This window comes from Myiozetetes cayanensis, unplaced genomic scaffold, assembly GCF_022539395.1.
Source record: "Myiozetetes cayanensis isolate MyiCay16 unplaced genomic scaffold, myiCay2020 scf16, whole genome shotgun sequence".
Taxonomy (NCBI): Eukaryota; Metazoa; Chordata; class Aves; order Passeriformes; family Tyrannidae; genus Myiozetetes; species Myiozetetes cayanensis.
This window is the reverse complement of record NW_026087270.1, coordinates 5,838,787-5,910,875: the sequence shown is the minus strand read 5'-3', so window position 1 is coordinate 5,910,875 and position 72,089 is coordinate 5,838,787. Positions and strand designations below refer to the sequence as shown.

At 44.0% G+C, this 72,089-nt stretch overlaps 2 protein-coding genes across 2 annotated transcripts; one reads left to right on the top strand and one right to left on the bottom strand.

The window, feature by feature from the left end:
* Window positions 1–27,900: 27,900 nt before the first annotated feature.
* Window positions 27,901–42,848, bottom strand: LOC126638023 (translation initiation factor IF-2-like). The gene is made up of 6 exons (XM_050311633.1): window positions 42,393–42,848; window positions 41,843–41,899; window positions 38,709–38,769; window positions 36,868–37,033; window positions 36,525–36,659; window positions 27,901–29,221 (listed from the first exon to the last, which is right to left on the bottom strand). The coding sequence occupies exons 1-4, from the start codon at window positions 42,846–42,848 to the stop codon at window positions 37,008–37,010; spliced, it is 600 nt and encodes a 199-aa protein (XP_050167590.1). The 3' UTR covers window positions 27,901–29,221; window positions 36,525–36,659; window positions 36,868–37,007.
* Window positions 42,849–44,613: 1,765 nt separating this feature from the next.
* Window positions 44,614–48,168, top strand: IRX5 (iroquois homeobox 5). The gene is given in 4 exon segments (XM_050311356.1): window positions 44,614–44,984; window positions 46,250–46,655; window positions 46,906–47,099; window positions 47,101–48,168. Coding segments are annotated over 4 exon segments (1,419 nt in total). The 5' UTR covers window positions 44,614–44,735; the 3' UTR covers window positions 47,671–48,168.
* Window positions 48,169–72,089: the final 23,921 nt, after the last annotated feature.

The window sequence follows — 72,089 nt, the reverse complement described above, 5'->3', positions numbered from 1 at the left end:
ATTTGCCATGATCCTGAACACATACAAATAACACACGTGTCTCGAGCAACACACACGATTAAAATGGTCTTATAAGCAAAGTCATCACCTGAGTTCTTTGTTTATCATTTTACATGCAAAGATAGACAACTCACTAGAATACAGAATACACGCTTGTTGTTAGACAACCAGTGTGCATCTATTGCCTGGGTGATTAACATATTGTGGAGAATATGACCCACTTCGACCTCTCCAAAAAATGAGCATTGTCAGTCCATTTCAGATGGACATGTTAATGCTTTTCTGAGCAAGAGAGAATTCTGGTACATTCAGTTCCATGAAATACATATAAATCTCCATTCAGAATATATTTATATATATACACAGTGCCAGTGCCCAAAGAGCACTCAGTTTAATGACAATCCTGAAATCCACAGCACCATTTCACACATCACTGTTATAATTCAACTCGGAATCAGTTTTATGCAACATAAATACACATATATTATTATCTGGATAGATATTAGATATTGAGATGCTGAACCATTTCTCAGTGGGATCTCAGCTGCGCTCAGGAACTTTAGCCATGTGCCAGTGCTTTGTCCATTCTCCACAGATAAATGGGCCTGAATCAAGAGACATCTGTCTCCTCACACCTGCCCATTTAACTGGAAAGGTTCACAAAGTCTGCAGTCACTCCCTACAATTCAAAATATCACCAATTTCAACAAGACACTAGAAATTCGCTCAGAGTGACCAATGTAACTGCTCTCTTTTGCTTTGTCATTCTCAAATCCCTGCTTAAATGACAATATTTTCTCCATTATTCACATTTGGCAATTGTACAATGGGTACTGAACGGGAGTACACTGCTATTTTTTTCAACTTGACACTGTTATAACATGGCAATTTCTCAAACATTTTTGAATAAATGTTCTTTTCCCAGATACTGAGTATACTCATCTATCTGTCTGTGAGCAAAGATAGTAAGGTATCTGAGTAGGTCAGCTATTTTACTTTTCCCTGCTACATTAAAAAAAAAAATAAGCAAAAAAAAAAAATAGCAACCACAACATATTAAACACTGATGCAGACTGCAAAGAGCAAGTTCAAAAGTGAAATGTTCCCAAAATCCAGTAGGTATCTGTAACAGCAGGTTTCACTTAAAGTGGCTATCACTTTACTGGTTTTAACAAACTTCAAAGTAAGTGTCCTAATGCTACTCATTTTGTGTGTCTGTTTTACATCAGTCACAATTCTGTATCATGGTTTCACTTCTGCCTGGTGCTTATAATGAATTTCTGTAACTGGAAAGCACACTTAGTGTATGGATTAAATTAAGAATGGTTTTACAAAGCAGCATGATAGCAGACATTTATGTTATTAACTCACTTTTTTACATATCTGCTGATATGTTGTTAGGGCATGTAAAAATATGGTATGGTAATCCATACCACATCCATCAGCAAGATAAATATACTTAACTGAAATAAAATCAGAGAATCAGAAATCAGTTTCATGGAGCTCCATTTCAAGTCACTGAAATATAGGAACATTTTTCAAATAAAACTATTAATTTTTAATTCATTATACCACTTCAATTCAACATAAAATGGTTAATTTTAATAAACCAAAGTGTCAGTGCTGAGCGTGAAATCTCATACAGACAGAAAGTTAGTCTCCTAGGAATGCAGCCTGGGAGTGATACCATGAATACCAAAAAGGTATTCCCCAACATGGAATTTTTATGCTATTTGTGAGCACATGGAGCTTGCTGGATGATTCCACAGCCCTTGGGTTTTTTCACTTTGAGGAGAAAGACCCTGTGCAAGGCCAGCACCTGCAGGGCAGCTTAAGGGACTTAAAGGCACACCTGTCAGTGAACTCCCACAGGCACTATGCACCAACATTTCCTTGTTCCTTTAGAAAAAGTCGATCCCAGAAGAAATGTTGTGGGTCTATTTTCTACAAGGATAAGTAAAACAACAAGTGAAGAGGGATCTGGGAGTAGGAGGCTGTCCTGATTCTCAGTTATAACTTATTATTCCTCAGTCCTATTCCAAACCCAACGCTGTTGCGTTCCCCCAGTGACCTTACTGCTTTGGGATAGAGAACAGCCAGTATGAAAAGTGTAAACTGTATTTTAGTAGCTTTCATTAGAGACAAGAAAGTTGGCACATCTGGCCCACAAGGCACTTGGAGTTCAGACACAAGAAGAAGTGATAACAGTGAGCAACAGGGAAAAGGTATTCCATACGCTCTGCTAAAGGGACACAGTCATCCCATCTTTTCAGTCACATTCCTTCAGGGGCTAGTGTCTCTCAGTGCACACACATCCAGTGGCAGGGGAGAGTTGTGGAGGTGTATTTTGCTCCATTTCCTGTGCCTTCAATTCAGTCTGGATAGGATATTCAGTGCTGTGGTTCTAAAATTTATTTTTTTTTCATGCTGAAACACGTTTCTTCCAAGGCTAAGGAACATGTCACTCTAAGCAGTTGTTCATAGAAGTTTTAACCTGGAGACCTTTTTTCCCCAGTCACCTCCCAACATGTAGACTCATTAAGAGATGGTGCAATTAAATATATTGTAAAACCTGTAATTTTTCTAGAAATACTTGATTCTACCTGGGCTAGTTACCCTGTTTCTGACTCCTTGAGGACATGCACACAGTATACACAAGTGCTGGTCACCAAAGATCAAGAGCAGTCATTTGTTGAAGGGAATGTAAAAATCTTCATGCAGATCCCAGGAGCAAACGGCTGTATCAGATGCATTTCCAAGGCAAAATGAAACTGTTCCTGAAGGCTGTAATAAAAACCAGCCATTGGAGCTTATTTCAGGAGCATTTCATTGATCCAACAGTATGAAAAAGAAAGGCTGAACTCCATTAGCAGGAAAAATTTTAGTAGGCACACATGTATTTATACTGCAGGACTGAAACTTTTTGTAGTCTCCTCTCCTCCCTCACTACAGGGGTCCTGTCGCTGAAAGGACTTACATTAAGGGACCTAAAGACCAGCAGACTGCACCAAAGCAGAAGAACTTGACCACAGGTCAGTCCTCCTCCCTCCTTCATGTGCAAATAGGTAAGGGTGGAGAAGAAAAAGACTCGTCCTCTTTGCAGTACAGTTGAAACAGGGAGCTTTTGTCTTTGATTTCAGAAACCTACCAAAATCTTGTAGGTAGCTATCACTGCTGTTTGTCTCCACCCAACACTCCTTAACTGAAGTTGCTGCTTGAGCAGCAGCTGATGGTACAACTCCAGGAACGTAGATGGCCACAGTGTGAGCATGCAGAATGCACAGTAGCAGGACTTGTAATTATTTTCCCTCCTTTTAATTATTTGCCCTCCTCCAGGTATGTGCAAGTATGGTATTCAAAACTGTCAGACATTAGCAGTTAGACATATCCAGAAGTCATAGCTGCTGCCATCCAGAAGGAATTATGATTTATCGTGATTTTGAGATTATACAGCAGTTTAGTCATTTTAGAGTACAAACAACTACTTTAATAAGCTTACAGATAAGTTATTAGTGTGGTAGAGAACTCCTTTGAAACAGTAATTTCATTACTCCCTCCCTTGAAAAATCTACAGCATCTAGCACACATAAAAGGAGGCATCTCATGTACTGACTTGTCCAACAGTTATAAAGATGTAGGGAGACATGAAAAGAAGATGCTGAAATATGTATAACCACAGAGCTCAACAATAACAGGAGTCAAAACGATAAGATATCAAGGATCTTTGCAGTCTTTACACACTGCTACAGGCCACATAAAAAAACCCAAAGTTATTTTCTACTGTCTGTATCAGTACTTGACTTCTATTTAGTCTGCCTGTTTTTCAGGGCCACAATCCTCTGTCTCATCTGCACACTGATCCTAACCCACTGTGATCCTAACCCACAGCTAATGCTCCTAGATCAGCTACTGCACTCTCTATATCAATACCTAACTATGTAAATAAGAAAACACTATAATAAAGAACAACAATAAAGAGATACCAGCTGCAGGTTGCACCCCCTCTTCTCACAGCACACCTAGAGCACCAGCAATATGCCAACAGCAGACATACCACAAGTAGATTTAAATCCCCTGGAAAAGGTGCCCGAAGGAATGCACCTGCAGCAGTGCAGGGTTCACCACACACTAACCAACTGTTTTTGCAGCCTGCTCAGACGTGGCATTAGCAGAATCCAGCATGGCTGTATCCACAGCATGTGTCAGGATATCACTTATGGATCCCCCTTTTTCAGGTCCCCTTTGAGTTTTTGTTCCTGCTGCCTCTTCTTAGGAATCACTTTTCTGTCCCATGCTGAGCTGCAGAGCCACATGAACAGGTGGGGACATGAGGATGCCTGAAGACAAAAGATTTGCACGACTGACATGTTTGATTCAAAGAGTAAAGGCTCTCAAAAACAGAATCCATCTACTTCTACAGTTCCATTCAAGCAAAGAATCTCTACCACTACACAAGTAGGGAAGACTTTTTCCCCCACGTAAGAGAGTGATTTCCAGTCCCTTTTAAAATCTCACAAGGATGCCAGACTTTTTACACACTGGTTTGGGCAGAAAGCAATTGTCATTGTCAGCACTTGAATCTGTTCTAAGTGAAGCTTGAGATGTAAATCCCTCCCTAAAAGTAGGGATGAGTTTCGCAGAGATAGCATGGCTAAATTTGGCAAATAAAATGGTATAGGCAATCCTGTGTTACATAAACCAAAATTTATCCAAATGCCCATCCAAAAGGTTATATTGTACATATTTTCTTTTAAAAATAGAGAATGCCAAAATAATTCATCACTAGGTCTTGAATAAAAACTACAGGTTATTTGAACCAAAACATCCTGCCCATCAGTAAGCACAAAGAGGAAAAGTAGTTCTAGACAAAGAATTTAGCAACCCCCACAAGATACAGAGAATTGGTCAATAACAGCAAAGTTAATTCTTGCCCCAAACACCAATAAAATTACGAAGAAAAGAAAGGAAAGTTCTCCCAAGGGAGGGGCAGCAAGTATTTTTAAATTTCAAGTTTATGGCAATGAACATAGAACTTGTGCAATTCATTTGGGTTTTGGGCCTCCATCTGTCCCAGACAAGAGTTCCATTTAGCAGTACCTTGTAAGATTTGGTACTTGCAATATTACTTCAAAGAAATTCTTGACAAATGTTTTGTCAACATTTCTGAATGCAATATTCAAAATAAACCTTTTCTAGAAACAATATATAAACAAACAGACCTGGTAGGATGAGAAACTAATCTTAACACTTAAAAAATAATTAGATGAGGCAATAAATCTTAAATTCTTTCAAAGACCTAAACATTTTACAAATATTTTACTTTCCAGCTGAATTTGACTAGAATTTTTACAAATTTGCAGTTTTCAAATGCCTGCAAATGTTGATCTACAGGTTACAGTAAAAGAAAGACTGGATTCACTGGTGAAAGCTGAGCATTTGATACACATTGAAATTCCTCTTTTTTTTTTTCCTCAAGTAGGATAGTTCACTGACTGTGTAATAGTTCTTCCCAAGGTAATTTGCTATGATGCTAAAAATGGTCCCAGAATATTAGAGGCAAGATTTTATTTTATGATAAAACTAAAAAGCGTATAAATTATGGGTTGCAAAATAACCAAGGATAACACTAATTTATGTAAATGTGTACTATACAATACAAAGAAATATTCATTTTTGAGCAGCATATAATAAGATTAAAAAAATCCTGCTGATTAAACAAATAGCCTTTTCAATGCATTTTGGGTTAGATGGAGAACGTTTCCCAACATGAAATAGAATTTTGCTAAATTCAAAATACAAATAAAAGAAAATTAAAGAATTAATTAGAAACAAAAAGCTGTATTTCTGATCACTGCCAAGAATACAAACCAGGTAAGATAAAAGGGAATTCTGTATCAAGTATTGTCTATCACCCACCTCATCTGCCTGTGTGATCACAACCTCTGGGATGCTGCTGCTGTCATCTTTTCATCTTCATGCCGAGCTGCTTCTGTTCCTCCATGAACCAATAGATCCGAAGAACCACAGTCTAGCACTTCACCAACACACTCCTCATCTTCTGGAAAGTCAATGCTGACTGAAGTCTCAACGCCTTCTACAAAGGCTGCCAGGGACTCTTTGTGAGCACCGTGCGCACTGTGAGAGGTTACCCAAGCCTCGTCAAAGGTCTGGCGTCTCAGGATGACAAACTTTGTTCCCTGTTGAACAAAGAAAACACAAGACATAAAGGGCCTTTCAATAGGACACTGACTTCTTTAGCTTTGCCATGAACTATATTTGATACATAAGGGATCGTAAGTATGTATGATGTCGGAGACTGCAACGTTTCAAAGCCTGTACAGTATCTTTTTCAGGGAAGGATTCTGCCAAACAACAATTATTACAGCAACATTCATCTGTTTCTGCAGAGGAATCCTTCAAGCACACAAAAAGACATCTGCACACATTCTGTATCAAATAAACAAGCAAGTCTCAGCAAGAGGAAGAATTTTTTTTGAAAGCTCTCACTGCTACCACAAGGCTCAGACTACACTCTCAAGTCCGAGCACTGCAGAGTTTTCTTCCCCTCCCAAACACCTGGTGCAGACACAGCTCAGCACACTGAGCTCTACAGCTCTGGAACCCATCAGGGAAACAAGTATGACTCCCCACGAGGGATGTCAGAGTGGTGTTGGCATTACAGTTAAACTCTGCCTATTAGCATTGTGTTTATATACAAAATACAACGCGTTACACATCCAAGTAATTTAAGCTCAGGGCAGTGTTTTTAAAACTCCCTCCTTTCCCCCACATTTGATGTTCCATCTCCCACTAAACTGTGAGTTTCAGCATTAGGAAGGATTTTTATCTAGAGCATGTAGCTCCCATCTCTTCAGTCTGCAATAAGATGTATGCTATGCAACCCTGCCAACTACATTGCATTCTAAAGAGAAATTATTTAATTACAATTATTATTTTAATTGTTCTTCTGGCCTCTGAATAAAAATAACTTTACATTACTCCTCCCCTCCCCCTCAAAAAAAAAAAAATTTGGCAGAGTGACTTTCCAAATGACACAGGACATAATTTACTACAAAAGGGAAATGTTCTGTGACTAAAATGACATAATGTTGATTTCCATGCAAAGCGTGGTCTCAAGGATTTACAGAAAAGACAAGAATGACCACATGTAAGTCTAGAGTTTCACTCAATAAATCTGTATAGCAGATTTACACCAGACAGTTCTGTACCCTAGTAAAGCCATGATGATCACTGCTCACTTAGAGAGACCAACATTGATATCTGCATTTGGGGAAAGACCAGGTCTTTGGGAACCACAGACTGGCTTCCAACACACAAAAAATGTCCTAAGGGAGCACTACTGCAACATAAGGAGTGACCTTTCATAACAGTAAATTAGTGAGGTGTATATGTTCCCTCCTTTATATGTACTGCCCAGCATTGAGGTTACTGGGCAGCTGTGTTGATTAAAATCTGAACATCAGCTACCACTGAGTTACTATGACATATTTTCATGGTACAACTTGCAATTACATCATATTCTGACCCACAAATTGAGTACAAACTCAGATTAAATCCATTCGGTATTTTCTCAGGATGATGCAGATGCCTAAACACTTCCAACACTTTCAGAAAAGCAACTGACAAATTGCAGGACCAGCTCAACTTCTCAGAAACAGGTCCAGTTCAGATCCTGCCCTTACATCTCCGTGAACAATCCCATTTGCTGTCAGTTGTGTTAAATGGGCAACTTTCTTACTAGTCAAGCAGAAAAGACGGGGTGGGGAGGGGGAATCGTGCACACCCAGTGTGACACGGCATCGGAGGAGCAAGCATTAAATTAGAGTGAGAGGTTATAAGTCTGACAGAAATCTGATCTGTATTCCCTAATTATGGAGGCTCACTTCCACAAAACTGACACAAATGTTAAGCCAAATTAAATGTTGTCTAATTAACTATCATATACAAGTCTTCAGAGTGGGATGTCTACATGTTATTTAGCGAAGTAACTGGAACAGGAGGACTTGTGAATTATCAGTCAGGGCAGAGCTGCCACCCCAGCTAACTGTTACAAGGTGAAGCCATTCCATTCCCACACATCCCTTCCATGGGTACACTGCTTGTAATATTTACAGGAAAAGGCACATCAGTAAACAGTGTTGCACAGCGAGGCGGGGGACTTGGTAGGTGCAATTCAGTGGCACCAATCTCCCCAACAAGATGCCAGAAGCCATTATGAAGGGCCCAGTTGATGGGCTGGTGGCTGATAAAGAGAAAAAACCCACCAGTGCTGGTAATTCATGAAAAACTACACACACTGCCATGACAGCTACAAGTGCCAAGTGACAGCTGTCACGGTAAATGGAGTTTGGGAATCCTGCTTTCTTAAAGGATCATCTATACATACATGTATTTTGAGTGGGAGGGGAGACTTTAGCATGAAGATTTTCGTATGTATTCCCTTGCTTGGGATTGGGGTGAAAAAGCTAATTTATGACGGTCTTGACTTCAGCGTAATCATTCTGTATTTTGATTGGAAAAGGTAGAAAAGTACTGACTTCATTCCAGATCACTGTTCTTGTGCAGTGCTAAGCCCTTCACACGTCATCAATGGGACAAAAGTCTTGAGTACAGCTGAGGCTGTCTAAGTAGGGAAGAAGGTGCCAAGGACTCTGGTTTGAAGGAGTGCAGGGAGGGAGAGAGGTGAAGGCAAACCATGCTACGATGTGGTGCAGGAGATGCCCTTCGTGTGGGCTGCATTATCTGCACGAGAGGCCATCCAGATTAGTCTCAGCACTAATGGATAGTACTAATACATAGCCTAGAACTCTGAGGAGCTGAGCAACAGACAAAGCAACATCTCAGCGTGGGTCAGCCTGCCTTGGCACAACCGCTTTCCCATCAGAGGGGGGAAAAGCTCGGCTGCCCCTCTGCATGGGTAGCAGGGCTCAGCCAACAGGGATCTGACTGATTTGAAGGGGTTTCGTTCGTATCACAGAAGGAAACAGCTGCAGCAGTCCGAGCAAATCAGCCACCATTTCCCATACAAATCACTTCTTATCCTGTCTTAGCTTCCCAAAAACATGATTTTGTTTGTTTAGGAGAAGCCACATTAAAATGCAATAGCCAAAGCACTGGAAAATTGATTTGTGAAAATTTTAGAAGATCTACATCCAGCCATGGTTTAATGGATAACACTGACCATACACAATACAAACACACAAAGCTCTACTGTTTACACTCTCAGAGCATGGTAGGAAAGGCATGTTACAAAAAAAAAAAAAAAAAAAGGAAAATTGAGCAAGGAAAGTGTGAACAAAGCCTGCTATTAACATAATTCTCCCTAATTGTTTTACAACTGTTAAATTGACAGCATAAAAGGCTCTACTATTATTACCAGCTGTACTCTATCTCTCTCTATCCTCCCTAAGCTTCCAAACACTCTAGTTACTCAAAAACAAATTGAGTCAAACATTCAAGCTGAAGTCAAACAAAAACAAGATCCTGAAAGTTTAACAGTCACCCCCAAAAACAAATACAACTTTGCAATGACCAATCTTTTCCCACTATTTCCAGCAACAAATCCATCCAAGCTGATTAAATTTTACATTGAGAATCTTCTTAAACTGCTATTCATGCCATTCCCAGGGCCTCATTCATAAGAGATGGCTGCCAGTGCTTCCATGTCACTGTCTCCAAGAGGCTGTGTGTTAGGAGCTCAGTCCCCATTTTCACTAACCATCCTGCAGCCTGATGAAAACCAACAGTGCTACAGCACCCCACTTTAAAACCAAGCCCTCAGTCTTGCCCCTGGTCGCTGCCCTGCACAGATCCTCACCAACAGCTGCTTCTCCAGCAAGGCAGCAGGGGTCAGATCCTCAGCCCCTGGACAGGGGGTGGTGTCCAAGTTCCACTGCTGCCACACAGCTACTTCACAGAAAACAAACTACATTCTATTAAATGCAACATTAATGTTAAATGAAAAGTGGATTAGCAAAAACTATTAATAGAGGGGAGCCCACTGACTAATTACAAAGCCCACTGACTAGTTACAAATTGTTTCCCTTTCCCATCAAGTTCAGAATAGCTTCAGATTACTAAGGAACCCTGTCTGAATGGAATGATGCTGACAGACCATGGGTGACACTGTGGCCTGGGGAGCAGCTGAAGGGGTTTTAGTTATCTTATGCCTTTCAAAATTATTTCCCTATTGTTGGTAACACAGGGGTAAAGATGTGGTACAGGTCTGGGAATTTTTATTTATGCTTTCCACTTCTCAATAACAAAAATAAATAAATTTAAACCACTTTTGCTTTTAAACAGATATTTTAAAACCCAATGTCTGACCATGCAGAGTGGAACAAGACAGGAATAAGGAAAAGACACCTATTTGGGGAAGGAATAAAAAACCAATGGAGAAATAGCACAAAAATGAAAACAGAGTTCCATTTTTCCAGTCAGGATGCTGTTTTGCCTCCACTCTCACTGGTCTGAGCCTTCCAAGATCAACACAAACACGCAAGCTTCTTACACCTGAGTATCAGCATACGTGACCTGACTTGTCAAACAAAAGAAACATTAAAAAAATAAAAGCATTTTCTCAAGGGAATAAAAACACACCCTGTTTCCCCTTTCACCGCAGCCCTATGCTCAACTTCAGAGCCTTGCCACAGGGACTCTCCCCCCTTCTCTCACACATACCTCCTCCTCCCCAGCCCCAGGTGAGCTCTGCACTCCTTTCCTACCCCTCCCTGCACTGTCCCACAGCCCATCCCAGTGTGCACACCCGCGCTCTCCCTCCCCTAATAGCAGTGGGTCTAAACACCTTCCTCTGTTGTGGGTTTGCCAGTCATGCCAATCACTTAAACCTTGTTAAGGCAGAGAGAGCAAACAGACCTGCCCATTGTTCCCCTCACCAGTCTTGAGATCCTGTATCTTCACTGTATTGGATTTCCTCAGGAGAATGACAAATAATGCACAACCAACAACAGCACAATTTGGAAGGTATGGCATAATAATTCAAATTGTGGTACAAGAAACTGTGAGAGAAGAAAATAAGGTATTCTGACCATTCCAAATAAAGTGGGTTTTTTAAAAGTAATTTAGAAATAGATAGCTGTGAGTTTCCTTGAGCATGAGCATTGCACATAAGGGAAGCCGAACAATTCCAATGCATTTGACTATTTTACAAAGACAACAACCTACTGAAATAACTTAACCAACTTACAGTTTGCATGGACAATACCATCCACACATGCTTGTGAAGATCTAACACGTAGAGTAGCATGTGCAACAGAAGCCTGATAATATTTACTGTATTAAGGGGGAAAAAAAAAGCTGCTTGAAAGCCTTCCTGCAGTGAAAAACTGCTAAGATCACCATCTACCAGCAATCATCCTGAAGGAGACAGAGGGGAACACATTGCAGACAACAGCAGTCCTTGTGTTAGTAGTTGGAGGCTGAAATACTCCGTTCTTGAAGCAAGCAGCAAATAAATAGTGTCCCTTTTATCTACTGGCTCATAGCATCATTGTCTTAGATTTATGTCAAGACAGTAACAGTATCATGAGATTTCCATATCCATAGGATTGCATTACAATGGAAGCCCAAGGCCAAGTTTAAGGAAGGCTGTGCAGTTATCTCCTGTAAAAATATCCTTCCCAGCTTCAGCAGTTGTGCCAGTAGAGCAAACTCTGTACCCTGAGAACATATTTTCTGAGTGGCCATGTAATCACCCTCTTTTAGATCCCCCTCCCTCCCTTCCTTCACTTTCTCCTTTTCTCCCCAGTCCAAGACTTCTTGGTATTTATTGTTCTGTGCAAGTTTTCCTCCTCTAAATGCTGCAGACACAACAGCCTCAAATTATCATACTTTTCAGGATATACATTTTTATTTTAAAGAGTCATACCTCAATATTCAGAAATTAACATTTTCAGTGTATAAATTGCATTTCAGTTCTCCTTGGCTCACATTCAGAATTTCTACAGAGAATGCTGCGCTAATCCACGTATTTCACTCCTGCACAAGTGATGTGCCCCTCCTTTGCCACTCCTAAAAAAGCTGTAATAGCAATCTCAGCCACCCAAAGAAGTCTGTAACACTTCTATTACAAACTTATTTCAACCTACAATTACCAAATTACCTAATTATCATAATTAGATATGAAGCTTTATAGTAAATTAAGATTAAACTGGGTTGGTGAAATAAATGCTAATATATTTAATTGTGGGGTGAATTATTTTGGCTTCATTGCTATTCCTCAACAGCAAGTCTTGCAAATAAGCATGACTGAATGATGTCTTTACATAGAGTTACCTAAGCTCACCATGCAGCAATTTAGTGTTTCAAGCAGAGGGCACTTTTTGCTCTGTGCCTTGACTTCTAGTGAGTGGTTACTGATTTCCACAGGAAGCTAACAGCTCTTCATTTTTGCTTTAAAGGTCTCATATTAATCTGATAATGGTCAAAACCTATTCTCTTCCAAGTCATCACTAGTATACATGAGGAGATTCTCCTAGAAGTGTGGATTGAAGCTGAGAGATTGGAAGAGGGTAGGTCTGCCATACTTTGTGTGGCTGAAGAAGGGAAGTTACAGCCCTAACAAAGCTAAAGGCAGCAGGGGGCTGTTACCAAATACACTTCTACCTCCACTCTGTCTTGTCCAAATCTGCAGCAGGCTGCCTGTTTCAGCACTTATCTTTGAGCTGAAACAGAATTCTAATTGAAGTTAATAAAGGATATTGCAAGGCACACAGGCAGAGGAATCTGTCAAACTGCCTGTCCCTCATAACCTGGCACAACATTCGAGCCCAGGTCCCTGCTGCTGCAGCAACACTCTGTATTGCCAGATCTATGCTGTTAACTTGCTTAGTATATATTAAAGGTAGGCATGGTAAATTTGATTTGCAACCCGTCTCATTTCATTTATGTGATGAAGCCAGTGCAATAGAATACTTCTGACATATTACACTGGCTTATGACATGATGCCAATGGAAAACGACATGCCCCACCATGTTGAATGTGATAACGTTTATCTGAATAAATAATATCTCTTAATATTCTAAATTTAGCCAGAAAACATAGGAAGATAAACCATGGATTGAAAAAGATACTTATTTTCTCAGCGTCTTACTTGACTCCCTTCAATATCAGCACAAGGTTCAGCAGATGGGGTCAAGACACTTTCAAAAGGCATTGGGAAGTTTTTATAGGTATTTTTAAAGTCAACATACACAATTCATCATAAAATAGAACCATTTCAATATTCATTTTCAATATTCTTTGTGAAATTCTTTTCTGCAAATCCTGGAATAACACAGACTAGACTTAGGTCCATGATAAAAATGAACTTGTCAGCCACAGTCTTTATCCTGGTAATGGGGGGCCAAGACCCAGACCTCAGAATCTGTACATGAATCAACATTAAGTCTTCATGGACATGCAACATTTTCCTCTAAAAGACCTGAGAACACTTTATAAGCACTAATGAATTAAGTGTCCAGCACTTCTGTGAGATAGGGAAACACCATCCTTCTTGTAAGGACTGTGGGCAGAAAGAGGTTAAGTGATTTGTACAGGGTCACCAAATAAATCTGTGTAAGGCAGAGCAAAACTCATGTATTCTGTCTCCAAATCGCGAGCTCTGGTGTGAGACCATTCCTCATCTCCACCTCGGTCACACAGGGGCTGGTGCTAGAGTCACCAGGTGTTTGAGACAGAACCTCTCACACACACATTCTCCATCTCCTACTAATTACTCAGACTGTAGAAATATTCACATTTTTACATGCTTTCTTCCATGACAAAGTTTTACTAGGCTTAGAAAGGTCAAAGTAATTACGTGTAAATGTGTCATACATGTTATAACACCCTACAGAAACCAGTCAGGACTCTTGAAGGCCAAACTGATGAGGACTCTTCAGAGAACTGGAGGAAGGTGCATCAGAACTGTTATGACCTGGCTGTCACCTTCAGATGCTTCCCCTGGAGACACACACAGTTGCGGAGTGCTTAATGGACCCTGAGAAAGCAGTAAACCCCAATTCTGAAAAATATTTTGTTTTTCTCACCAGCTGCAGTAATGAGATTAAAGAAAAATTTTAAATTGAATACCCAGGGCAACAAACCAGCTTCCTGGTACTCCACATATTAAGCAACATAATCTCACAGAGGAAGCAGCAGAACCCAGATTGCTCAGAGCACTTAAAGCCAGACAGGACCAAACAATTAGTTCCCTTGTCCTAACTGAAACAGACAATTTCTCACCTGCAAATGGGCACTTTTCCAGCACACAACCTCAGCTTTTAACAAGATAGGATTTTTTTTTCCCATCCCTTTGTGCACTCAGAAACAAGAAGAGGTAGGCACAGCCAGTGGTAAGGATATGGAATGGCCAAAAGGATGCTATCAGCTTTCCAAACACACCCACCCCAGCACTGGCCATGGGCAGGTGGATTCACACACTGGAAGGTGGGACCAATTGGTCAATAACAAAATTGGTTAAAGAAGTAAAGGAAATCCATATAACCTTAAGTGAAAAAGTCCATCCATTAGCGCTTCCATGATTGTGTGCACGCAGCCAAGTGAGATTCTTTTAAACATCTACTATTCTTGTCATATTTAATTAAAAACATTTTGATTCATCCCACTTCATTAAGCCATCCATTACCTAGGAAATGCTGTTTTAGACTTACATTTCAGTTGGACAGCACAGAAACCTACTTGTGATCTGCTAGAGCAAGCAAACCAGCAGAAGAAGTGACAAAATCAGAACGAGAAAAAAAAAAAACCCAGCGCTGCTTATTCTCACTCCTGGTAAGCCCAATATATTTAAAACATATGCAGAAATTCAGAACTACTCACAAAGTGGGTTTAAGCTGATGCTGGTGAATATCAAATGAACGATGAATGGTTTTGCAGTATGTAAAAGACATACTGGGAGACTGCTACGATCTGCCAAAACCAGCCTTAGTAAACTGATCTCAAGAATCTCAGGGACCCAGCTGCAGCACTAAACCCCACGGAGCACTGTGGGTCCTGTTACACCCAGCTGAAAGGTTGCGGCTTCAGATGTTTGGTCTTGCACAAGGTTTTAGAAACCTGAAAGAATTTCTCAGATGCTTTTTCCAACAAGTGTTTTCACTGGAAAGGAAAAGAAGGGAAAGCAATTTACATGATACTACTTGGTTGGTGGTTTAACTTAAAAATGGTCCCTGTGCATTTTTTTCCATGACCTTTTAACCATAAGGTTTTGTCACACCACTTACTCTCAAGCCACAAGGATGCTTGCAGCAAAGTCAACCTTTGCTGGAGAAGCACGCATTGCCTGCACTCCTACACGCAAGCTCCCGCAGAGGTGTGTCTCGTTTGGGGACTGTTGGGAGAGGAAACGGTGCAATAAAACCCACTGTGAGATTTAGAATAATTTTCTACCATGTTGTTCTTGGTCATATTCCACAGATGACCTATTCAATCATTATTTTACTTTAAAAACAAACAAAAAATCCTAGTCCCTGTTAAATGGCAAAAAAGTTCAGAAACTAAAGCTAAGAACTGCAGAGCATCCTGCGCTGTTGGTGTCCAACCCAACTGGAAGGTCCTCCAGTGTTCTGACAGAAAACATCACTTTTTCTGGCTAAACGACACTGACTATGTGAAGCCAAATAAAATGTGGGACAAGAGCCTGTGACTACAAAAAACTTCAGTCAGTCAGGGAAGGGCAACCATCAGATTTGGCAACATAGGCTGTTAAGTGGGCCTCACACGTGAGCTGTCTAAAATGGCAGGTTGCAGCAATACACTTAGTGGCCGTAGGGATACCTAAATTAAGTGCAGCACGTTCTCAAGGGAGGTGATTTTCCCTCTCTGCTCTCATGAGACCCTACCTGGAGCACTGCATCCAGCTTTGGACCCACAACATAAGGACAGAGACTTGCTGGAGCAAGTCCAGAGGAAGGTCATGAAGATGATCAGAGGGCTGAAGCACATCTCCTATGAAGTCAGGCTGAAAGAGTTGTGGCTTTTCAGACTGAAGCAGAGATAGCTCCAGGGAAAACATAGAACCTTCAAGTATCTAAAGGGGCTCACAAGAGGGCAGGAGAGGGACTTTTGACAAGGAAGAATGGCTTTAAACTGACAGAGGGAAGGTTTACATTAGATATGAGGAATAACATCAATACAGATGCTTAGATTAGATCTTAGGAAGAATTACCCTGAAGGTGGTGAGGCCCTGGCACAGATTGCCCAGAGCAGCTGTGGTTGCCCCATCCCTGGAAGTGTTCAAGGCCAGGTTGGATGGGACTTTGAGCAACCTGGTCTAGTGGTAGGTGTCCCTGCCAACAAGCTGGTCTTTAAGGTCACTTCCAACCCAAACCATTCTAGGATTACTTGTGAACTGCTCAAAGTTGAACACTTAGCTGGCCCAAATGGTCATATTTTCTCTTCTCCCCCACAGGCACCTAAACCACTGCCCAGTCCAGCAGAAAGGGCTCTGAAATTTCTCCACATGTTTTCCTGCCTCCCTGACAAGAGGCTCTATCCATGATGCTTTCACAAAGATCAGCAGCAAGGAAGTGCCTCTCCTCCTGTAGCACCATCCTGCCTTAGCCATCACCCTTCATGGTGGCATGTGCAGCATCCCCAGCACGGGGCAGATATGTCTGTCCACAGATTGTGCCTGAGGCACAGAGTCCTGCAATAACTGGGTCATAAACACAGCCCAGCTGGAGACATCTCATCCTAATTCAGACTTTTTTTCCTTCAGAGAGCTCAGCACACCTGTACCCAGCAGCTCCAGCTTTGCTCTGCCACAGAGCTCACTGCAGGGTTAATACCATACTTATCCAACAAGCCACAGGTTAAGAAACACACCTTCCTTTCCCCCAGCCCCAAAAGAAACCGACATCAGAAAGTGACTCTGCATGGCTTCAGCAGGTTACCCAGATGCAAAAGCCCAGCCAAGCCCTCCTGGCAGCTCAATGAGACTTCATCCATTTCATTTCTTTAATCCACATTGGTTACATGATTTCAGCTTTTTCAAAGTTCAGCAACAAATGCATAGTGTTTCTGTCTTTCAAGCATACTAAATTCCTTTGCTGTAATGTGTCTGATGGGTCAAACCCCTACTAAATCAAGCTCATCGTAAAGTGATACTATACAGACACATAAATTTAAGCCTTTTAGTGCAGGCCTTTCATCAACTCATAACGCTGTCCACGCAGCAAAACCTAGACACTGCAGAAAGCCTAATTTTAAGTTCAGGCTATGAAATCCTCATTTTTTTCTTAAAACCTCTTTTTATCACCATTTCTTCTTGCCCTATGGTGTATATTGATTTTATATATTATACAGCAAGAAATAATTGCGTGAAAGGAGCTGTGTATCATTTGAGGAAAAGGAAAAACAAATAAGTCTATTTGGCAAGACCCTGAGACAAGCTCAGTGAGTAGATGTCACTCTTCCTAAAAAAAAAAAAAAAAACCACACAGTGGTTGCAGGCTTTGCTGTTACCTACATTGTAACAATTACAAAAGTAATTGTTAAATTACAAAACCCCATCAAACTCACAGACCTCCCGGGGACTGTGCATTCGTCCATCCTCTGCAGTAAAATGAAAGGTGGGTGTCCCCTTTGTCAGTATATCATGAAAACTGGACCAGGTGGCTAATCCTCCTCAGGGAACTTGAACCTTGGCAAAGCATCTACCAAAGGCTGAACAGATGCTTAGGCACTCATTAACCAATTCATTTCGTCGTCACGCACACAAATGGGAGTGTAACACTAAGAGCCTCACAACTCTGCTTCCACCCCCACAACCCAGACCCAAAACCTGCCCCTCGCTCCTTTAATACGACCCAGGTCAGCAACACGAGTCTAATTTTTCCAACTGTCTGGGAGTGTGTAGATCAGCAACAACACAGCAGGAACCCAATTTCAGAGTTTTCTGAGCAGTTGGATGCAAGTTTTTGAATTATTTTGTGGTCCAGCTTCCCTATTTATAGCAAAGCAGTATCAAAGCCCTCTCTCCATGGGTCCCATTCTGCAGGCACCGTTAGTGAGCTGCCACTCCTCCAGCACTGGCAGGCTCATGGCTGTTAGCAGGACACCCAGCAGCAGTCACAGAATCAGGCCCTAAAGAGGGCAGACAGCTTCAGAATGACTTGAACCTTCACGTTACCTTTCAGTGGCAGAGTGGCTCTAATAACACAGGCAACTACTTGAGGATGGGGTTATTAAAAAGAAAAGAAAACAAGAAAAGGAAGACACAAAAGACACATAACAAAAACCCCAGGAGATATTCAGAGATCTATAATACTGCAGGTGTGTGTATAAAATATAATTTCAATAATATAAATGCAACAGGGGATATAAGCAACAAGTCAAAAAGAGCAAAGCTGATTTTTTTCATGGTGTAATTTTAAGCTATTAAAAAATAAGAGGCAATATCTAAGAGGGACAGAGGAAAGAAGTTAACCCTGCCTCGACACATGGTTCTAAAAATAAAATTAAAAACCCTCTCAAACTACTACTCTTTCATGCTGGACAATAATTGAAGGAAAGGCATCAGTACAGCAGAAGCAACAACGTAAGGAAAAATAAGGAAGAGACTCCTGTACCCAATCTTACTTTGCTTTCAGCTCATTTTCTTTCTTCTAGCATAGCATCAACAGAGAACTGCTCCATTACTTGTGGAGCTGAAGGGAACAGCATCACAGAAATGCCTGGCAGTACAATACCTTGGGGTAAAACCAACATGCAATTGAAAAGCCATTCAATCAGGGCTGCAGGAAAACTTCCAGCAGTGCCCAGGTATTTTTGCAGGTTAAGTCCCATTTTTCACACTAGGTTCGCCCTCATTTAAAAAAACAGAATCATCCATCAGTACAATGCTGGATGCTTGGTCAGTTAGGAATCTTCAAAAATCTTGGGTATGAAGCCACACATTTGCCTCTGGGATTTAGAGCTGCCTTAAAAATGGTAAGCAGTCTCAGTCCAAATGCAAGCTAAAAAAATATACTTTGAACATTTTTATTTTCTGAAAAAAGTTATCTTGATTGGTGAAATGTAATGAAATGTGCTAAAACTAAGCCAAGAATTTGGCACCAGGGACTGTCAGAATGGTCAAGGCTGGACTGGGAGCACAGAAAACTGTTGTTTCAGCTCAGCCTGCCTACCTTCCACCTGCCCACCAGAGAGCTCACTGCAGTCATACCCATCAGGCAGCAAAGGCCATGGAGAGCCTTAGAAGTAACTTAAATGGCTTTGGGAGGACTAACCTTTGTAAAAGGTTATATTTTTTAGTCTGTGCTTTAAGGTAGAAGTTGCTGATGGAGTAGCTGGTGATATGCTTCTGAAGAGACAGTGATGGTGGATTTTGGAGCAGGAAAGAGAATTTTATCCTCAACTGATAAACTGAGGAACCAGAAAGGGTCAGATACTGCCTTTGTGTGTTCTACAGCACTGGGCACAGTGGGCACAGAGACTGGAAGAAGAGATGCCAAAGAACAAAAAAAAAAGCAGAAGGGAGAAACCCTTTTACAGCTGCCAATCTCCAGGCAAGCAAAGCCCATAGCCCCCCTCCTTCCCCATCCTCAGGGAGAGACCAACTGCTGCAGGACTTACAGGAACTGATCCTGGCAATGACAGACAAGATCCAAGCCTCAAAAACCTAAGGGGAAAAAAAAAAAAAAAAAAGAACAAAACCCAAAACTTGTCCCAGGCCAGGGCAGGATAGAGATTTCTTAGATCCCAGATCACTGACACAATAGTCAGCAATGGTGCTACTATCATGTCAGTGCAGCTGCTTGCTCATCATCAGGAGAGGCTCAGCACAGCTTTCAGATGCCAGGACTAAAAAACTCAGTCCAGGTGTAGCTCATCCTGCTGTGAGTCAAGGCTGCTGGCAAGACCCTGGCACTATTCCCAGGCCTTCTAGTTGTAGCAAAGGAAACAGGGGAAATGCCACAATTTTATCCCTGAAAATAAGAGCTGATGAGGTTTATTTATACACAGCAGCAGTTCACAGTTACCTCAAACCCTTGGGTACCCCAGTTCTGCGCATCACACACAAGTTACAGAGCACAAAGGGTTTCTCAGTGCAAGCCTCAGGTAACCAGGGAAAAGCCCAGGAAGCTGAATCAAGGTAGGTGGGATGCAAGCAGACACCCCACAAGGTTTCAGTATGCTCAAGAAATGGTCCTTCCTACACTTTGAGACCAAATTCACAAACCTAAAAGAGAAAAGCTGATTTTCTCAGAATTTTCCACCTCCTCAGGAAACACACAAAACTGAAGCTCCTGATCCTTGGAACCATTACTGTGGCCCAGCAGATCATCAGCAAAAGAAAGATTTCTGTTAATAACCCCATCCTTGATCATAGCCATCTTGTACTTACCTGAATGGCTCCCACAGGCTTTGCTGACTTCAACCAGGTAACTGCCAAGTCACTGTGCATTACACAGCTCCATCGGTGACTGCTCATTATTTCACTGAAGTTCAGCAACTTCAACTAAAACCAGACACTGAGGGGAGCCTTTATCTAACAGCCAAAACTGTTTCTGAAAGCCAGGATGAAGAAAGAGCACAAAGGAAGACCTTTCCTCACAAACTTCCCCCACAGTAGGAACCCGAGGTGTGCTGGCAGGTGTGGTTTTATACCCCCAGGCTGTGGGGCAGGTGTGTTGGGGCTAAGTGTCTGCAGCTGGAGGGAGGTTTAGGGCTGGGCAGGGCTGATGGCAGAAGCTCCAGCACCTGTGCTGGGGCTTCACTCCTGGGGCCCTTTGTTCTGTCACTATTATTTCTAACATCTCAGGATAAAGACTCCTTTAAATTTCAGAACCTTACTCTTACAGATTTTAACACTGTTTGCCAAGTTTTGGTGTCAAGAAAAGTTGTTTGTTGGGTTTTTTGGGGAGGGGAGAAATAAAATAAACTTTCTCTGCAGAGTGACCTGCAGCAGAAACAAGTGGCTGCAAAGCAGGAGAGCAGCAACTGGGGCATTACTGCCTGTGCAGGATGTGACACTTTGCAGGCATAATGCTGGTCCCTACTTGTTTCTCTTAAGAAACAGGCTGTCCTGGTCCAGTGCCATCTAGACAGTCCCTCCTTGCTACATGTTCAGCTCAAACACAAAATCTATCCTGCAAGCAGGTGCCAACTGGAACAAAAGCATCTTCAAAAACAAGTATTCCATCTCCCTGCCTGATTGTCCTACTTCTGGAAAACAAATCAGTGCTTTAGAAAAACATGCCTTGCACAAATACAACTTTTTTTTATTTGGAAGATACATAACTGCCTTCAAGCTTTCCTCCTTCCCTTGCAATTAGGGGAAAAAAAAAAACCAAACCAAAACCAGAAACAAAACAGAAATTAAGTCAAATATGCTTTATTACTTATTAGCTGGTACTGTAATACCTTCTGACAAGCTGATCAGTTGTAGCAGGCGGCTGTGGAAGTCACTACACAGACTGTTTAGAACGAAAACAGGAATGAGAGACAGCTCTGAAAGGGAGTTTTTGCGCACAGCTCAGCCATCCTACTGTGCCCAAACCAAGTACTGTTATCCAGTTAATTTAGTGAATGAATCCCTCAGGGTCTTCAGCCATCCACCACTACAGCTCATTAGAGCCCAATATCCGACTTTTCATGTTGTATCACTGAAAGCACTTATGCTTAAAATGTAATTAAACTTAAAACAAACAAGGTCTCTTTCCCCACTCCGCAGCCCTGGGACCTGCCCCCAGCCCTGCCCGCACGGCCACAGGCACCTCCGCCGCGTTATTTGGGAGAGCGCCGAGCGCTTCCCCCACCGACGGCGTGACATTTGCCCGACCGTTCATCCTGCGAGCAATTAGAAATCTAAATACTGGGTGTAATGCCTGGCTATTGGGATTTAGACTCACAGATCTCTTACAAACGAGTAATGCAGTAAGACTTGCTGTCCGACGAGGTGTCTTATTGAAATATCCCAGGCTGGTTCGCTTGTCACAGCTGTCGTTTCAGCCATTTGCACTTACACTGTATTGCTTTCATTACAAAAATAGAAATTTGTGTCCTAAGTGCTGTTACATTACTAATGCTAAATATTTAATTCCCTGGGGTTCTAATTATGGTTGAGCACTGGCAACACTGATTCTACTTTTTAATAACAACTGTAAAAGCAATTTGAGCATTTTTCAATTAATTAAATACATAGTGTACGAGTAACCTCTTGTCATTTTGCCCTCCAGGACCTGAGCTAATTTGCGTGGAATAAAATGTTTTGAAAATTAACTGATATACTAGTCTGATCATTGTTGTTCTATTAAATTATAGTCTGCCAAATGAGTGGTGTATAATAGTTACATACCGTACCATTTCCTTATTTATGACGGCGTGGTGGTTTTTTGAAAAAAAAACTTCTCCAGTGCATTTCTAGAGAGCACACACTGGAGAGGCCTAATTAACAGGCAGGAGATGGTCTATGTACCACGGGCATCAGCAGACTTACAGTGCAGGGAGTCTTCAGCGATGAAAAACAAAGCCTCTCTCCATTCTCCAGACCTCATTTTCACCTTCTTTCACAGCTGAAATTAAAAGTGTTAATTAAATGACTTTCCCCTGCATAAACTCTTATAGATTAGTTAGTAGTTTACACTTTTAACACATGGGAATTGACTCACAATATTAAAACACACAAGTAGTTTAGAAATGGTTTTGTCTTCAACTTGCAGAATTGAATATAAAAAGATCTGTCCATTAAATGAGGTTTTTTGGACTACACAGACAGTTAAAAATACCAACCCTGCTTGTGCAAACATTCAGGCATAAATTAACTTTTACTGCATATCCAATAGGACGTTGAAATTATAAACTATATTTTTCATTTACACAGTCTTAGAAGTTTAGAACACCAATATACAACAGTACATTATATATCCCGGTAAGGGAAACTAACCACTTCTTTTCCAAGTCCCACATTAACAATGATACAAGGTGAACTGAGAAGAATTAGCAATAACCCCAAAATTCTAAAAATAGTTTTTCCACATATTTATTCATAGATGATGAATAATGTTCTTTCAGCATGTATTTTAATAATGTAATTTATTTTACAGTGTGCAATAATGGTAAGTCAAACATACTGCTTGAAAAGTTCTGAAGGCTTAAACATTCCAAAATATACAGGTGAAAGTTTGATAGTTTTAGACAAGTAATTTAACAGTAAGGGCAACGTTCTACTCTGAAATTATACAAAACAGGGACAATAAACAGTCAGTCCAGAGTGCACTACTCAAACCTTAACACTGATAAAGCATTTCAGGAAGCAAAAATGTCTCACAAACATACGCCGGTGCCACAGGCTTTCCAGGTGAAACTTGCCTATGAATTAACTATTGATATTTAGAAAGATTTTGGAAAAGGTTTCTCCAGTCAGTGTGCTACTGCACTGAGACTTTCTCTCTCAGCAGGGTTCTGGAGATGGCAGTTCTGTAAGCTGGAAGCGTTCACAAAAGCAGCAGCAGCAGTACATTTCCAGTGCAGGGGGTACTGGGCAGAGTTCTCCACACCACGGGCCACGAAAACAAAGCACACATGAAGTGCTGGTAAAAAACCATTCTGATCTTGGAACCTGTATGATTCTTACCTCTGCCTGAAATCCATAATTAGACCTTTAAACAAGGAATACCAAAGATGCTTTAAAGACATAAACTGCTAACAGCAAAGGTAGATTAATTGAAAATGCTCAAATGGGTATAAAATTGTTCCGATACACAGGAAAAAAGAAAGGGAAGGAAAAGAAAAAGAAGATCATATCACAAAAAAATTACCATCCTGGTAATTATATCTGCTCAACAGAATTTTTGAGGAATTTCTTTTATAACATGTTTGGTCACTCTGTGTGGCAATCACAAGTCTATTTTTTTACACACTGCTAAAAGTATCACACATGTGGAACATTGCACTCATCATACTAGTTAAAATGAAACCAAGCCTCAGTTTATGCTAGGTAAGATTCCTTACTTGATACCCCAACACTTAGTCACTGAGAGCTGCAATTCAAACTGCAGGGTTGCATTTCAGCTAAAAAAAAAATATTAAAAAAAAATCCACAATAAACTGCAAATTTCTTTTGGCACCAAGCAAATTAAAATTCTCAGTTAGCATTAGAATATTATTTTTTCTAAACACATACTACATCGAATATACAATCACCACGAAATAAAAGTGCTCAGCTGAAGGATTTGTTTTTAGTTGTATATGTACATACCTAAAACATACACACACACTAAATATGAAGAACACAAGCAATGTATTGCAATAACAGCTCTCTTCTTAAAGGTAGATTTATGTAACAGTGTAAAACTTGGAAGTTATCTTTATTAAAAGCTCCCCAGTATCTCTAGATGTCTGCCTTCAATAAATCCTGGAAAGATTCTGCTCACATACTGAGTTTCACGGAATGTGCAGCATGTGTCAACTTCAATAAAATCAGTACAGTTCTTTAATTACCCCATTCACCCAGCAGCTGCTTTAACAAAGTATTTTTCTGAACATGTAAAAATGTAAAATACCAAAAAAATCAGTCATCTATGTGCGATGACTACTCAGCATCTAACAATAATGGATATACTGAAGGACAAAAACGTGAGTCATGCCAAGCCCTTAATTCTCAGTGACTGACTGTAAAGTACTTACAGTCAGCATTAAGCTTTTAAAACTCTAACCCTAATTAATCGTAAACAAAGAAATAAAGACCTCACAGTTAGTTTTAAAATCTTAAAAACTAGCACACAACTTTAAATAGTTTTGCTGCTTTTTCTGATTCACACAGCATTCTTCCAAAGTAAAACATGGACTTCTGCACGAACACAGGCTAACATACAAGTAAAAAAATAACACCTATTTAAACACAATTATACCTGGCATTTTAGACTTCAGTGGTAACGTACTGCTTGCCATAGAGCAGAAAGCATCCCCGTTAGCCAAAACCAAAGGTGCACAAGATTCAGAAATCTATGTGCACACAACCTCTCCCCTTCTCCAAACACTTCTGCCCACAAGTCTTTTCATGGCACAGGACAGCAAACACTCTTCCCAGGCTGTAGGGAACTTGGAAATGTACGACTTGCACACATTTATTTCAACCTTGGTGACAGCACAGCAACAAAAAGCCCATTAAAAAGAAAAAAGGCAGATAACTGGATATGATCAACTTGTAATCATTTTCTTGTAACGTGTTAGTGAATGGGTGCCAGCTAACTAATCTTAGTACAGAACAAACCTAATTTATACACAGCAGGGCGTTGTCAGATTATTTTAAACCTAATAATTATTTCTAGCAGCAAGGCAACATTAGATTTTGTGGAAGTACACACTTTGTATAAGACATTTGCTCTGAAAAGAAGATGTTCATATCTGATTAAGGTGGGGGGGAGGATGGATGAACAAGAGAAACGCACCAAGGCCAATGAAACGTAACATCCTGCAGAACCAATCAGTCAGGTGGAAGAGGATCTTTGAAAAAAGCATGACACTAGGAGACAGGAACTTTACTAATCCCCCCACCCCTAGTCCTTTTTTTAAAGAGAATCTTAAATAACTTTGAGGAACTTTTCAGTGGAAGCTGCCATACTATGAAGTAATTTTTCTATCCTGAGACTTTTCACTCCCTTCCAAGCCAAAAGGACTGTCTAAGACAACCCAGTCTGACCCCAGGTGTTGCAAAAGCCACAGAATTCTTTTACCCCACCCAGACATTTGTTCAAGCATATGCCTCTAAAAAACATTTCACCCTCACCCAAAAGATAGAAAATCTAATATTCCCTTTCTAATAATTTCTAATGATTCATTGCCCTTATGAAAAGTTTACTCCTTAGTTTGTCATTAACTGATTTTTATCTCTGTATATTGTCAACACATATTGCCTTGAAAATATTTTGCTATGTCTGGAGCATGCAAACAGTCATATAAAAAAACCAAGTGTCCCATTACAGATGTAAAGATTACTTTCAGGAATGCACCTTTTATTCAATCAAGTTAGAACTGAAGTTAAAGGAGTTTAGAAAGTAATCATATAGTACCTATTAAGAAGGTAGACTATGTTTTGTTCAACATATTTGTGGAGAACATACACAGAAATCACGTATTTATAGTAAAAAACACACAGTTACGCATGGGATTCCTGATAGATTCAGACAGAATGCAGCAATCACCAAAGAGACAGGAAGTCTATACAAAACCAACCTATTATTTTGAGTATTTATAAGAAAAAAATCTGACTTCTCTGAAGTTTTGTTTTCTTTTTAGCACTACATAAACAATATGGCAGCCTTAACTATAGTATTTGATCATTTTAAGTGCTTGGATGTAAAAATTACTTACTGGGGTAACAGCAGTTACAGGAGTGACAGTGTTCTATGTAAGACATATGTTATTTTGCAGTACTGGTCTACCTATGTGTTACCACTTAAGCAGGCAAAAAGATTACTAGGAATCACAAGGATTTCATTAAACTTTAACCTCAGTACTACCTACAATAGTCCATACTAAGATAAAAAGTATTATATGAGTTTTAGGCTGTCTCAGAAAGATGTGGAGGCTCATTTCCACATAGTTCATGGTCAGGGGAGACATCTAATAGTCCTTTGGAGGAGATACATTACTTCTGAACCCAGCACTGACACCAAGAGTTCAGCTGCTGAACAGGGCACACTCCTGGAGCCACACCACCCTTCCCCACAGAACTGCAGAGATTGGATCGGGTCAAACTGAGGATTTTGGAAACTACGTGCCTGGCACTTTGCCTCCTTGAACTATGCACACACCAAGCATACACTGCACATATAGGTTAACAAGGTAAGAAAGACTTTGAAGAGTCTAACATTTTCTCAACATGTACATAGTCAATTCAATCCAAAACTTGGCAGAAAAGCAATAGGTTTCCCACTGTCATAACTACATTGTTTTTACACAGTACCTTTAAAATATTAGTGCATTCTAAGTTTGTGCACATTTCCAAATCTCTCTTTAAGCCTTACTCCCGGGACCCAGCCTGTCTCATCCCTTCACAATACTATTTTTCAGACCCACAGTTCAGGGAACAGCAGATATGGGCCCCGGTCTGCAGACACTGTGATAAGGTAGTGCTGCCAAGGATAAACCAGCCAGGGGAGGCAGCCCTTTGCCTGCAAAGCAGCACCTGCCCTTACATGCCACTTCCTTTCCAGACATGGTACATTACTTTCCTCCTTACATAGGGTACAATATGGCCAGTGCACACTTCCTCATTCTTTACCTTGAGGCCAACTACAAGACAACAGGTGTCAGCTGAGCTGGACCTGCAGTGCTTTCTGTGACTGAACTATGTTCTTTTTATCTGGCACTGCCCGGAGAGGAGATGAAAGCAGCATTGCTGCTCTCAGGTTTCTGAGGATCAGAAAGCCTCTTGTTCCTTGTACGCCCGAGCTGTCTACAGACAGCACCCACACTCCACAGCCTTCTCACAAGAAGGCTCAGTGCTGAGAGAGCTGTTTAGTGCACTGTTTTTTCTCAGTATGCCTTTGAGAACTAGAGATTACCCACACCGTTATAATTTTGGCACAGAAAATATCAGGAGCTTGGACGCCTCATCAGACTCCAGCACCTACTGATTCAGCACTGGAGAAGCAGCGGCAGCCACTCCTGCTGGAGGTGTTTTTGCCTCTTCACTCAAGGCAGCTCATGTCAAAAGCAGTTCTCCTGAGGCATGTGTTGGCTGAGGCAGCCTCTTTGATGAGTAAAGCATGACTGTGTGTTCTCTAGATAATGGAAACATTTGTACCTTTCCTGTACCTTGACCAGATATGTTTTCCTGAAGTAGGTGTCTGCCATGTACACACACACTCACGTCATGTCTCTCCCATCGTACTGGCACACAGAAGTATTAAGTCAAAGAGCACAGGTTTATTTTGTATTATCCAAGATGTCCACAAAATGTGAATATTATACATGACATAACTGCACAGCTTTGTAACACGTCCAGTTTTTACCACAGCTGAGAGATGCAAATTGCACCTGCTGAAAAGGCCACACCAGAACCAGTCCTCAACAACCGTCTTGTCAACACACCACCCTTCCCAGACATGCCGTCCTCACAGCTGGTTTGTGTATTCCCTGCCCTTTCATCAAAGTGACCCAGGGTGATAGATAACTAATATTTGATGACACAATTAACTTTGGTTGAAATAAGTCTGGGTGTGCTCAGGGAAGCAGCTCTTCTCTAGCAGGGGCAATAACCTCCGTGCGAGACTGAGCAAGCAAGGGTGCAAGAAGCCTCCTCCTTTAACCAGCACAGCTGCTAACAAAGGAGGCTGTATCTCTTGCCTTCTCTGAAGTTAATCCCAGCAGTTTAAAGCACACTTGTGAAAAAAACATGAATCTGAAGTAACTCTAAAATGCTACTCCAAGGACACATTAGTTCCACTAGAGTCAAAGTATACGCCAGACGCAATAGGTCGGGTTCTAGTCGAAGAGACTGCAGAGAAAGTAAGAGCTAATAATTCTTAATTTGGCATAACATGACATTCCCAGCAGCTTCTCTCTCTTCTCCCAGTAATTGCATCTTGGCAGTGTACATATTTAAAAAATCATTGCACAAAAGACGTGTTCTGTTGGGGGGGGAGAATAGGAAAGCACCTTTCTTTGTGTCATTTTGGAAGTTAAAGACGCTTTTACTGAAAGGTAAAATATGCTGATCAAAACATGAAGGGGACAAAACCTCATTCATTCCTTATTTGTTTAAGAATTACCAAAAAGAAACATTTTTGCAGGAGGCTAAGGCAACAGTAATTTAGACAATAATAAATTGAGCATTGTAAGAATAACTATTCCATTGAATAAAAACTCTGGCAAGAAACTTTTCACATAGCATTCAACAGACATTCAAATAAATGAATGAAGTATGCAAGTTAAATTACTTCAAAAATAAAGACTTTCCAGAGGTTTACCATAATGACAACATTGTATAGAAAGATACAATAGCTCTTTGTAGCCTAAAAATTGTCAGTTTTATTTTACAGAGATGACTTCCAAAAGCATCTTGTCATGACAATCGAGTTTTGAGGAAAAAACAACCTGTCATTTGATAAATAGATGAAATTAACTGTCATTAAAGCCACTTAAGCACTCCTCCTTCCTGTTATCCTTCTCATCTTGGCAGTAACTGATAAGATTTCAGGGAGGCTCAGTCATTGATGGCAGGATCTAGAAAAGAAACAATTTTGCATACAGTTATTTGCATTCGCAGCTTCTAGTTACTGTATTTCACTAACCTGCACTTAATTGGCTTCCTTCTGCCACTGGCTTGAACACAATGGACCATGTACTTCATACAAATCACCACTCACTGCTGCAATTACACCTTATACCATGAAGATATTGAGGTGGTTGCAATCCTATCATCTTAATAGTGCAGAGGTAACATTAACAAAGTCCTGTTACCCACCAACTACCAATTGCTAATACCAGCCATGTGTGTCAGCCAGTAGGGACCAGACATTACTTATTATCACGCAGTTCATTACTTATGGGACAGGGCTGAACTTGAGACTCGTAGATTTCTCTGGAAAATATAGCTCTTGTCAACAGAAACATACCACCAAAATAAATGGAGGACCAGATGCAATAGTTACAACAGAATCGGTGAAGAGCAAAACTATAACTGCCTATTTTCCCCAAAAAATCCAAGATTTTGTTTGGCTAAGCAAGCAGCTTCAAGAGGAAAGGAGGACATGGATTGGGCAAAGAAAAAGATCTTAGCCTGGCAAATCCAGAATAACTCCCATGCAACCCCAGAAGGCTGTGTGCATGGCAACCCCACTTCCAACATACAGAGTAATTAATTGTATTCCCATAATAAAGCTACTATGGCACACCTCCACTTTGGCAGATTTCTGGTTGGCTTTAATCTTCTCCATCTTCCACATGCCAGGTTCCTCACACTAACTGGCCCTCACTGACAGCTGAGTTTTTAATGCCATACAGTACAAGTTTTGCCCTTTTTTCCACCTTTCTCTTGACTACACAGCCATTTAGTCATTGCACTGACATAACAACTCCACCTTCTCTACTGTAGTGTAGCTGTACATCTACTGATGTGACAACAGGAATTGAGGGTCTTCATCCCTACAGGAGCAGAGCTGCCTTTCACTGAGCAACTTGCATCATTTTTCATGCTGAGGACAGAGCATATGGTCCTTCGAAGGGACATCAAAATAAATATGACAGGTCAGTGCAATCATCATACCGAATGAATTCAAATGATGCCATATCTAAAATGAAAAGTGTGCACATAATAAAGATTCAAATGACAAAAAAAAATCCTCCACCCTTTATCCCTCTTTGAATTATTTATGAATTCTGCAACTCCAGCTGTTGCCACTGGCCCAAGGACAGTACTTCATTTTGGGAATGACACTTCATATTAAAAGATAAGTTAACAAAACAGAAAAGGACACTGTGGGCCCTCCTTAAAAGCCACAGGAAAGTACAATACATCTTTTCCCAGCATTTACAAAAGAAAATAATCAACAATCAATTCCGTTCATGTTTCTCAACTTGTTTCAATAATTCCAGACACAGATTTCAACACTCACGCATTAAAGTCAGCCATGCCTTTTTAACCATTGTAGTTAGGCAAGACTTTCAAAGCATCTTGGATCCCTTGCATATTTTTTTAGGGTTATCTCCATCTTGCAGTTCACCATAAAGCACTTGCCAGCATACCAAAGTCTCTGTGATACTATCAGCACTCAAAGTTAGTGACAGCTTTTAGTACATAAAATGGCCATCCCAAGAAAACGTGGACATTCTGCATATATGCAATATATGCAATACATTTTTTATTATGCAGTAATATTTTCATAAATTATAACACCTTCAAGATGTGCAGTTTAGGGCACAAAGAACAGTTTTCAACTAATCATGACATTTAGATTAGCAAATTCCACATACTGCTGTCTGCCCACTTATGGACTGCTCTGATTTGGGTTCCATCACATATTAGTTCCTAAATTTCAAACAAACAAACTGGCAGGGAGTGTGAGGACAGCTCAGCCAGTAAGCACAATTTCCATCACCTACATTAACGTGCTCTCCTTCCCTCCCACACCTTTTAAACTATGAACTCATTTTGGTTGGCTGATCTGTAGAGCAAGATAACACAGAAGCTGAGTAAATAGGAAAATAATATTTTGCTTTTTAAAAATCAACCATTGGTTTTGGTTGCTACCTTATTCATGGTGGAATCTGATTATTAAATACATATAGAGATCCGAACTGTTCCCAAAACTACCCACACCATTAACATCGCATCACCTTTCCACTACAGGAACATATTGATGCCCTGTGTTCATGACAGGTCTGAAATTAACTGAAATGGGTCAAAATTTGCAAGTTGCCAAGCCTTGAGGGACATAGGACCTGTAAATATTAGCCCTTCATGATTTACCACCAGCCTCTTCTCTGCTACAAAGGAGATTTCTGTGTTCTTACCCATGACCTTCATTTCACAGCTTTTTCTGCTTTTACCAAACTGAACAGCAGTTGGGTTTATGTTCAGCTCCTGGAAGATCCAAAATGCCATAAGAACTTTTAACCAATTAATTATTTGGGAATGGTTTTTGTCTAAGTATTTATTTTTTCTGGAAGTGGACTCACAATTGGCACAAATCTAACACCAAAAGGAAATATGTGAATAAACCTCAGAGCTTCAAAGGTACCTGGAATCTCCAGTATCAGCCACAAAGCTTGCAAGTAATTTGTCAGCTTTCTGCAACCAAGAATGCACCATTTGCCTCTAGTGGCAAGTATATGGTTCAGACCTGAGCTAGAATGCCAGACATTTAATTTACAAATTCATCTTTGGGAAAGGCAGCAAAGCAAGAGTTGTTACCTGTCTTGCAAGTGAAACAAGGTAATGGCTTGCAAGCAGTACCTCCAGCAGTATCTGCTGTTATTCAGTTTGGTACCACTGAGCTCATGCAGTGTTATTCAGGAAAAGGAGATGTTGTTAAAACAAATGTTTATTTGCCCTTCAGTCTGCATCAGAACTGGCACCCAGCCCTGAACAATCTGCCTCTTCCTCGCTACTGTGAGAAAGCTATGGAGAAAGAGCATTCCCCTCCCATCTCCTGCTGTTGGCCAAAGAAACAAAAGGTACAGAAACAAAGAAAACAGGCAGAGAACTTGGGATGTGCAAAATACCACTGAGCAGAAAATTAGGATTCAACATTGGAACATTTGTAGACTTCTTGTAACATTTAATAAGGGCCCCAAAGTCTCCTGTTATCAGGGCTACATATTTGAGTTTATTACTGCCTCACCATTAATAATTCTCCAGTATTTTGTAAATCCCAGGTGCTATGAACAAACCCTCTCAAAAGTACAATTATTTACAGTTGTAACACACATTTTTTTCTGAAAATTAACAAAGTAAAAACAGGAACCTATCTCACATTCCAGGGTTGCCATTTAACTCTCAATGCCACAGGTTCTCAAGTGCCTTCCGAAATACTTTCTAGCTGTGCTAAAGGAATGACATTTGGAAAAAATCACCTGTGTGCTGACAGGAAAACATCCTTCTGAAGATTTTCACAAGCTAGTTGGATGCAATTGAAGTCAGTCCTCAGAAAATAAGGGAAGTCGTCTTCATGCCCAAACATGCTCACTAAATGCTTCTGGCTATGACATCGTTTCATAATTGACACATTATACAAAAAACACCTCAAGAAGATATCTTTTTGTGTATGTCTGGATTACACAGCTATTTATACCCAGTGCCTCTGCAGAGCCTTCCCATTGTTGCACAACGCTCTTGAATACAAATGACCAATTGATCCTTTCACATGGTAGGGTGGTTTGGTGGGTTTTTTTTTAGCGTTCGATATTTTTAATGTTAAAAAAAAATGGTACCTCAGCATGGCCTTAAATCTAATCCTTACCCCGAACAACTGAAGTACATTCATATTAACCTATTAGATGCTTTTCCACACCACACCTATGGCACTGCATAAGTTACTGTAATTTAAATGAATTACTGCTCGAAAATTCTCATTTGGTAAGAAAAATGCAGTGCTACATGTTACAGAAAGAAAAATGTGCACTACGGTAACTAAGTTTTATAACAGTGTATCTAGGTGCTCATAAACCAGCTACTCTGAACTGTTAAAGGACACGAATATTAGACCGATCACACAGAACACGCATCATTATGCCAAGAAGTCAATAACATGAAATCAAATCTACAGTTTATTTAGATATATTTCCATGCCCATATTCAGAATCCACATTAAAAATGCCATTAGGCTGGCTGAAGAATATTACTGCAAAAGACATTTGCACCAACAGTAATTCTATCTCTGCCCTGGAAAACTTGCATTTTTCTCTTTAAATGTTTGATCTGCTGAAATATATTGAATAAAACTTGGGGGGAAAAAAAATGGGAAAAAACCAAACAGAAAATCCCTGAAGTTCTTTTGTTACATTATTCTACATATTACTACTGTTTAAGGATGAGTTGTTTAAGATTGCACATTTCAACTACCTAACAGTAAAGAATGAAAAGCTTCTTGCTACAAGCTAAAAAGAAAGTCTTTACCATGCTCCTTGAAGAGCTCATTTTCACATTACTCAGGCTTCATTATGCTGAATCAATATTCGTTTAGTCACTGGGGTTATTGACATATTTTAAAATAAAAGTATACCCTTCAGCTACTGCACTCATTACGGGTAATTTGTCTTGTCAGGGAGCAGGGAATATTATCCCAGTCTTTCAGGGGCTGACAGCCCATGGAAATACCTCCCCTTGGTTACAACTGTAAATAATTTTAAGGTAAAATATTGAAAAATCAATGACTGTTTCCTGCAATCTGTCACAAACAAATCAATCATAATCTGCACAGCCAGAGAGTATGATTTGAAGGAGATGAGAGCAGATGTAATTCTTGGCTGGAATCTCTCATTTCAAAATCACTTCACATAATGGTGTCATCATTTAAACACTTAGCAGTCACTGCAACTGCCACTCATAACATCTAGTTGGACAAAACCACAAGGAAGAGGAGGAGAAATGCCAGTGCTGTTATGTAAACAAACACTTTATTTCAATGGTTTCAACATTAGCAAATTTCACAGATATAACAGCAAGGCTCCCCTCTCCACAGAAGTCCAAGACACTTTTCTTTCTCAGTGGAAGACTGCCTATAAATTAGCCTCTCAAAATGCAAACCATTTTAAATTTTAAAACAAAACTAGACTTCATAAAAAGGTGAGCAATAATATCTAGTACTAATATTACTTCTAAAAATATTTCAGTTTCATTCACTCCAAATCACTCACAAGAGAATTATGCATCAAATTCTTAATAGATTAAGAAAAGAAAATTATCTGAGGTAGCTTTGTCTTTTTAAGAGCAATAAGGATTTCAATGCTTCTTTGTCCCCTACATATACATTTCACATCTAATTTTCATTAAGCACACACCAACTCAACTTTAGCATAGGGAAACCACTGCAGAGTACAGCAGAAAGAAAGTCATACTTACATGAATAAATTGCCAATGTATTTTCAACTTGCATTTAAAGATTAAATGTTGTATATGGAATAACATTTGTATATAAGATCAATTTATACATAAAGAATTAACTACTGCAGTCAGAATGCTATAAACTGATCTTTGTAAATGTGAATAATTTGTGTAAAACTAACCTTTTCATATAGAGTAACACTAATGCTTAGACTGAAATTCATTTCCTCATTTGTCCCCCCCCGACTACATTTTCACCCTGACACTACAGAGTTGAGAGAATTCTCTGCAGATCAGACATGACAAAAAAGCAGCAGACAGGATGAAACTGCTGTGCAACTGCAACCATGGGCCTAAGCCTGCATTCCTTGCACAAACAAAATTCACAAATGCTCATGGAGTGTTTCACTCTGGAGTCTATAATTTGAGCTCTTAATCTTTAATGTGCAGAGCCCTTTATCACATACTCATTTTAATCACATTAACCTTACCAACTCCTGAATATTTATCTCACAACTGTGAGACTAAGAAAAAAAAAAAAAAAGCAACCAAAAAGATGAAACTATTTTCTCTTTTCTTGGAAAAAAAATCCCTTAATACTGTTTTTAAAAATGAAATAATAGGGCATATTGTACATCAAGTAAACCTCTCCAAGGTTTGCCTTCCTTTAAAGCAGGCTTTAAGTCTCTTTATCTTCTACACGGAAAACACACATCTCTAACTCTTTATTGATACACATCAAAACTACTATTGTTTGTAACAGCTGGACAGATTCTCTTTCTTAGCAAAATAAACTATAAAAAAAACCCCCCACAACTCAAATCTTAGACCAGAAGAAACAGTGAGTGCCTTGGAGGCTAACTAAGTGTAAAATATCAGCCGTGAAGCGGATCAGCTTATCGTGGGGAAAGGCCGCCCTATCGCGAAAGGAAGCGGGAGGAGGCAGGGGACAAGTAATTGCTAAAAACAAAAGTAGCTCCTAGAAATGAGTTGCAGTACCTCACTTTTTCCCTGGGTGAGATCTATAATGAAGCTATCCCATAGACAGCCTCAGGCTCCTCAGCCCTTTCCAATCTCCTCACCAGCCGACGACGCTCGGGGAGGGAAGGCCGCGCTCGCTACATTAAGCCATGGTGCGAGGCAGAAACACTGTGCCACGCTGAACGTGTCAGCATCCTTCCCCACTGCCATTCCCCTTAGCCAGGCTGTTATTTCTTGTGACAATCACCTAATTAGGTGGGTCAAGAATTGCAGAAGATAGAAGAGATTCATTCTTCCTACGTGCCAGCTCTTCTATTTGTAAAAATGAAGGCAATGACTCTTTCCCTCCATTGTAAGGCACTTAATAAATGTTAATAATAATTAAGTCAGTCACATCTCCCAGACAACACCGTCAGATCTTTTATTGCAATATTTGAGAACTACTGGGCTCAGGAGGGAGCTCCAGACAGAAAAGGACTCACAAATTCCATCCTTCGTTGCAAGAGGTCACAGAGGGCTGTGCCACAACAGACATTTCACAACCACTCCCTGACAAGGGAAGCCCTGAGAAAAAAGAGCAGCACATGGTGCGGCACTACAGACGTTCATGGGTCAGCACTGTAAGTGCTATTTTCTGCTGGACAAAGCATTAAGATGCTGTAACAGCTAAGAGGACTCTGAAGTCTTTCTGGTTAAGAAGTTGAACTAGCTTCAATTTCTTGAATGAAAAGGTGGCTTTCTTCATTCCACCTTTATCAAGAAACAAAAGAACTACAGGCTATGGAAAAGCTGAAAAAAGAAAATACATTGGCTTAAAAAAAGCTATTAGCATTTCCTCTATTACCCACCATCTCCATTTACTGCTCTCACTCATAACGTTCATTTAAGCCACTGGTATATGTTCCTTTATTTAATGTAGCTCCACATGATCACCAAACAACTTACCAATGCAATATCACATCATGCAACATAACTGATATTACACTATTAGCAATACTCTACCTAATGAAGTTTAAAAGCCTTCATGTTTGGGCATTAAGGAAAGAAGAAGAATTCTGTTTTGAAATAGCTATGCCTTTCAGTTCTCTTCACCCCTTCTTCAGCATTGCTGAAACCATCTCATCTCACTGAGCTCACCTGGGGGACAAAAATAGAAAGAAAAAAAGAGCATGCTTATCACACCTGCAGTGCAAGATTTTCTCAGGAGAAACAGGTCTAAAGCTCATGTATTCGGAAACATTAATTCCAGGTTTTTTTAGAGACTGAACCTACTACCAAAAGGAATGTGCCACTACTGTAATGACTTGTTTAATGAATCATAACATACAAAAAGCAGACTACTTACCATTAACTCTGAATAGGACTTAATATGATTAAAAAGAGCTGCAAGCCCAGATGCATTCTGGTTTGTGTGAGGTCTCTTCCCGTACTCAGGAAGGTACGGGATAGGATGGACTGCTGGGTTCATTTTCCTCACTGTGAACCTCACTGCTTCTGCTCTTGGGTGCATTCTATAAAGACAAAAAAGTAGACATACAGAGAGGCCCACCACAAACAGTTGCCTATGGAAATCAAAGATCTGTGGAATGCAAAAATTTAATGGCATTTAGCTAATAAATCAGTAATAGCATTAATAATGGTGCTCTTGCTCAAAGGCACAACTATATGAGCACGGACACCAATTTAAATCTGAACATATCTGGGACAAGCAGAGAGTTCCAGTTAGGTAAACTGAGGCTGAAGTTACATGAACAAATCTAGGTCATGGGATGTGCCAGAAACGGAGGGAGAAAAGGTCCAGTCCCTTGCCTGCTACCAAGTGTTCCCATCCCTTTCTCAGTCAGCATAAAAGTCTCTCAGCCTTTCTGAGCCTCCTCTCAAAGATCTATCCAGGTGACCTCAGCTTGAGTTTCACTCAGGGACACAGTAGCACAGTTTATACTACAGAGAATATCAGCTGAATTCTAACTGAAGCAATAAATTAAATACTGAAATAAGCTTAAGAAAAAGCATAGATGAAAAGAATACCTTACAAATAACTTTTGAAACCCAGGCTCTACAGAGCTGTGCCTCTTCCCAAGAGACATTCACGGGACCTAATGCCTGCAGAAGCTGGAAGACAGTGAGGTTCTTACTAGACAACAGCCAGCAAGCTAGCACAAACAAAGTAATTCTTGCACTGCCAATATCATAAAGAAGTTGTAGGCACCTTTTTATAATGACAGAGTATTCTTAATAAAAGCTTCAAGCAGGTTTTACAGCTGCATATTATCCAATGAAACCAGTAATAAACAGCCCTGTAGAATTATTTAGTGCAACTCCAATACGCCAAGAGTCTCAGCCTCGGTTTTATTTATCACACAGGCTAAAATGTTAGTTCTTGGCTGTACAGTAGCAGCCAAGCCTGTAGCTATCTTTTATTCCAGCACATTGCCATCTGGATATTGATACTTTGCTATGGGATATGAAAGAAGAGCATAGTTACCTAATACAGCTTAATTGAAAACAGAGGACCTACATATTATACCATGCATTATTCTATACGAAATTAAATCTGAAGGGCATGAAAATTTCTGTAGGTGTCAGCAGAGATTATTTCAGAGGTAAATGCTGTGCTCTTGATCTGTGCTCAAAATGCTAAGAAATATTGCAAAAAATATGTGCTTATGAAAAGAAGGAGCTAGGTTTTGCTCCACTGTGAAAAAAAGAAGTTGCTCAGGAAGATGCATCTCCTTCAGGAAGAGTAAGAGAGTGACCACTCCCAAGTTTATTAGTACAGTAGACTGTTATAATAATCCATATTCACCTTGAAAGGTCCAGTTGCTTTGCTTTTTTCCCCTCAAACCATGACTTATGTACTATAAAACCCATGTTATTCTGGCTCTACGAATACACTCCCATTAATCTGAAAAAAAACCAGTTTCAAGAATCATTCACAATTGCATTGTCCACATTAAGGGACAGAAACTAAAAAGCTCTAATATTAATAAAAACCAGAAACTATTAACTGTTAAAAAGAACTTTTTGGGTGTAAGGTTAAAAAGTTTACCTGGCTCTATGTTTCTCCTCAGAGAGGTACTGCTGAGCTCTTGCAAACACCGGCCATAAGGACTGCAAATATATGTGAGTAAAGCAGATAAAGCACAAAACCTTTGGAACACAACACTGCTATTAAAAGTCACCCACCTCTAACACCCACGCAGCAGTCCAGATTCCAGCTACAGGAGCTCCCACCACACTGCAGCACCTGCAGTCAAAAGGGAATTTGCCACCATATGAGAGGCTATGGGCACACAAATGTCTCATAAAAGGGTACAAGGAGCCACAGCCATCCTTCCCACTGAATTGCTCTTCATTTGCTATAAGGACCAACTAACAGTAGATGTGGTTTGTTTTAAGTGAAAAACTTGTTCCAGACATGAAAGAGAGCAGTTTTTCACTTTTCACTGAGAGTTTATTTTCTGCATCTGTCCATGGAATTGTAAGTAAAATAAACTCTAAAGACATCCCTAACTTAGTCCATATTATGCCAACAAATTCAAGCAAATAATGCCATTTAAGTTAACTACAGGAAACTTCAAGGAAACTGAAATACAATTTCAGGTTCTCCCACGATACTGTCAAGATCCTTGGAGTTACATGTTCAATACAATAACTAGGTGCTCAAAAGGCTTGCCAGCTGCACTTCTGTGTTTTATTCCACTCACTAAAAAGGTTTGCTGAAGCAATTAAAAAAAAAAAAACAACCTGAAACTGATAATCAGGTTCCTTCTAGTGAACAAAAAATTACTTTACATAGGCTTCAGAGAAAAACAAAACTTTATCTAAGGTAACTAATACCCAATTGCTAGACACAGAAGAGTTATTCCAGGTGTTCACAAGTTTACACCTCGGTCTCAGATCACAAACACAGAGTGTGAACAAGGGGCATCTTGGGCAAAGTAAGTGCAGGCAAAAGGAACAGCAGAGCAGGGGAGGGTATCTTGCAGAGAGAGCTCTTCCTAAGACTGTTCACCTAGGCTAAGAGCCACAAAACACCAGCACTTCCATTGCTCTTAGTGACCCTGTAACTCCCAGCACTTCATCTTAGGGAAGCCAGCAGCAGTATCTGAAGGAAAGTGCCCCTAAGTTTTACAACCAATATTTTACATTCATTTTTTTAGCTCTTGCTCAGTTAATAATACACTGATTTAACACACAAAAACACAAGCCCCTCCCTCCTCTTTGCATGCTAATTAGTTTTACTTCCATGGTAGTGCAAAGATGAGAAAAGAAATTTCTTTTCTCTTCATACCTAATTAAAAAAAAAATGAATATTCACATGTATTTCTTTCTCTCTGTTATGAGTTAATGCTTTTAAATATAGTGTATAAAACATCTCTTATCAGATGCTTCCAGCAGCAGTTTTCATCTGAGTCTAAGGGGTTTATTTTTATAGGCCAGCCTTATACAAGATACAATATATGGGAGGGGGATTACTTTTAAAAAATTTTTAAGAGTATTCCCTTACAGATGTCTCGGTAACATATTCACAAATCGAACTGGAAAAACAAATTATTCAGTGAGTGTCTAAGGTCAGGTACTCTGATAAAGAAATATCAAAAAGGTTTTGAGAAAACAGCCTCCTTCTCATCTACCCCTGTAAAAAAAAAAAAAAAAAAAAAAAAAAAAAGTTGAAATGATCTCCTAATGCATCTCCCTTCATAATTCATGCCGAAAGATGACATTTTCTCAGGATCTTAATTAAGATAATGACGAACACCTGTGTCGGCATTCTTTGGCAAGACAGCATTATCCATCATAATCTTTTAAGTACTCTCAAAAAAACCCAACAAAATCGTATGACGGAACCAATCTGTTGCCTCTCCTTGCACTAAGTTTTACATCTCAGACACACACAAGAACGATTAGATCTTTAAAGACTGCAATAAAAGCGGGATCGTTAGATTTTAAAGTTTCAACAGAAAGTAGCTACTAAGGTAATTAAATTAAGGTGTATCATATCCAAAATACCCAACTTTAACTCCATTCACTACAAGCCACCTGGAACCAAACCACTCACAGTTAGAGCCTATCAATGGCTGTATTTTTAAAATACAGTTTGCTGTTATTTTAAAGACCCGTCTGCTTCTTTTTCCGCTCCCAGAAAGAAAATATTCACAGCTGATCCCTATTATATATTCATGCACTAATTTACTACGCTATTTTATACTGTGCCACATATGTTTGCACACTCTAAATGAAATTATGCAAAAGAAACCAGTGTAGAAAAACAAATATGCAAATTCAAATGTTACCACATTTTGGGTCACATTTTGTGCAGTCATCTTAAATCCAAGTTGCCCTCTTGTCAAAAACCCTACTGGAGTCTGACTACTAAACTAATCAAAGATCCTTTCAAACACCTTTGCAGGACCAGTCCATCAGACTGAAAGTTATAAAAATAGTGATTTTGATTATTTATTTAAAGGAGTTTAATTTAAATTCACATGCCTTTATTTAAATAAAATTAAGAGTGCACTTCCCATTATTAAGCAAGATTTTAAGGGTAAACATTTCTTCTATTGAATTAATAATTTGTCTTCCAAAAAATTATGAGAAAAATATATAAAGTCCAGAATTTTAATATCAATTTGCACCGATATAGTTTCACTGGCAGCTACAAAGTACACAGTCTCCTAATACCAAAAACGCATGTATACCTTTGAATGCACCTACCTTCAGTAAAAATGAAGAGAAGCAACACATGCATCCTCAAGCCCCACATTTGTTAACAGAACTGACAGAACAACACAAACAATGGTCTTGAAACAAACTTCTTATTTCCCTTCAATCAAATAGTTCAAAAGTCCTGCAAAGCAGATTAGTCTTAGGCTTTCACATTTTAATATGCTGCTATCAGAGGGAAAAGTTGCTGTGACTAGTCATTCAGTAGAGCTATCAATGTGCAAATAAAGCAGAAAATAGAGACATCCTTAAGAAATGAGTCTCAAATTTGATATAAAGTGAAGGTGACAACCACAGCAATAGAACTATAAACTAAATGTTTCAATATCTTGAATAATTATCTACAGTTCTTTTAAAACTGCAAAGAATATAATAGTGGCATAATGTAGTGAGAATGTCAGTTTGATAGACATTTACAATCCTGGCGGCATAAGAGTCCTATCACTACCGTTTATTAATCATCTCTGGTATTATGTTGCAATGCATGAAACTATGCATGAACTCACCACAGTTTCCAAAATGTACGCTTACAGAAGAAAGATTAGTGGAACATCAGAAATAAAGAGGGTAATTTTACATGATGTTAACCTTACCTCTTTCCTCAAAAAAGTCAGATGCCACGGCATGATGGTTAAAACTTCTGCTTCTCCCTACAAGAAGAAAGGAGCACGGAAAAGCAGTTAGTTATTTTACTCACATAGAAAGTGAATGTTAAATGTATAAAACTTGACCAGGCGATATCTCACTCCCCGAACACGGGGGGATAGTCAGAGGATTATGACAGAAGCGCTTTTGAGTGGGAAAAGAAATTCGGCGCTCCAGAGCGATCGCAAAATGCACCCGGGGACAAACACCGGTGACACCGTGCAGCTGAAAACTGATGAAAGTGCACACCTGTGTGGATCGAGCATGTAAAGAGAGCGTGCGAGCCGGGGACCCGTCCCGCTTACCGGGGCACAACCGCATGGATTTTGAGACGAAATTCCGTACGCTGTACGTTAAAAAATTAAATTAAAACAAACCAACCAGCCAAACAAACAAACAAACAAAAAAGACCAAAAATAAATTGGAAGGAGGGCGTCAGAAGAGATAGCAGACAGAGCGCGGCTCGTCAGCATCGGCGAGGAGGGTGCTGGCACCCACCTCTCCTTCCAAACGCCGCTCCCGCGACCGAAGCGGAGTCGCTGTCCCGGTGTCCGTGTCCCGTGTCCCGGTGTCCGTGTCCCGGTGTCCCGGTGTCTCGGGGACCCTGCCCCGCCCGTCAGAGGGCGCCCCAGGGCGGGGGGCAGCGCTGCCGCCGCGCCCCGCGGTCAGACCCGCGGCCCCGCTCCCGCACCTCGGGCCGGGCTGAGCTGACCTGAGCCGAGCCGAGCCGAGCCGAGCCCAGCCCAGCCCAGCCCAGCCCAGCCGAACCCAGCCGGGCTGGTGCAGGTCGGGAGCGGCCGTCGCGGCCCGCAGTGCCTTCGCTCGCCGTCCTGTCAGCGCCGCCTCCGGGCTCCCCGGCAAGCGCGGCCCCTGCACAGCCCGCGCTGAGGGACAGCTCGGCGGGCCCGTGCGGGGAGGGGAGCGCCCGCCGCCGGCCGGGGCACAGCCACTCATGCGCCGGGACGGCCGGGGGCGGGACTGGCGGGGCCGCGGACTGATGGGTACTGTAGTGCACTGTAGTGCACTGTAGTGCGGGGTAGTCTAATGCACGCACTGGAGTGTGGTGTAGTGCGGGCGGCGCCCGCCCCGCCGGCCGCGCTCCTGCCGCGTCCCCCCGAAGCCAGCGGGCAGAGCGCGCCTTGCCCGGCCAGCCCTTCCCTTTCACCCCCGGCCCTGCAGCGGGGCTGCCCGGCAGGTCTCAGCCTGTGCCCAGCTGGGGGGGCTGTGGATGCTGCCGCCGGGACGGAGTGCCGTAGAGAAGGAGGGAGGGAGAGAGCGGGGCGGTGTCGTTGTCGCCTCCACGGCGACACGGGAAGCTCCTGCCCCGGCCTGCCCGTTTTAAAACACACCCCCGCCCCTCGCTGTCTCCGCGTCCGTCGCGCTGGGGACAGAGGCGAGAGCATTAGGGTCGGCGAAATGCAAAAGTTACAAAAGAAAATAAATTTTAAAAACATAAATATAATTATATCGTCATACCTCCCTCGACCGAGGAAGGCACTGCGGGTGCGAGGGGGGTCCGGCCCCGTGGGTCCCGGTGGCCGGGGGTCCGAGGCGGCGGGAGCAGCCTTCGCCTCAGCAGCGAGGGGAGAAAAAAGAGACAAGGGAATAAATCGGGATATGTTTCTGTTGGGAAATATATCTGGTGGAATCATAGGAGATTACATCTCCTGATCGGGGGGATTTATCCCGGTTCATATGGTTTTAATCTGCTTTCCCCTCGACCCTTCTATAAGCCGGGGAGAGTGGGGGAGGATAGCCGCACATCCGCGGGCAAACCCTCACTCTGAGCGGTGCCTACGGACCCATCTCCGCCGCTCCCCTCTGGGTCTCCCTTCTCCCGCGACCGGCGCTGAGAAAGACTAAATCCGAGCCCTCCGCGAAGCCGAGCCCCGCTCCCGGCCGGACGCCCCAACATCGCTCCGCACGCACAGCCGCCCTCAACAGGTCCGGCTGTAGGGCGGCCCCTGCCCGCGGGGGCGACCGGCCACGCAGCCTAGCTCTGCCGGACCGGACCGGGCTGCGGCGCTCCCCCGACGAAAATCTCCTTTTTTGTTAAGAAAAGAAAAACGAACAGCACCACCACCACCCCCTGTATATCCCACCTCCAGTGATTTAATGGAGGGAGGGGCAGGGGCAGAGAGCACGAGGAGGGGTGGCTGTGCAGAGGGGGAGCCGGACGGCTAATAAATCTTATTAAAGATCTATTTTTTTTCATATACTGATTGGCTTGCATTCCGGCGCAGCGCGGCTCCGCACGGTATTTAGCACATGCAGAAAGTTGGAGCTGATCTTAAATGGCTCGGAGGTGACTGCAATCCAGGAGCCGGCGCACTTGAGCCTCTGAGCGCTGGGGAGGGCCAGGGAAGCGCGGAGCCCTCCCGCTGGTTGGGCCCGGCCGCGGCAGCCCAGCGGGGTCCTGCCAGTCCTTCCACTGACAACACCCCGCGAAGGAGGAGCCTCGCCGGGCCGCGCAGAAGGCGTCAGGAGCTGCAATTTCCAACTTAGCATCTTGGCAGGACCCTTCGGAAAGCGAGAGCGAGGAGGAAGGAGAAAAAAAAAAGCCCCCCAGTGCAAGGGGGAGAGAGAGAGCGAGAGAGAGATAGGAGGGAGTGGGGGGGTGAAAAAGAGGGGAAAGCAAGGGGGGGAGAAAAAGGAGGAAGCGGTGCCCGGCTGCAGGCGAAATCGGAGCAGCAGCCCCGGCGCAGAGCAAGGTGCCACCGCTGCCCAGCTGGCGAGGGCGGAGAGGCGCCCGCGAAGCCCCGGCCGCAGCCGCCCCAGCCCGGCAGCGCGGCCGCTCCCTCCCGGCGCCTTGGGCTCCCGGGTATATGTGTGCGCCTGGCCATGTCGTATCCTCAGGGTTACTTGTACCAGCCGTCAGCGTCCTTGGCTCTCTACTCCTGCCCGGCGTACAGCACCAGCGTGATCTCCGGACCCAGGACCGATGAACTTGGGAGATCTTCTTCGGGCTCCGCTTTTTCCCCTTATGCCGGATCTACCGCCTTTACCGCCCCTTCCCCGGGTTACAACTCCCATCTCCAGTACGGCACCGACCCGGCCGCCGCCGCCGCCGCCGCCTTCACTTCCTACGTGGTAAGAGCAGCCGCGGGCAGGCGGCACCGCGCCGGGCACGACGGCATCCCGCGGGCCCCTGCTCCCCCCTCCCGGGCCTGCTTTTTGTTCCCATTTTATTTTTGAGATCTCGGGGACAAAAGGGAGCGCGGCTCCCCGCCTCGCCGCCCAACTTTCCCGCATCGCCGCCGTGCGCTGCCGCACACTGTTGCTGGCGGCAGCGGCGGGCAGGGCCGGGCGCGGGGGGAGCCACCGGCACGGCCCGGGAGAGCGGGACCGGGGCAGGCAGGGACCGGTTTCATTCCCTATCGAAAAAAAAATATTTTAAAAAATATATATGTATATAAAACAGCAGTCGTAATTCCTCAACAATTAGCTTATTGTGATTGAAAAGGAAATGAACCCAGCACCGGTCGGCGATGGGAGAAATCCGGGCGATAAACCCAGGCAACTTTCCCCTGCACGGCGATAATTAGGCTGCTTAAATATTGCAGAGCTCTAATCCCATGGCCGCAAGCTGCTCCGCAGGGCTGTGCGGGAAGTAAAGGGGATGGCAGGGCACTGCGCCGCTGTGCGCGCCCGCGGGGCACCGCGGGGCCGGCCCGGGTGCAGGACATCCTCGCCGCAGAGCTGCGGCCGCCGCCAGCGCCCCGCAGCTCCCCCCAAAACCCGGCGAGTTTTGCTCAGCTTCTCCCCTCTTTTTAGGATCTGGGCAGAGTTTCACAGTTCCTTCTTTCTTTTTTTTTCTGAAATTTTTTTTCTCTTTCTTTTCTCTGGGCTCTTTTCCCTCCTCTCCCCCCGTTTTCTGTTTCTCTTTTTTCTTCTTTTCTTCTCTTTTCTTTTCTCCCCTTTATTTTTTCCTCCTCCCGCCCCAGGGCAGGCAAAGGACCTGCCCAGCCCGCCCGGTCGCCTGGGCCCGGCAGGTTGCCTGCCACGATCGCAGCGCTGGGAGAAGGGTCCGGTCCCCCTGCCCATGTCCGCCCCCACGCCGCGATACCCACTTGCTTTTCCGCTCCTGCATTTGGGGGAGAGGCGCTGGATTGCTGCAGGCAGCCAGTGGCCTCCTGGGGCCGGAGACTCTCGGCCCCCAGGAGTTCCCAAGCCCTTCCGCCCGTCCTCCCGGGAAAGAGCCGGGGGAGAAGCCTGGCAGGGCCTAGCTCCGGGGGAGAGGCGGGAGGGCGCGGGCAGGGGCCGCGGGCAGGCCCTGGCGCTGCCCTTGCCGTGTCATTGTCGCCCCGCGGCCGCCTGACCTCGCCCCGCCGGGCCGCTCTCCCCTCTCTCCCCAGGGCTCGCCCTACGACCACACGCCGGGCATGGCCGGTTCCCTGGGGTACCACCCGTACGCGGCGCCGCTCGGCTCCTACCCCTACGGGGACCCCGCATACCGCAAGAACGCGACGCGGGACGCCACGGCCACCCTCAAGGCCTGGCTCAACGAGCACCGGAAAAACCCCTACCCCACCAAGGGCGAGAAGATCATGCTGGCCATCATCACCAAAATGACCCTCACCCAGGTCTCCACCTGGTTCGCCAACGCGCGGCGGCGGCTCAAGAAGGAGAACAAAATGACCTGGACCCCGCGAAACCGCAGCGAGGACGAGGAAGAAGAGGAGAACATTGACCTGGAGAAAAACGACGAGGACGAGCCCCAGAAACTGGAGGAGAAGGGAGACCCCGGGACGCCAGACACAGGTAGAACGGCGGGTTTGGCCGGGTCACCCCGCCCGCGCCCTCGGGGCTGCCCCCGGCCCGGTGCGGGGCGGCGGTGGCGGGGCGGCCTGTCCCCCCGAGCGGGTAGCCGTAGCGGAGGGAGCCGGCGGGCAGCGGTGCAGGCCTGGCGACGGTGGGGACCGAGGGGTGGGCGGCGAAGTGGGTGGGCGGGTTTGGGGGGCGCAGGGCGAGCCTGAGAGCTGCCCCCCACCCCTCTCCTTTCCACCCCCAGGAGCGACGGATCCGAAGACAGCGCCGGGCTGCGAGCGCCTCCAGGAGTCCCCCGGCCCTCGGGAGGCCGAGAGCGGCTTCAGCGACTCGGATTGCAAAGAGCCGGCGGAGGAGCGGCTCGACGGGCCGCCCGTCCCCCCCAAGGCGCCCGGCGCTTCCCCGCTGGGACCGTGTCCGGCGGGCCGCGGGCCGCTGGCGGCGGGCGGAAGAGCCCCCGCCGTACCGCCCGCCCTCCGCCGCCGCCGGGCCGCCGCACGCCGCCGACCTGCACCCGCTGCTGCCCGCCGCCACCGGCGCCTCCGTCATCCACTCGCCGCAGCAGGCGGCCCTCGCCAAGCCCAAGCTCTGGTCGCTGGCCGAGATCGCCACCTCGGCGGACAAGGCGAAGGAGGCCGGCGGCGAGGCGGCGCCCCCCGGCCCCGCCGTGCTGGGCAGTAGCGGCCCGTCGCGTTCGTCGCCGCGGCCGCGCTCGCCGGCCACGCAGTGCCCCTTCCCCAACGGGGCGGTCCTGCCCCGGCCGCTCTACTACACGGCGCCCTTCTACCCCGGCTACACGAACTACGGCTCCTTCGGGGCCCTGCACGGGCACCCCGCCGGCGGCCCCGCCGCGGCCGCCCCCGGCGCCCACTTCAATGGATTAAACCAGACTGTCCTCAGCAGAGCCGAGAGCCTGGCTAAAGACACTAAAATGATCAGGAGCCAGTCCCAAGTAGACCTTTGCAAAGACTCACCTTACGAACTGAAGAAAGGTATGTCCAACATTTAATATCGGCTTCTCCTCCCTAACCCCTCCTGGGACTGTGGTTTTGTTCTTTTCTTCCTTTTTTTTTTTTTTTTTTAATTTATTTGAGAGAAATAATAAATTGCTTTGGCAGTTATTTTTCCACTACCAAAAGAAAAACAAAACAAACAGAAAAAGACCAGCTCCCCCCTCTATCCCAGCGCCCCCTTCAAAAGTTTATAGAGTCTATTGGAAATGTCTGGGTAACAACCGCCCAGAAATGTCTTAAGCAAGTGAAAAGCAAAGGAATGACATGCTCTCTCACACACACACGAAGAAAGATTTGTATTAAATCTTATTCTGTATATTTAATGTAGCTTTTTTGTATTTAAATTGATAATACAGTATCTTTGAAGTAAATTATGAAATCAAGACACCTGTACAGGCATTAATGTTGTTTTCGTAATATAAATATATACATTTCTGTGTCTTTTTCCAAATTGTTTCATAGTTTTAAAATATATATATACAAGTTTAATTTAATTTTTTTATGACTATTGTTTTTTTTTCCTTGGGTGTGAGTTAAAACCATAATGCAAAAACAGAACAAAAAAAAAAAAAAAGGAAATAGGTTATACGTATTAGATACAAAAACTGCAGCAGCCTTTGTAAAATGCAAATATTTAATTAAAAGAGATTTTTAACAGAATCAAAACCACTCTCTTTTTGCAACGGGCAGATACGTGCATAGCTGCGAAAAAAAAAAATATACGCGTTAAATGAGACGCGGTGCTCCATTTAGGACCTCACAGTAGTACCTGAAGTGGTTTTTTGAAGTGACAGGCAATTTCTAAAAGGTCGGGGGGCTCCGGAGGCGAAAGCAGCCCGCGGGGCCGGGAGAGGCGGCAGCGGGCCGGGGCCGGGCGCGGGAGGGACGCTGTTCCCGGAGGTGAAGGCTTAAATCAGGCCACGCACAAAAGCACTTGTTAGAAACACCAAATCGAAGCGCAGTCCCATCTTTTAACCTAATTACTTCCAATCAGTGTCGTGTTTTATGCAAAGCAATCAGCTGGTGAACTTTGCTAATGAGTTCGATTTTCTGCCAGATTTAGCCCGCGTCGCTGCTGCAGCGGTGCTACGGCGGCGGCCGAGGCCGGCGACTGCACGGGCAAATGCTCTCGGTGCGGCGGGGGCCGCCCCGGCCCCTTCCCTTCCCCCGCTCCCCTCCCCCGGCGCGCTGCCCCGCTGTCCCCGGCCCGCGGGACGGGGCGGTCCGGGGGCCGGCCGCGGGCGCGCAGCCCCGCGCAGGGCCGGCCGCGGGCGCGGTGCTCCCGGCGCTGGCAGGTAGGTGTCACACTCGGCCCGGGTTTGGCTCCCGCCTCCCGCTCGGCCGTGCGGGAGCCCCGCGGGGCCGCCGCGCTCCGCTCCGCGCTGCGCCCCAGCGAGTGGTGGGGCAGGGGCCGCGCAGCCGGGGCAGTCCCAGCTACCAGACGTCCCTTGGGTGCGGGGGAAAGAGAGCGCCTTGAGCTCTCTCCGTGCTGTTCCGCCGCTCCAAAGGCTAAGGCAGCGGAAAGTGGGTCCCCGAGTGGATTAGGGACTCCCCAGAGGCATTGAGCGTGGAACCTCGAACCAAAAGTCAGTCCCCGTCGGCACGGCTGTCCGAGCAGACCAGGTCCCCTCCGAACAAATAACGGCGAGGACTGTTCCACCACCCAGCTCCGGGGACGGGTCTCTCCCTGTTCAGTGTGGATTTCGTGGGTGTCAACTGTACAGTGACATTGCCACTGTTGATGTGATGGGAGTATGACTGAGACCGCTGGGGCTGGGGCTGAGACACCCCTCAGTTTGCTCGGGTTTTTTTTCCTTTACGAGCCAGATAATTATTTTGTAATCTCTTCAACTTTGTCAGAGCCATTTATTAGGTGTAACAGGTTTATTCATGCATATTTACGTTTTACGGGATTCTAAATAGTAGTTTGTATTTTGGGTTTTAAAGATCCAGTCCATGTTTGCTGGGTTATACAACTGTTTTTTAGATAATCTGTTTTAAAATCAAAATTGTTTGAAACTGAATCAAATATTCCTGGGATAATATTATGTTATTTTGTCATTTTATAAATTAGAAATTATTTTTTAAAAAACGCTCGAATTCCTCTTTTGGATATTTCATTTCCTGTCGGGGAGACCTGCAGAAAGGCGTATTTTTCGCGCAGCAGTGCGCTTTACTGTACTCACCTGCCTTGTTTAAAACGGGATAAAGTTCCCGCAGTGAGGGGTAGGGTACAGCCGGACCGGGCAGAAGCAGCCCCGATGTGCGGGTCTGGAGGCAAAGCGCCGCAGCCCGCCTCCCGCCCGGGCTCTCCCGGCACCGTCCCCACGGCAGAGATCGCCCCCGGCTGAACTCGGGGGAAACTCCCGAGCGCCCTTTGCTATAGGGAGCGACAAAGCCCCTTCGGACAGCGCTCCCGACACAACAGGTCCCGCAGAGGACGACTACCTCAAAATAAATAGGTTTTAGTTATTCATATAGGTATGGATTTTTTTTTTTAATTGTCGCTCTACCTTTCCCCAGCTGATCTTCCGATCTCTGAAAAAGCTATTTTGCAAAGCAGCTTAGGAGCTTCGCTCGTTCAAAAGCCCTATTCCTTATAATCGGGGGTATCCTGAATAGGTCTATTAGAGATCTCAATACGGTTTTCGTTTGATGTATAAATTCCTAAGGGAATTAACCGTTTCCTTTAGGTTGCAGCCTGTCGCTTATTTTAAACCATAACTATTATTGTAGCCCTATCTATTTCATACAACAGTTTTATTCTTCACCCTTTTCCCTTGCCACAGGAGATATACTGTACGGCCATTCTTTAACATAAGCACGAATTTCCCAGTTTCTTTTCCGTAGCAGAGTAGGGGGGGATGGGGCAGCGTCCGCCTTTTTTGCCTCTGGCATGTTAATTTGCTGTTCGGGGAAAAAAAAAAAAAAGAAAAAAGAAAAGAAAAGAAGTGAGGATACCTTAAAATAAAAATAACGGCTGCTGCCAGTGAAGCTGCCGTAAGTTAGTCGGGAGCAGCCTCGGGAGCGGCGCTCACGCTGGGAGCGGAGCCCTCCCGGGGCGCGGGCAGGGCCGCAGTTTGGCGGCGGGAGGGCTTCGCTGCCGCTGCTGAGAGCTTTGGGGCAGGCGAAGGGGTAGAGCGGGGCTGGCGGTGGGGCCCTGCAGGCTGGGCTCCCATCAGCGCGGCTGGCAGCAGGTGCTTGCCCACGGACGCAGGTGGGGACGGCCCTGCCTCGGCGGGGCGCCGCTCCGCGCCCGGGAGAGACCGCTCGCCCCTTTCCGTGCCCACTCCCTCCCCTTTCCGCCCCGCACCCCACGGCGCGGCCCTTGATGGGGCGGGGGGGCCCGCGACACCCTACACCGCCCGCCCCGACGGTGGGGGTCGAGCGGCGCAGGTGGCAGAGGGGCCGCCCTCTCCCGCAGGTGACAGCCCAACATTCCCCCCAAGACCCTTCAGCGCGGCCGAGAAGTGTGTTGGCCCAGCTGGCCCGGCGGGGGCCACGAGTGGGGCCGCAGGAACACTTCAGTGTCCAGGTCGACATAACAGAGGATCCGGGACACTGGAGGGGACATGCGGGGACTCCTGGCAGAAAGCGAGAGCCCGCCGGGCAGGGAGCGCAGCTCACCTCGGGGAGCCGGGGCGGCTCCCCCGCCACGCCCGGCCGAGCTAAGTGCCCTGTCCCCGGTGAAGGAAGAGACTTCCCCGCAGAAACCAGGGCAAGTGCCCCCGGGTCAGCCGTGCCCATCCCGATGGGCTCACCGCCTCCTCAGCGCCCGGGATGACAAGACCCCAGGGGGGCCAGGAGCCCGGTGCTGCAGCCATCGGTCCTATCCATTCTATCCACAGTAAAATTGTCTCTCTCCTGTAAGGAAACAGACGGAACAAGGGGTGCGGTCTGCAGCCGGCACGGCCCCCGAGCTCCGCCAGGGGCGGCGGGACCCCCCTGTACCTTTTTCCCCGGTTCTCAATCGCGGGGACGGAGGGCGAGAGGCGGGGAGCCTGGCGCAGCCCTGCAGCTTCCTCTTTCACGCTTAAAAACAAAACAAATCCTAATTTAGACCCTCAACACCCTGGCCCGTGTTTACATCTCCCCCGCTGCTCTCCCCGCGAGTGTTGCTTTTCCAATTGTCACGATTAACCTACGGGGCTCACGCGCGGCGCGGAGCCTCCGCGGCGGCCGGGACGGCGCGGTCGCGTCTAATTGGCTTATTGGACTTCCCCCCACACCCCAACCCCCCCGCCCGGCAAGAGGTTCTGAACAGCATCTTCCCATGTCGTGCCTAGAAGCTACGTGAAAGCCCCTCCGCCAAGAGAACATCAGACGGTCAGCAAGTTTAAAGGCGGCGAATAAAAAAATACCACAGGGGTTTGCTGCAGGGAAAAGTCCAGGAACTTCAACCCAAAACGGAGATGAGTGGGGGAAAAAAAAAAAAAAAAAAAGGGAAATCCCCCCAAAAAAACACACCAAAAAACACCTTCTCGTCCCCACGGCCCGTCCCGGTGCGCAGCCGCGGATATTCCTCAGCCGGCCCTGCGGTGCGGTGCGCCCGGCTCCGCGATATTAACCCTGCCCCAGCAGCAGCAGCCGTGCTCGGAGCAGGCTCGGAGCGGCACGGGAGTGCCGGGGAACCCGCCCCCCTCCTCCTCGCAGCTCCCCTCTTTCTGTGACCTGCCACGATTATTAGTAAGGACATCTGTGGCTGGCAAGGGAACAAGTGTTACCAAAACCAGAACCGGCTGTTTTTCCAAATGAGCAATATGTTAATTCCTCATCCCCCCCTCTGGTTTCTTTAAAACCTGGCACAAATACATCAATAGCGGAGAATAAGGAGCCTTTGCAGAGAACAAGTGGCAGTTTTGAATTTACCTTTTGTGTGCGCCTCAGATGCAATCTTGAGGCATTTTTTCCCTTCTCTCCCACAGAAAAAGAGTGTTAATCTGCCCTATCTTGGGACCCAAAAGGATTGGAGTGGAGTAGAAATTCACTAGAATCACATAGGGGAATAAGGGTCTTGCTTTATTGAATCATCAAATCCCAGGAATGAAGCTCTTAATTAATTATGGGTGCTAAAAATTCAGGCCAGCTGTTTCTTTTTACTTGGCTCTGACAGAGAAAGACAAAGTCTACATCGAGATCTTCTAAGGCGCATTCAGCATAAATCAGCGCCCTCGGCGGCGCTCCCGGCCGCGGCGCGGCCCGGCGGTGACAGATGGCGCATTGTCCCTGCATTCCTCCACCGCGCCTCCGCGGGCGCGGAAGTGGCCGCCCGGCGGCGCGACCCGACTCAGCCCGGGGACCTTTCTCTGCCGGAGAAGGGGCTCTCCATGGGCAGGAGAAGAATGGGACGGGCCGCGCCTAGCCGAAGTGCCGGCCCTGCCCGACGGGGCGGCCGCTGGAGCGGCTCCTGAGCGGGCTATGCCATTTCTTGCCCGAGAGCGCTCAGCAGGCGCCTCCTCCCCCGCCGGCAGCCCCAAAGCGCCGCTCCCAGCCCTGCCCCCGCTCCCAGGCTGCGGCCGGAGCCCCGGCGCCTAAGTGCCCCTCGGCTCCCCCGCTGCACCCTGGGGGATACGTCCACTGGAGAGCTTAACGCTGGAATGAGGAACAGGGTTCCCCCAATATGGGCACTCCTACTTCTCCCCCGCAGGCAGAAGCGTTTCTCTGCGCGGCGGCGGAGTTCCCCGGCAGGGCCCCGCAAGGGGCAGGAGACAGCGAGGGTCGCAAACGCGCGGAGAGCCGCGCAGGAGGTGCGGCTCCTGGGCCCACCGAGTCACCTGCATCCCGTTCCCTGCCACCTCCCCTCTCATTTGGGGGGCAGCTGTGTTCACTGAGTTCCCGTTACCCAACGGGAGCGCCCCGCGTTATTTTCACGGCCGCTTTACAGGTGAGGGGCATCCGCTGCGGGCCCGAGTCCCTCTCGCCTCCTCTGCTCGTTTGCGGGCAGGGAAATCTCTGCCGGTTCAGCCCCGTGGGACCGAATACGGCGGGAGGCCGGAGGGGGGGCTGCTCAGCGACTCCCCGGGGAACGACCCCGCCGGGCGCTTCCAGCCTCCTCAGCCGGGATCTCTTCACCTCCAACTACCAGAAAATAAATGTCCTCCGCACGGCGTTACTCATCTGTTATAATCAGAGCATGTGCGAACTCGCGGCGTGCCGGGAGCCCGGCTCTGGTTGATGCAGGCACTTGAGCAATAAGCACCTCTTTCTGCCGTGGCGGTGCTGCGCGGCCAGCCCGGCAAGGGGCCGGTGGGGCCATATCCTGCCCCGGCTCCGCATCCTACCCCTGCCTGGCCCGGATCGGCTCGGCTCGGCTCGCCCCCGCGGCCAGGCCGGGACGGGAGTGGCTTCGTCCAGATAGCTCCTTTCCCCTGAAATTGGCTTTTATTTGCTTAAAGCAAACCACAGACCTCTCCGCGCTCAGGGCTGATGGATGCAAATGTAAATGTGCACTTATTTAATTGGATCAGGTCCCAAGATAAAAGAGATAAACGGCTCCCAGTTTGCCAAGTTATTTTCAGAGGCATGCAGTGATGTGTGGAGGGAAAGTTAATGAAGAGGAGAAGAGACACACTGTACTTAAAATACCTCGGGTCTAGACTCGGGGAGAGGGAAGCATCGGACACCGCCGCGGCGGAGCGGCGGGGGCTCCACGCCCCGGCCCCGCACAGGCTCCCGTCTCGGCGGGGCCGCAGGTACCGCACGTACCTCCTCACCCGAGCCGCGGCTGGAGGGGGGAGGCTGCGCCGTATGCTGCAATTAATGCTTTTCCCTTTTTCCCTCCACCAAATTGCTCTCCGTTACTGCCGTCTCCCCTTGTTCCTCCCCGTGTTCTACATCCGTATGCATGAGACGTTAACAGACGGTTATTGATACAAACATAGTTTTTGTTGCTAAAGGCCTTCCAAAACAAATTCTCCGGCTGAATGCCAATGTATGCATGTTGGCTGGTGACAGCTGATTAGTGAAATGATTTACGGCCAAGTTAAAAAAAATGATACTGTCAAAGGCAGCAATTTGAAAAAAAGATAAGACAGCACAGCCTCAAGGCTTCCCACTGTAAAGCCACCCAACAAATCTAAACCTATGCTACAAATACCTGAAACACTCAAGGAATCAATTGGTCGCAGATTAAATACAGTCTCTATTCTGACTCGCCCTGCTAATCTGCAGCTCTCCACAGGAGCAGCCCCTCGATTTATGCCTCCAGCCTCACCTGCAGCAGGGCCCGCTCCTGCCCGAACTGCCCTGCCGGCCTCCCAGCATCCCTGCAATCGGAGACTTAGGCCTCCTTTTTGTTTCAAGACTTTTTCTCTCATTAATTGATTAAAAAAATCCCCCTTCCCTCATTTCTCTGTAGCTCTTCTTCATAAAGAAAGCTTTTGCTCTGCAATAAAGTAAGAGACTTTGATCCCAGATCATCCTCTTAGGCCTTCCAGCTGAAATCAGCGGAGAAACTATGTGGAGTTATTGTTCGCACTTGCTGCACTTCTGATTCAGAAAGGGCTGATTTATTAGCTTGTCAAGGGAAGCATTGTTCAGGAAGGCAATCAAAAAGCACTTACCTAGCTAAACTAAAATTACTGCCTTTTCAGTGGCTAATTTGTATAACTCCCATGGAGGAACTTGGGAAGTGTTTGATGAGGCATAAAATGATGATTAATGAATTTATTGGCCTGCTGCTCATCAAATAGGAGTAGTATATCTTTCCTCTATTGGGCGTTGGGTCTAATGCTACATGTCTGTGTAAAGCAAGTCCAATATGATCTCCTTTTTAGCCCCCTTTTAACCCCCATGACCTGAAGAATATCACCGTGTAACAGAGGCAACATCAGGGGACTGCAAAGACAAAGAGCCCGTTTGATAAACGGTAAATGAGAAACGCGAGGAAAGTTGCTGCAGGGACAGATCTGCTCAGTTTTCGGCTTTCAATCACTTTGACTACTGAAGTGGGAAGAATGTAGAAACTAGATAAGGTGTGAGAAGCGAAAAGAAAACGACAAACCAATTTTAACTTTCATAAAGGATCCAGCCAAACAACTTCATTGCTACTTGAAAGAATGAGCGACTGCGGGAAGTGCTGGGATTCCCAAGCAATCAGGCACACTGCAGCACCTCACCACCTGGCTGTGCAGGGAGAAACACGGAATATGCCCCCCAAACTGTCCGCATCTGCAGCCAGCCTTTAACCCAGTCAGTACTCTGATCAGATTTGGTGCAACAATTTTGAGCCTATAAATTTTATGTGCTTTTTACTCCATTGAAACAACTCTGGGCTTTCTCTTCTGCTCAGTGTTTAATGCTTGAATCACTATTTTGGGGCTAAGGGCTTCTGAGAGAAATTATATACTTTGCCCCTTTTAAAAGCCCATACTGAATTACTTGTGATTCAGTGCCCACCTGAATACATGTGACCTACAAGGTATCTTATGCTCTACATATTGTTGCTTTGAACAGGTTAAGACCCTCAGAAGATCAAAAACATTGCTGACATTCTCAAAAACTTGTTAAAATGAGTTTGCCTGAGATTTGGAGTCAGAGATCTTCCCAGGATTGAATCAATTTAGCTCTCAGCTTCCACACACTGTTCCCTGTTCCTGCAGCTCTGAAGTTTGTTGAAGGATCTGCAGCTTGTGCATCTCCCAGTGAAGACACACGCGCCTTAGCTGGAGCCTGCTGCCAAAAAGGCAACATCTCTCATTACCTTCTGGGGCTTCACAGAAGTACCCTCAGGCCTGCGTATCAGCAGCCCACCGTGCTGAAGACTGAGAAGGTGCAAGAACATTTTGCAGAACTACTGACGTAGAGATCAACACCTGCTGGAAGATGTGATATTTCAGGCTCCAGTAAAGCTCAGAGGAGCAGGAAAGGGTAATGTGGAGGTGCCTGGCAACACCAACAGCCCATCTTCCCTCTCTGTACCTTTCCTTTGTGCCTCTGCATGCAAAGCCAGGGCATGGCCTGCTCTGCTCTCCCTCAGAGGGGAGTCAAGAATTAAAAGCAGGCTCTGGGTGAAGTAGTGTGAAACTCCTTCTTTTTGCTGTCTTGTGTTACAGTGCAGTCTCTTCTGTACTTTTTTTCTGTTCTGTTCTGGGCTGTGTTAAATGATGCCTGTTTTTGGAGAGCTGCTTGGGAATTGACTGAGGCAGGTCTAGATCTCAGCCCAGGAAGGCAGGAGAAAAGCTCTTCTTTAACTTCAAGGGACTTTAGCTCATATTGTCTGAGAAAGGCAAATTTGGCTGTTCCATACTAGATAATAATTGTGATTTAAAACATTCTTGTTTGCAAAATACAATGGATATAACATACCAAGAATTGTTCATTTTCCAGATCTGTTTAGAAATGATTTCTGGAATAGTAAAAGAAATATCTTCCTGGCTATTTTTTCAGTTGATCAAAACAAAACTTTCCTGAGCCTACACACTGGCTTCCTTGACAAAAGGAAAAAGGCATCTACCTTATGTTTACAAGATCAGAAAATATTTATTTCATTTCTACCAATTGGTATTTGTCTGAGGCACTGAAATGATCCTCTGGAAAATAATGTTTATAAACATCCTTGAACAAATAGCACTCTCCTGACACAAGCCTACCATCAATGTACCTCTCAACAAGTTTTATCTACAAGTCCTTGACCTGTGGCTGCTTTTACAAAGGCTCTCTGTTCATTAGCAATTTCAGGTCACTTTAAGTACTTGTGTCATGAACACATAGCACAGCTGTAAAATATATGTATTAAATACGAGCTGCATTAATATAGGGTCTTATTTTCCCCCACTTGGCTCCCCAAAGCAACATGATCTTACACGTTGATGAAAAAAGACATAGTTATATTTGCATAATTACAGCAATATTGTAAGTCTTTAGTGCAATAGACCTAAGAGGCTGATTTATGATTAAATATGTATGGCTGAAAGTTACCATGCTGGGTAGTGTGCATAGCATTAGACAATGACAGTTTTGGGGCATAATTGCTTTAATGTGGGCAATTAAGACTAAGTGCATGTGATTTTAGTGTCTGCCCTACATTCCTCTGAATGATTACAATGATCAATACACATGATTTGTAAGTCGCTTCCTATTGATCGAATGGTAAAATGTTTGACCTTCCTTTGAGGAAGTAATTTGCTAAATTATGACACCACGTAAAGTCTTTCTTGGTTCAGAGGTGAGGGGTAATGGTGCTCAGAATTAGAAGAAAATAAAATAATTTTTCCCCCTTTTCCTGAAAGTCAGTCTCTGTACTCTCTCTGCCAATTTTCTGATTTCACCTGTGGAGGGAAGAGTCTGGCACCTTCGTCTTTGAAAGTAGCAGAAGGAAAAAAGTAGAATTGCAAACTCAATCCATCTTTACAAGAAACTCTCTTCATGAACTTCATCTATTCACTCTATGCCAAATCATGAGGAAGCTCCTGACCACAAGATCTCTGTTGTTTGCAAGAGGCTGGAGAAAAATGTGCAGCAGCAAATTTGGGGAAGCAGAGCACACGGTGAGTGCCGTGAGCAGCTGGGACACGTGGCAGGGCTTCCTGGGCTGCCTGCCAGACTTAATTTAGCTTTGCATGCACAGTACCAAGTAGCCTTCACTATATCACATTAGCAGGTATGAAAACAAAACCAACAAAGTGTTCCTGAAAACACATTAGTCGATGAACAGTAACTTAGTTATAGCTGAGGACCCTCCCTCCATCCTAAATGCACACAGTTGCAAGTTAGATCAAAATTAATAGATACAAATACACTGAGATATGCCTTGTTCCAGGGGTTGTTCTGTGCTGTCCAGGGAAATGGTGATTCTCTCCAACCCCAGCAAACCACATGTACAGGGCAGAGCTGCTACACAGTCCTCACCAAAACCAAACACCGTGGTCACTGGTGCAAAGTTCAAACCCCGTGTGTGGTGTGATATTGTAGGTGAGAGCTAACGCAGAGATGGGCTTGGAAGCTGCAAAGTGCACACCCTATCATTTAATATGGCATTTTGCTGGGGAATGTGTATTGTCCCTGGGAGAACTGTGAAAACAGAAGCTGCTTAAAGACAAGGCAGGAACCATTTTTCAGATCTCTGACACTGGGAGTAACAACTGGTACCTGTGTTGTGATAGGATTTTCCTGTTCGTGCCCTTCCCTGTCCATATCCTTCCATGTTCAATGACATGCCTCAGTGTTTCCCTTTGAATCCCCTCTTCCCTCCCCAGCATGAGGTATCTCAGCATTTCCTGCCAGAGCTGCCCCTCACACCACGATGTCAGTGCTGTCCTCACTCTGTGCCACCTCAGCACTGTGTGTCCATTGCTGGCACTGTCTTTTCAGCTCTGTTGTCACCCTTGTCCCCACTACCATCATGTGAGCCCTGCCCAGCCATCAGCCCTGGGCTCCCGTCCCACACAGCCGCTCTCATATAAGTTTCTTGCCTCACCTCAGTGCCAGCTCAGCCCCTCACCCACAGCTGCAGGGGCCCCTCTCCCACCCAGGAGGTTCAGTCTGGGCAGCCCCTGCCTGAAAGCCACCAGCTGGACCTGGAGTCTCAAGGTCACTTGCAAGAAGCAGACTTCTGACAAGCTTTCCACAGCAAAGCCATCTTCTCCCTCATGCTGCAGCTGACAGGTGCCTACAAACTACCCAAAACCTGCCTAAAAACTGCCCACACTTGACTCATTCAGAGACTAAGCTGCTGCCCTAGTCTCCATACTCCACCTCACAGACAAGTGTTCCCAAAGTAATCCAGTCCCCCTGCACTAACATTCCAGCATCAACACACTCCTCCATGCGGACTCTCACGCTCTCCCTGAGGCCCTGCTGGCAGACACTCTGCCCTCACCATGGCCACAACACTCCAGCCACCAGTGCAAAGTTGCAGTTGCATGTGCAGATCTGATTGTTCTCCACCTTACTCAGAACTGAGGCATCCCCAGCCTCCCATGCTGTGCTCGACCACCCCCTTTTCCTCAGCTTCTGCCTTCCCTGTGCCCTGCACCCCAGCCTAGGTGAGGAAAGTAGCTGGAACACAGCGGATCCTTGTGTACAACGTGCTCACTTCCACACTGCTGGCAAAGGCAGAATAATGGACAAGAAGGACAGAGACACTGAAATAATTACGGTATGGAAGACAGAAGATGAAACACACCACAAATCATGTAGCTAGAGAGAAACACCCTATTGACTGGCTGTTGTGCCAAGCACACACACACCGTTACACAACGTCCCACTCTTAAATCCTTTTTGTAAGGAGAAGAGAGCATCAAAGAGTTCATAAATTTCCCAAAACAGCAGTACTGAACAATGAATTAAACTACAAAGCAGTCAGAATTCATGGTTAGCAAAAATTTCAGTCAGACAAAGGGCAGACTCATTTGAAAAACCGAAGGTAAATCTGCTTGCCAGACCTAAGAGGACAGCCTCTCCTGGAGCTCACCCCACTGCTGGAGGATCCCTTGGGAAACTCCTTTTTCTTCTAGCCAGAGATGATGCTGGGGCACCAGTTAGAGGCAGACTTTCTGGAATGAATAGGACTGCTCTGAAAGTCTTCCCTTCCCCACCCATAAACCTACCCAAGTCCTATGGTAGGAGTGAAGTGTATGGCTCCAAACCATAATCATCTTGTAACTAGATTTTGAACATTCCTTTTGGTTTTCTTCCAGTGGGCCTAACCACTCTCACAGAGGCTTAAGGTTCCCCATCTATCTCATTCTTGAGAAATCTTACAGACCAGAGTTGTAACACTATAAACTGTGCTAGTCATTTTTTGCTGCAACTAAAAGACCCCAAACATGATACAGCCACACATAAATAGTAAATAAACAATTTTACACTCAAGTTTCTATTTTCTTATTCATGCTATCATTACTGTGGCAGCAATCCATTCTCAGTAGGTTCCTATGCAACTAGTAAAAGCATTTGGGTCCTGTTTCTGGGTGACTTGAGCTGAGCTAGCTGGTGATTATCACTGGGAATTGCATCAGGGTGAGAGGATGGAAAACTAGTGGTGGCAGTACTAATCAACTGTTAAACATGAGAAGCCCCAGGCAGGGGTACCTTGGTGCTTGGGCTCCATTTTGGAAATTTTCCCAGCACAACGTATTCAGGTAGATGTGTTTTCATTACTTGTCATTTAAACAAGCACAAATTGGAGTTGAGCTGTAGATTGACAGTGGGGCTGCAGAAGGCACAAGGGTGGTGCTGACACGGGGGCAGAGCCCGGCACTCTGGGTACCAGTAACTGGGTGTGAAAAGCAGTGGCCAAGGAGACTCCTGGGGGATTCCTGCCACCGGCACAAGGCCAGCAGAAGGCGAGTGGTCCCCAGCACTGGCCAGGCCTGGGCTTGAAGGGAGAACCACAACCCACAAAGCAGCTTACACCACCATTGTGCAACAGAAAAATCTGTGGATAATTGCACACATTGTACCAAACTGCTGGCTGGCTGCTGGCACACCAGTGCACACCAGGAGCAGAAAAGAGCTCTGTCTCTGGTGGTTCATTGAGGGAGGCCTCGCTCTCTGCCACGGAATCCCCACCAGTAGAGAAGCCAGGAAAACTCCACAGAGCAGACAATAATGGAACAGCAAGATACATTCCTGTTGTGGTATCTCCCCGCATGGGGAGACAGGAAAACAGGCTAATTAGTCTCACTCTGCCTTTTTTCTTTGTTTTTCCATGGGCAAAACTGAACATCAGGGACTCACCCACCTTAGTAATATACTTTTCTCCAATTTTTTATCTTAAAATTTTAAACACATTGTGCAGTGGAAGTCCTGACCTTGAACTGGGAATCAAGCCATTGGATATTCTTTGCTTAAACCCTCCAGCTGCCGAGGTCTGATGTCAAGCTTCACAGTTCAAAAGATAAGAGCTGCTGCCACAATTTTCTCTGAATCTTTTTCCCGGAGAATATGTTCCCAGGTTTAGTTTGGCCTTAACCTTCCAGGCACTAAATGTGCTCCATTTTCTCATGGGGCCCACTACACAGACTCTGATTGGAGGCAGCACCTGTATCTGAGTTGGCATCTGGCAGGGATGCAGTCACCTAAAAAGCGGCCTCTGTGGCATCTTAGATCCCTCTGGGACATCCAAGCTATGCCCATGGGACACAGAATCTCTGAGAGACCTGCACTGGGGCAGCAGCTGGTGGCCAGGGAGGTACTGTAGGGCACCTCATATAAAAGAAAAAGGTGTGAGTGAATCTCTGCCCTAAACACTTTTATAGTCCATAGCAAGGAAAGGCACTTTACAACATGATTCATTTCCTCCTAAAATCAATGTGCAAAACAAATCAGAGGATGGACACACTGAAAGTGCTGATCTTGCTCTACTGTCTGTGAGGAGAGCCCAGAGGGACTAAAGAGGATGTCTGCACTGTAGACATCTAAAGCTGGGTGAGAGGACTTCACCAAAGCTACATACAGATTTCTTCTCCCTTTTAGTTACCTGTCTGCAGAATTACAAAATCAACTTCAGTGATCTGAATCTGACAAAACCTAGATCTATTTTATAATAGATACAGCATGAATTATTTTTATTGATTCTAGAAATCATATTACTGAATATTTAAAAAACAATCACTTGTGAAAATCTTTACAGCCCAACTATCTCTATGACCTAAATGTAAGTACCATTGCAATACACAATTAGATAGTGGTTGCTAGAATTAATGAACAAGATCTCAAAACTCTTACCTACATTGGAACTTTACTCATGAACACATCTCTTTGTTTTCTATTGAAATATTTATGGAATAAGATAAAACTCCATGACCCTTACTCAGGAATGCCCATAATCACATACTTAACTTTAAAAGTAAAGCCACTGAACTAGATGAGACTTCAACACACAATTAAAGTGCATAGTTGAGTCAGGACAGGTTCCTCACACAGGATTTTATGAAGGACAATCTGGGCCAAAAATGTTTCCTTAAGGTGTGAAATAACATGAAATATTTGATGAATTAAATGACTCCTTTAAAACTATCATTTGCATAACTAAGTTATGACAAGAAGAAAAAAGGAAATATTAAAATGTGTCAACACAGGAATGGAAAAAGAGAAACTTTGAATGCAAAACTAGTAGCATTTGTGGGATTCTGCAAGTTCAAAATATAACTGACACATTTCTTTGTTGCAGTTAATTTTGTTTGCCATCATATTAACTGCATCTCTTTGATGAATATTTTTTAAAATAAAATAATGGTTATCACTCAGGCTGCTTTGAAGTATTTTTAAGTTGAATGACTGGTAGTATTTATTGATTTCATAGTGTGACACTAGAAGTTTTGATATGGGATTTTAAAAAATGATATTTGAAGTTAAAAGAAGACATCTTGATTAAAGCCAGAACAAATTGTTTGGCTGAGATTCAAACTCTGGTTCACATGCCTTTCCAAGCTTGTAGTTTAACTTGTTTGCTAGGAAAAAGCCCATATGCTTTCAATGGATGAGTTCAAAATTCATGCCATGGAAAGGCAGGAAACTGCTTCAAAGTTGGGAACCAACAGACCAGCTTAAAGCATAAGGGGAAAATATATTCATAGACATTAGATATAAGCATGAGGTAGAAAGGTCTTGTGTTTAAGGTGTTCAACTCTGAGACACAGACAGTGTGACCTTGAAACAAATCCCGTAGTCTTCTGTGCATCCGTTGCCCATATGCAAACTACTGATAACATCGTTCTCATCTTCTCCTTTGCAGGAAGCTGTGAAGATGAATAGCAGCTATATGGTGCCAGTCATAGGGCTGGCTAGAGGGATGATCTGTTGGGTTATCATTTTAAGTCTCAAAGAGGCTGAGATGAATGCTACTGATTTGGTGGGTGCAATCACTCATCGCCAGCAGTCTGGGTAATTCTAGTTCAAAAGCTACCTCAGACTCCACCACACAGGAAACTGAGTCTCTGTGCTGGCCACTTCTGCTGAGATGCTTGATGTTCTTGTGGCCTCTAAAGGTGTGGAGGGAACATTTAGACACGGACTGACCCATACCTGAGGGCTGCTCAGTACTTCAGGATGAGCAGAGCCCCGCAGCTGTTCCATGTGGCTTAAAGCAACAGGAGTGGAACTAGTTCTTCAGAATGGACCAAAAGCACTAAATCATCTGCTAAAAAGCCACTTGAGTCCTCATTCTTTAAATAACTGACCTAAAGCACCTGCTCACAGGGCAGTTTCTGCATCTCAGGAAATTATCATCACTTCTTTTCTCAACCTTCTTCCACTGGTGGTGTCACTAGGGATGAGACTGACTTTTAAAGGAAGAATTCACTAGTGTCATTTGGGAGAGCCATGAAAAAAAAAAAAGGTTGTCAGTTTTGCAATGGCAAATGTAGTAAGTCACCAGCAGGCTACTGACTGGGTTGTTAAACTCAGGGGAAAAAAAAACCCTGTTAGGTGAGCTGGTTAATATCAAGGCTCACCACTCACTTCTGCATACTACAGACTATGTCAAAAGCTTTCCAGTAATCAGTAGAGCTTAAGAAAAGTCTCTGATTAACTTTTCTTTCATCTTTCTCTTTTCCATCTGGTGTTAAAGATCAAACCTTCAGTTCCTCTACTCTTTTAAACCCTGCCTGTTTGACAGAAAACTTCTCATCCATCTTAAATCTAGTGTGGGCTAGAATGTCTTTCAGCAGTAGCTAGAGGGTAGATATATTATCAGATACTAACCATATTGCTCCTTCTCCTTTTTCTTTAGCTCTGTATTTGTTATTATAGGATATATCTGGTTTTTCTGAGTGTTCAACCTCTATCCTTCTACTGCAAGATAGTGCTGTGCTGCAAATGCTTTGCAAATCACTGCACTATCCCCTTTCTAGTTTAGGAATGCCCTATCTGTGCTTTGCATAGCTTCTTCCAGTTTTACCAGGAGCCCAGTCTTCTGGGACTTTCAGCATCTGTGCTCTTGAAGACACTATGATGTGAGAATGATGGTGGCTTTGAGCGTGCTGGGGCTGTAAAGCTTTAAACTGCACTGCTATCAATTTTCTGCAGCACCTTCCCCTTCAACAGAGACTGCAGTAGGACAGGGATGCTCAGCCATCCTTTTTGAAATCCTTGTCTTCTTGGTGGGATGTGGGTAAAGACTGCCTGAACCACTGCGATTGACTTAGACTTGCCATGGGATCTTCCTCCCGTGGCACCCTTAAAGGTATTTCTTAGTAGCAGAAAAAAGCAGCTCTATCATCAGATTGCTCCATGATGTAAACCGCCGAGTAGCTACTGGTAATAATCAAGAATTTTTCTTCTGATCCAAATTAGGTACTTTTTCAGTAATACCTATCATAGATTTATTTATTAAGCATCTATGCTACATAGGCACGACATGGTATTGGGTCAAAAGCTTTTTCATGCAGCCTACCATCTCCCTCAAAAGTGTTGGCTTGCTGCTCTTTCACGAAACAGGCAGATATAAACATGCTTGATAAACCAGTTTCAAACCTTAAATTTATATAAGAAGTAATCTGAACTTGAATCCTGCCTGTCAGTAAGGAAAGTTAAATGGGGTCTTTGGGGGAAAAAGTGGTGTGATGCCATGTTTGTCCTGCCGTGCTGTTCTGAGCCTGAACTAAAGAACGGGGGTGCTTCTGCAGTGTGAGCAACATCTTTCTGCTAGGAAGAGTATAAGAAAGCACCTTTGGAAATTATCAGTTCTGTGTGTGAACCAAAGCAGCTATTGTCTGATGCTGATCAGTACCTAATATATTAGGAGATATGTAAAAACGCATTACTGGGCTGTTATAAACAGCTTGCTTTCATATCCTGCTCCGCAGTAGTTAGAGAGTGATTTACATCCTAGAACATGTGGTTCAATATCCTTTTCACTATTTGTTGCATTAATTATAACATTAGGTACTTCTGATTTCCATATAAACATCTAAATCTGAATCCTTTTAAATGTCAGTCTGAACAATTTTCTGTGGCAGACGGGCCCACGGTTAAATCATGTGTTGTGTAAAAAACCATTTCCATTTATCAATGCTGAATTTCATACCTTTAACTATCAATTCAGGTGACACTGGAATTCACTTAAAACATTTCTTCCCAGTGTAATAGATCCTATATGTGAAGTTCATGCTCATATGGTGAAACGGCAATCAATTGTATTTACAGATATAAACACAATTACTCTGCAGCAACACTGCTACAGTTCCTGCAGCTCATGTTAGTGTGGATGCAAGCATTAATAGTAATGAGGACTGAGAGATAAGTGAAAATAATAGTAAATGCAAACATTCTGTTTAACTAGGAGGAGACTGCATGACACTAAACCAACTTTGCACAGGAGCAACTCCTTGCAATTTTCATTCTCTCATATCACTAAATTAGAGATGTGACTCATCCATCACTGCAATATTTCAGATTTAAAGCAGCACACCTTTGGTTGCAGGACAGTTCTACTGATAGAACAGCCAGAAGGACATAACTGTGGGACAGACTTCCCATTTTTAAAAATTTGTTTGTTCTATATTACAGGCAGATTACAGAAATGTTTTATGTTTTACAGTTTGCCAGACTGCATTTTATTTGCTGAAGGGAACTGAACCATGAAAATAAATGAGAAGTTGACAGTGTGCATGGGCTCCTGCTCAAATGCTTGGAAAATACACTAATTTTTCCATACTAATTTTAATTCTCTAGATAATATGATGGCACATACCTCCTTTTTTGGTCATAGGGTAAGTACTCATTTTGATAATCTAAGTTTCCTGTAACTTGATTAACATAGTAGCCAACATATTTGCCAACAATTTTCAAGATTATTGGTTAACAGTTGGCATTGCTGTGATGTGTACACTCCACATAGTTATTATGATTTACTTCACACATTAGGTAAAAAGTTAAAAAATTCTTTCCCTCAATAATGCAAAAATTTATTCTATTATTATTATTATTATTATTTTAAATTTCTAAACTACAATTTAAGTTTAGGGAAAATCTCCTTCATTCCTAGCTCTCTAAGAGCATGGAAAGATGTCAAGATTTTCAGAGCTGTTGCTGATAGCAGGAAAACCAACACAATCTGGGCAGAACCATCATCATCATAAATAAAACAGTAATGTTTTGATTTTGCGCTATAAATAATGCAATAAGCACCCGATTTTTATCCAAAAAATTAAGAGGCATAATTAATTCAGGCATGCTTCAGGGTAGTTCTAACATGCACTCTTTGTTCTTGTGGGTTTTTTTGTTCTATTTGACACGGTTGCTAGGATGTTACTGCAAAATAATACAGATTGGGAGCGTTATTACTGCGTGCTCCGTGTGTGACTCAGTGTCACTTTGTGAACTTCTTTTCTCCTTCAGAACCTGATAATTCTGCCAAGTTTGGTGTGATCCCAGCCTCCCATACCAATATACTTTTATTAGACAGAATGAATGAGTGAATGAATGAATGAATGAATGAAAGAACGAATGAATGGGAGACTCCCGTGTGCCTGGAGGGAGAGCAGAAGCTCTGGAGGCCTCGTTATCCCCGGCACGGTGCACAGCACAGCACGGTTGTTCCCAGCTCAGAACAGGGATGTACCTCTCAGGGAGACATCAGCAGGAAGGAAATAATGCCTACACTTCTCGGAGTGTACAGCTGGAGCTGAGGTTGAAGGACCAGAGATATTCTCCCTGATACCTTTAAGCTTCTGTAAAGCTCTACCCTTTGAGAAGATTCTAGAGCAGCATTTGTGGCCTGGGTTGGGAATGTTGCTCAACCAGCTTCAGTCCTTTCTGAGGTATAAATACTTCACTGTCCTCCTGGAAGACAGCAGTTCTGCTTCAAGTACTCTCTTTTCCCAAAAGCTTAATATTCCCTCCACCATATGGAAGCCATCTTTAGGTCAGTAAGAGTAGGTGAATCTCCAATTCCAGCCAACAAATTTTATGAATCCTTTCCTTTCATGTTTACCAAGTGAAGATTCATTATTTTATCAGTTTTTACTTCTTTGCTAGCCTTCATGGAGCTGATGAATTGGTTGCAACCTACTTTTGACTCCTGCTTACTGGCAACTGCAATCTAAGTCCTGAGGAGCAGGAGGGATGTGAGGCCTCCTACAGTCTGCACTCAGCTGATGAATTAAGAGGGAAAAAAATATCTGTCACACATAGGCAGTTATTTTGTGACTACTAACTCTATAAAAAGTGGCCGATTTTAACTATGCATCAAGGAAGCTACTTTTAATGTAATATTCTTACTTCCAAAGCCCACATGAAGCAAACTAAGTGGAGGGTTTCAGAGAATCTACATAACTGATTATATTAGATGTTTTATCCTAGTCTCAAACTGCATCAGGTAGGAAATAAACACAATTTGTGTGATACAATTATCAATAAATTTAATCTCCTGTACACACATGCATGCACACACGCATCCTAGAATCGGTCTGTGTGAGAGCAAACAAAAGTATCCAGGGAATACGGAGCAAAGCTTTGGCCATTAGCTCTAGATGCAGCTCATTAGGTCCATGAGAGAAAACACAAGCCCTCACTTGATCTTCCAGTGCAAGAATAGCCACTGAATACAGAGGTTAGAACACTGCAGTTCAGTCCACAGTCCCTGCAAGTATGATCATGCAATGCTATCAAACCAGTTATTAAGTCTACTCTTCACTCCATACCTGGTATAGCATCCCCACAAGTGGTGTCACAGGAAGACCAAACCCTGCCAATTTAATGCTCCAAATGCATGCACAGCACCCTGCTGTTCTGAGCAAGTCTCTTTACCTTACCTTTGCCTCATCATATTTACTTTTAGAGTAACTTTCAGAGCCACAAAAGCTGGAAGCAGTGCCTTGTGCAGATGGCCATGCTCAGATCTCTCTCGTAGCTTTGCCCTGCAGAGCAGCTAAACTGATCAAGCAGCTCCCTGATGCAGCATGTGGAGCTCACCTCTGTGCAGTGGGAATGACGTGGTAAAGAGGCCTTATGTCAAAAATTTGACATAGTTCTTCTGAGCATACAGTATCTCTATTCCTCTTTAACTTACTAAATCTATTTTCTGTCCTGAGCTCAAGCCAATTGCAAGGAGTCCAATCTTAAAGTTTAAACATGAATTTCTGTGTTTGGAAAAGATGATCTTTTCTTTGACTGCTCAGTTCAATCTCATCTCTCATTTATTCAGCCTAGTTTCCCCTTTGACCCATGTTTTGTCTGTCATTCCAGTTTCTCTCTGCATACCAAAAATACCCTGACATGGAGGCTCTGCTCTTCAGGTATACCCACTATCCTACAGCCTCCTGTGAGCATCCCTTTGCAGCTCTGGGCAAGTGGGCACAGTAAGCATGCCCTCTGCCAACTTCCTGGGAGCCAAACCCTCCAAAATGTGCCACTGTCTCTCAAATTTATCTCTCTGGCATTGCTCGAAATTGAGATTCCCAGATTATCAAGATTCTGGATAAAACTTCTCACTCAAAGAAATGAATCTACTATTTCAACCTAACTTCCTTGATTGGGTTGAAAGGTTAAGTGGAAACTGAGCAGGAGTTTAACCTGAGAAACTTATTATGTACTGAAAGGTACCTATTATATTTCATTTTAGATACCATGTAAGACAGACTTTGTATTTGTTGAAGCCACCTCCTTCCTTCTCTCTGCCAGCCAATATTTTGAGTAGTCCAGTAATGGTTTAGCCAAAACACAGACTTTAACATTGCTTTTTAAATTTCAAGACATATTTTTTATGCACACTCTACTTTCCATTCTGAAATGATGATATAAACCTCCTTCATGTAGCTGAAATATGCCCTTTCGTCTCTATACTTAACTCACCCAAATTATACCTGTATGCTTGCAAAGAAGTTTAGGAAGGATATTGGTCTATTCTAAGACTTGCAGGAAATAAATATAGTGAAATATGTTTTTCATTCCCTTTGTTTTGAAGTTTTATGACTAAATGCTGTGCTGGTAACAGAGGTTTATCAGGAATGCCTGACTTGTCCAGATCTTGAACTCTAATAAAATAATTCAACAGAGCAAGAAAAGAAAAGGGGGGGGGGAGGGATGAGGGGAAAAGGGAAAAAAAAAGATTAAGAAAGAGTAAGCCAACTACAATATATGAAAAGTCTAATTGTTACTTGTAACATAAGGTCAGTGTTTCCATCACAGCTGTAGTATAAAAAAAGCTGATGTTGAACTGGTAACATCTGCTATGTATCCCATGATTTCTGTATTCCTGTTCACACTAGCTAAGGCTCTGGCCTTAATTATTTAGGCTTGGATCCTACTGGTTTCCCTTTTTTCTCTCTAAAGACAGATGCTTTGATTGAAAAATACATTTTGCAGAGTTGATTGACATGAACAGATAAGGTCCCTAAGATTGCTGCTACAGAACATGGTTTTTGTCTCCTATTTTACAAAACACACTGAAAGACATAATTTGCAGTTGAAAAGCAGTAGGTAGAATATATTTCTGATAATATAAGTCATTAATTAGAACAGTTTGCAACAAAGTCTAGAATGATGGAAGCCTAATGCAACCCAGAGCTTTATTTGAAGCACACCCTGTTAGTGGCCAAACATGACAAAGCCCTCCCTTTACACTCCACTGTCAGGAGTGTTCCCAAAGGACACAGTACTCACTTCTGAAATCTCAACGTAAGAGAGGCAGGAATGATTTTAAAGCAGCACAAAAAATAATACCTCAGGCAACTAGGCTGAATGTACATAAATAAATATTTAGCATAAGCAGATTCAATTGCAGTAATAACAAAATTAACTGAGTTGAAGAGTGAACTCCCAAGATCTTGTGTGTGGATAAAAAAATGCCACGCCACAAATACCTAATTCACCTCCCTCTTTTCCTGGTTGACAGAAGTAGCTAACAATTAAGACTGTGTTTATGAAGCTTACAGCTGCCCTACCTGAAGAGGTGCTCGCCCCATCCTCCACCTGCTCGCCACTTCCCTCTGCTGCAACTTGTTATCCCTTCTCATCTAATATCACGTAATTGCTCCTCAACTCATTTCAGCCACAAGGAACCACATTAATAAGGATCCAGTACTGGCACTGTTAAAGTAACCTGCCTTGTTCCGACTGAAAGAGGTCAAGGCAGAAGACAAAATGTTAGAGGCGACAAGAACTTGGGGAGGGGGCAAGGGAGCACGCACAGGACAGCAGCTGAAGACAATGTGTGCACACAGTCTGATGAGAAGCAAAGAAATACATGGCTTTGTGTACGAAAACAATTTTCTCCCACTGGCCTTTGCGTACCAAAAATGAAAAAGAGTGAATACATGGCTCACCAAACATTACATAAGACTGTTTACATAGGGTAATTTGGAAAATGTATCAAGCCTGGTTACCTATCTTAAAATGAAACAGTACAGTATCTTTGGCATCCCTAATCGACCTGGTTTAGTTCTATGATCAACTGTTAGTGGAACAATGTTTTTCTATGCATTCATTCTGCAAGTAATCCTGCATCCTCCTCTGAAATTCTGAATTGGTTGAATTGATTGCTAGCAGAACACCAGCCAAGAGTGGTACAGGTCACAAGGTCACTGTATCATAAAAGTAACAGTTGGTGGGGATAGATTGGGAAATCTAAATTAACAGCTGAAGCATATTTCAGTTAATGTAACCCTTTTAAATCTACAAAACTGCTAAAATATAAACAACATGGAATTTTTTAATTTTTTTTTCCAGCTTTAAGCATTCAGTTGCTGAGGAAGCCAGTCTGAACAACTCCAAGTAATAAGAACATACTCTTCTGAGATGCTACTGATGTATCACAAATTGGTTTAGAAACTTGATACCTTTTTTATTGTATGAGGCATCCAGGGCATTTTATGAACATACCTCTGAGAAACTTGGCAGAGGCTTTGAGAAGCAAATAGAAAGTTACTTGGAAAACATTAATGACCTTTATAACACCTGGTGTTTGATCCCAAGATAAACTTTCAGCAGCATCCACTCTCAAGTCTTCTAGTGCTGCCAGCAGAAGAGAAGGAGGGTTTTCTCAGGTGAGAGTGCCAGGTGGTCCAGATGTGCTCAGGGAGAAGGAGGGCTGGCCTGCACCCACCATACATCCCAGTGCTAAGCCTTCAACAGCTAAGCTGTTGGGACAGCTGGTCCCAAGGCTGGTGGGATCATTCTTTTATGGCTGCTGCAACCAAGGTGTCTTTTCTGTGGTATAGCCACAAGTCCAACAGTGTCTCACCTCGCGGAGTCTAAACTTCAGGAAAGGAATGACAGTGTTTCCTTCTTGCCTGAAGCTGAAGTCATATTTAATGGGACTCTACCTCAAAGACCCCAGTTTACTCAGTTCAGAAGGCTTAGGCATGGAAACAAAACTTCAGCATGTAAGAAAAGCAAGAGAGTCTACGGGAAAAAAACCAAAATTTGGGAGACCACCCTGTGGCTCAGCACCTGTGGTTCAGCTGTACTGGAGCTAGACCAGTATTTAAAGAGAAAAAGATTGACAGTAGCCCTGCAGCTTCCCTTATCT

Coding starts and splice junctions, on each gene's coding strand:
- LOC126638023 (XM_050311633.1), bottom strand. CDS start 42,848: ATGAGTGGCTGTGCCCCGGCCGGCGGCGGGCGCTCCCCTCCCCGCACG. Junction 41,900..42,392: donor AGCGGCGTTTGGAAGGAGAG/GTGGGTGCCAGC, acceptor TTCTTCTTGTAG/GGAGAAGCAGAAGTTTTAAC. Junction 37,034..38,708: donor CTGCTGCGTGGGTGTTAGAG/GTGGGTGACTTT, acceptor TTGTCTTTATAG/AATGCACCCAAGAGCAGAAG.